The following is a 69,907-nucleotide window of genomic DNA, read 5'->3' on the forward strand; positions in this document are numbered from 1 at the left end:
GAACCTTTCTAAACCATAGTTAATTGTAAAGTTTTTAGTTTGGCTTGGAAGTTATCAAAAGATAGACATTTCACCACATTTCTCGCAGCAGTTTAACCTTCTAGAAGGAACTCATTAGAACTGAGTGAGGCGTTAAGACATAATTCACTTGCCAAAAAATATAACTTGCGCTAACAATGGACTTAGTTTGAATTCACCAAATATTTTCCATTCTTCAATATTAGATATATAAGTTTCTGGAGGTGTAGTTTTTTCTTTTACCCTTTAGTCCAGTGGCTGAAAAGCCCTCAGGGTTATGAAACCCAAGTTTGATGTAATGGATCTGAACTGCTGTCTCTTTCCTTTGTCTCAGTGGTACATTACATAATGTGGAGGATTATGGAAGTGGCCCCAACAGGATAATTCATTTTGTCTAAATTAACTGGCAACATTTTTACTGGAACATCGTAATGAAAGCTCATTATCAAAGAGGAGTATTAAATCTTTATCTTTGCATTTCAGGACTGGTGTTTGAGGAAAGGGAAATAAACTTCTGTTTTTTTGGTTTTTGGGTGTTTTTTTCCTTCTTATAAACATCACATCAGACATTCTGGAGTGAAATGTGTTAACTCCAGTATGGTAAATAGATGCTACAAGTCAAAGATGTTAACATGATCCCATCTTTGTATAATAAGCAATTAAATAAGGTCTGGGATTTTGAGTACAAAGAGACTTTGGTCTGCCTCACAGAAATTCCTGTGTAAGTGATCACAACTGAGTAAAGCTTTTTTGAATTATTTCTAGAGAGGGAGAGAAAAATGACAGTAAAGTGCTTTAAAAAGGAAGTACTGAAAAATGCTTTTAACATTTGTTTTTTTATTTTTTCTTCTTTGCTGAAACAGTCTTTATTAAAGAAAACCTTTAAGTGCTATAGGTTAGACAGTACTATAAACAGTTCTGGTCATAGTTTTTCAAGAAAATATTGTGGAATTAGAGAATGCACATGTAAGGGCAACTAAAATGGTTAGGGGGATGTAGAATGCACTTTATTATGAGAGACTAAAAAGGCTTTGCTGTTCAGTTTGGAGAGGAGATGACTTAGGAGTGATGGTTGATAACTAAGTTTTACACAACTATAAACAGTGAAAAAACTAAATGCAGAACTGTTATTCATTAAATCCTGCAGCACAAGTAGAAACTGCTAAGAGCATGTGTCCAGTTTAAAACAGTTAAAAGGAAATAGACAGTGAATTTATGGGATTTGCTGCCATGAGACTGTGTAGAAGCAGAGAATATCAGTCAATTTAAGAAAAAGGATTAAGACTAATACGTGGACAATAAGTCCATGGATAGATACTAAAAGCATTGAGCATAGATCTACCTCTTACACCTCTAACACGATAATTGTAGATGTTGGTGAAGGAGATGGACTGTAGAAAGTGTCCAGTCTCATGCATTCTCCCTATATAGCTTCTCCTATTATCACTGTTGGAGACAAAAAACTGGACTTGATGGTCTGACCCTGAAGAGCTTTTTTTTTTTTTTATGTATCTTTCAATGTCTTATGTGTGATCACAAAAGTGGGAAGAGCTGGAAGTAATATCATCTCCAGTGAGAGAGTGGTATCTATGAGCAGCAATGACTTCCATCTTCTGATGTTATCTTAATTCAGAACAGTGTACCAAATGGGAGTTTCTGTTTGTTCTAGCTTCGCTATACAAGCTGAACATCAGCATTTTTGCCTTTTTGGAAGGCAGTTTTCTAGTCTGCTAAATATTTATCAACATGAAAGCACCTTTTTATGAATTAAGAATACCATACTCCATACCATATTTGATTGTTACCCTGCTTTGAAGTCATTAACAATAGTAGTAAAGGGGGTTTTTATCACAGTAGAGGGATGAGATTAGTTGGTTGATATTAGCTACTTAGCATTGCTTGTCATTTCACTTTGCTGTTAGACCATTCTGGATGGATTGGATTGGACAAAAGATAAGAAAAATGTAATTAAATAGTAGGCTTCAGTTTGATTTCCATCACACATAGGATGTATTAAAAATTAGCACTACGCATCCAATATATAAATATAACACGTTTTGTCAAAGAGTAAGGGAATGCCATTAACTTCTGTTTTATTTCAGACCTGTTTGAGCAAAGCATTAGGTCACTAGATCCCCTGCACCCAAAAGTATTTGCTTCCTTTCACAGAGCTACATAAATGTAAGGTTCAACTTTGCCAGAGTCCTATGAAGTATCCAGCCAGAGTATGGGTAATCATTGTTCACTGAGGTAGGATGAACAGTGTATCATAGGTTCCCCTGGTGCATTTTTTTTTGTGTGGGAAAATTTATGTGTGGATTTGTCAAGGTAACAAGCTTGGTGGATTTGGTAGTGTTAAGTTAATGGCTGGACTCAATGATCTGAAGCATCTTTTCTAACCTAAATGATTCTATGTTTCTATAAAAGCTCCTAGCTCACACACTGGCAAGCCTCCTAGTGACCTGTTATTCCTATATTCTTTTGCACATTCTCTTCACCTGCTACTATTAAAACTTAGATTGCTTACATCTGTTTGTCTCCTAATGCTTTCACAGAAGCTTTGAAAACCTATAGCCTTCCAAGATGTATTGCATTTCATATTTTCTGCTTCCTGGAGGCTATTCTGGGGAAAGACTTATAGATGTTGATTTGGAGTTAAGGCTCTGTTCTGTTTTCCTGCCTGTATTGTAGTTTCTCTCCTACCACTTCTGATCTGCCAGTGGCTCAGCATCTATTATGGACTTCATTGATCTTTCTCACCACTTCACTCTCATACAGACTGTCTACTCATCATCCTAGACAGCATTGCATAAATTTACATAATGTCCAAAAATATTTACTCTTTTAAAAAAACATAGCTAAATCTCCTACAGTGAAGGAGCAACCTCCTACAGTGCTTTCCGAGCCACTCTCATTCTCTGATCTCCCTGAGAGGGGTCTAGGTCTTCATTTTCTTTGTCACTTGAGAAGGGAGAATCATTTTACTCCTCTCTCACATGAAATCTCTCCTAGTCATCTTACCTGCAGTCAGCTTTCACACATTTCTAGGGATAGAAATCTACGTACTAGTCCTGTTCTTGAGTAAGATGAGCATTTGGTGCTGAATTTTCTAGTTATGGGAACCAAGCAAGCTAGTCACCAGGGAATGTATAAGGTATAAATGTTTTATCTGTTTTCCACATTACCCCATCAGTCTTTGCCTGAGGCCTCTGGTATTGGGAATGGCACTCTTGGCTAACCTTTAAGACTATCTACATATTATATTTCTTAACAGTGTAATTCAACTTGTGTTTACAGCCAAGGGAGTGTGTCACTTGATTTTTGCTGGTTTTTTTAACTCTGGGCTTCTAAGTAATCTCTGTGTGCATGCTTAATTCTGTGCTTTTCCACCTCAGTTTTTCCTTCTGTTTTTCAAATACTGTAATTATCCATTAGGTTATAGAGGTGCCTCTCTTTGAAGTACTAATTACACTTATTACTCTTTATGATTCTCTTTTTTCTTTGACCATATTGAAAGTTAGTGCTTAACAATCATGGGTTCTTAGGTAACCATCCGTTTCCAGTTCAAAAATTAAACAGTGTTTATCTCTTATGATGATGGTCAAAACACCCTCATTTACAATAACATTATGCAGTAGCCATATTTCTTTAAAAACGCTAATGATGTGTTATTGGTAGATACTTTAGCACTCATTCCTAATCATTCTGTTTTTTCTCTTTGTTTCTTTGTGTACAGCTCTGACAGTTTCCATTCTGATTTTTGTCCAAGTGCCAGAAGCAGTTTCTTTTCTGTCCCTAATTTTCAGTTCTGCTGTCTGTAACCATTACAGACTCAATGTGTAAATAGCAATCACAGCAAATTCCTTCAAGTTTAGCTGAAAACTGATCTGTTTCAGGTGGGCTGTTCAAGAAATTTGCCATCTGGGAGACACAGCATGTTACTGGGGTTGCCTGCATGGCCCAAGCTTGGCAAAATGCTGAGATAACAGCAACTGACAAAGGCAGGAAAGTAAGAGTAACAGGGTGGGTGAGTGGCACAGCCAGACTATTCACCACAGGCTGATAATGCTGAAGAAGAAGATGACCATCATCTGGATTAAATGCTAACCAAGGAACTTCAGCGACTTTTGAAATAGAAGAGTCAGCTTGAAAAGAAATAAGAAGTATAGGAGCAGAGAAGCTCTGAGTCTTGTAGAGTGGGGAATAAAAGGGGAAAAAACAAGCAAAAATGGTGTCACAACCTTGATGGATGTGACCCAGTGGCTCTTGGAGCTCTGATGGCAGCATGACACCCCTGTGGATGCCCCCAGGCCAGCATGGAGGCATCCAGCTTGCATCTCAAAGAGGAGTGCTTAGAGATTTGTACAAGTGTGATAACATTTTGTAGTATGGTGTATCTCTTGTGTTGCTGATACATATCCTAATGTTTAGGTTATTGCTTGACAATTAAATCTTTAATAAATCAATAAACAAATTTGAATCTGATTTGATTGAAATGATATGAATATTTTTCCTTTTTGTTTTCCCCAGTGTCATATATTAAACATACACAGAGTGGTCAGCTAGTGTATATACAAACGAACTAAAATTAAAATGTGCAAGTAAATTGTTTTTGGGAGTAAATTTAACCACACTGGATAATAAAAATGCAACATAATGTGGTTTTGGACCTCAACGTACAACCAGAAGTTATTGAGTTACCACTTATCAGTTGGGCAACTTATCATTGGCAGCCTCATCTGCTTCATCACTCAAGAGCAATTTAAAGTCAAGTTTGAAAGCAAAAAGCAACATAAAATTTAATTATGTATTTGGTTATAGCAAACTTCCCATTTTTACATTAAAACAAGTGATTTTACTGATTCAGGCTGATATAAAAATTTAGCATTCAGGCTGGTATAAAATTTTCATCACTAAGTAATTTTCTGAATTTTTTTACTCTTTAGGATGTTTTCTCATAGACATTGCTGAGGGAACATTTCACTGTTGGAAATAAACTCTACTTTTTAATAAGGTTGACAAGGAGAATTTTAAAGGATTATAATTAGGTAAACTCCCAGATGAGTCTCTCCTCAAAAATAATTAATTGTAAGGACTTAGAAAGAAATAACGTGGTAATTTCTGCTTTCTTTGCTTGTAAAATTCTGCTATTTGCATTGTATTAGTTGAGAGTCAAAAAGGTATAAAATTTCTTTGCTGTTTCTTTAAAGTGATGTTTGAAGTCAGACTTCTGTCAGACTGAATAGTGAAAATTAAATCTGTCATGCATCTCCAATATTGTGTGCTACAGTCTTTACACACAAGAACTTTTAGGCTGGGAATTGAAAACTGCTGGGTTCTTTGCAGTACTTTTTCTACTGTACTAGAAGCAGGAAAACTTTTGCATTATATTAGCTAAAATCTATGTCTAGATTTTTCATTTAAAGTGTCATATAATTATTCTTTTAAATTTAAAACATCAAGAAATCGAGGTCTGGAAAATTTTTTGGTTGTGTTCTTTTTTGTTGCTTTGTTGGCCTTTTTTTCAGAAAGATCTAAATTTATTTAAAAAAATTAATTACCAAGACTACAATTATTGTGAAAGTATAGTAACATAGTACTAAAAATTCTTTCAGAAATCACTTGCTGGTTGGTAGGAACCAACAAAATCTTTAAAATGCAGCAATGCAATGACTTTTAAGAGTTGAACTTTGGGGGTGTTGAAATAAGAATGAAAACACTTTGATTTTATAGCAGTGAATAAATTCAGAGGCATATTAAAGCAAATAGTTCACTAGAGTAATCTCACAAAAAATTAGGTTTGGAAATGTATTTGTTATTTATGTTTGTCAGAAGTTACTGCAGTAATTTTTAAAATTTCATAAATACTCACGGAAATGTCAATTTGTGTATCTTACCATTTGCCAGTGAATCATGGAAAACTACTTTCCCTTGAGATCCACCCAGGTGTGCTGAGGGAACCTGCAAAAGTGCTTAGCAAGCCACTTTCATTCATTTACTGATAGTCTGTGTTATCCAAGGAGGTCCCAGTGGACTGGAGGTTAGCAAATGTGATGCCCATCGACATGAAGGGATGGAAGGAAGATCTGGAGAACTACAGACCTGTCATTTTCACTTTGGTGCCAGGGAAAGTTATGGAGGAGATCATCTTGAGCACCATCACACAGTATGTACAGGACAACCAGGTCATCAGGCTTGCTCAGCATGGGCAGGTCCCGCTTGACAAAGCTGATCTCCTTCTGTGACAAGTTGACCCACTCATTGGATGAAGGAAAACACCATGCATGTTGTATGTCTGGGCCACAGTATTTGCCCACAGCATTCTTCTGGAGGAACTGGCTGCTCATGGTGTGATGGGTGCACTGTTTGCTGGGTACAAAGCTGGCTGGATTTCCAAGCCTGGAGAGTGGTGGTGAATGCAGTGACATTCAGTGGTGGCCATGAGTGATGTTCTCTGGGGCTGTCTTGGGGCCATTTCTCTTTAGCATCTTTATCAATGATCTGGGTGAGGTCATCAAGTGCAGGCAACATCGAGTTGAGCCTGTATGATGAAATCCTAGATTTGACAATGATTTTCTCTGCTACTTCATTGGAATACCTGGGCAAAAAAGCTCCTTCAGGTTTTACACTTTTGATGAACATGGCATATAGAGAGAGAATTTCCAATAGGAGCACAGGCTCTTTCAAAAGTGTTTGTAAGCCACTTAGTTTAAAAACCTCATAATCAAAGTACTTCTATTTGCTAATTATGTTATTTTATTTTGCTTTGCATAAATATTACCTTTTTAGTTTTGTGTACTTTTCTAGATATTTGTGTTAACTCATCATTCTTTTTCATAACGTTGTACTTTTTTGAAAGTATACAAACATTTGTTTTTCTATAGTTTTGTCTGTTTTTCTGTTTTCAGCATTCAGGCACACAGTGTCAAGACCCAGTGTTACTGATTTATTCTTTGAGGGGTTATGGAAAGGAAGCAAAAGAGGATTTATCTTTGCAGGGAAATTATTTGTGCTTTTCAAGCATTATCTTCTGACTTTGCATGAAGCACTGTCATAATTTGGATGAACATTTCATTTCTTTGGAATGTATTTATTTTCTCAGTTTCTATATTTCTGTATACTAGTATGTCAGACTCTGGCAGTTATTCATTCCTCAGTAGGGTATGCCAAGGTTGTTATGAATGTTGATGACATGCTTCAATCATGTCCATTTTTACGGAACATAATTATGCCAGCTGAGTATTAAAATATTCTTCCTCCCAACCACTGTAACTTCCTTTTAAAATTAATTATGTACTACTAGCTAGTATTCTTTAAGGGAGTAGAGAGAAGAAACACCTTTCCTACTAATGTACTCGGCACTAGGCTAATTAATTTTAATTTTCATCCCTTCATCAGAGGAAAATTCTTGTTCAGTATATAAAGGTAAGCAAAAAGCACCCAACTGGTGATTTTTTTTCCAGTCAGTTGTAGTAATCTGCTTTCCAGAACTTGCTCAGAATTTGATCATCAGAAAGAAGAAATCAATTCTTTCCCTCTCATTTTCTTTTAAGGTAGTATATTATACTTATGGAAATACTACAATAGTGTAAAAAAGGCTCTCTCAATCCAGTTTGTTTACTTAAAGTACCTGAAGTTAGAAGTATTATCTGGTTAGTGATGGAGACAGTATAAATTTCTCATGAGGAAATCAAACCTGTCATCTATCAAACTTGTATCTAGTTATTGACTGCCTTGCAGTGGTTGACCTAGCTGTGAATATATAGTGAAACAGTAATGTCATTTCAAAACAGGCAATATTTGTATTTCGCTACCAGTAAATTCTGCAGAAGAAGGCTGCATTTAATTATCACTATCTTCCAAGCAGTGGAGGAGTGAAGAAGTTAAATATCTACTAAAAAATGCAAGAGGAGAAGGTAATTTGTTTTAGAATCTATAACCCAAATTTCTTAATTTATTTTCAGTGTTTTGAAATTTTATTCAGACATCTTGCTAATATTTTCAGCACCGTTGTATTTCCCTTCTTATAGTGATGTGTTTCCTAGGTTGTCAGTTGAACAATTCAGTGCTATTAGACTTGAAATAATCTGACAGCAAAATTAAAGAAAATGGTGGTTTGAGCTGTCCTTGGCTTTAGGGTAGTTGCTTTATCTATCCCCATCTTTCCTGGCTGATCATTGTATACTTTAATTATTCATGTGAAATCCTGATGTTAGTTTATATCAGTTAGAATTTGACCATCAAGCTCAGTGTAAAGCAGATTGACACTCAGATTGTCTATTGATGCAACGAGTAAAAGAGGCAACTTTTGGTGAATTTGATCAATGAAGTGTATTAAATAATTTGCTGTTTAGTAGAATATTATTTAGTTTCTCTTTTCATTTATTATCTTTCTTTCATTTATTTTAATTAAAATGCACACATTTCAATTAAAATGAAATCATTTAATCATTAATTTCACTGTAATTTCGAAAGTATCTTAATGTGTTTTAGGCATTAGTTTTTGGATTTTAAGCAAGTGGAAATCACAGAGAGATTCTTAATATCAATGTTTCTTTTTGTAAGAAAATTTCCAGCATAAAGAGATGGATGAAAAATGTAAATGTTTTTAAATAGGCACATTTTGCAGGTTCCACATATTTATTTTACCTTAAAAAAGTCACAGTGAATAGATATTAAATATTAAACAGAAACTTTGAAAGCATGGAGCCATTGTTCCAGTGAACCTCGCCAATTAAACATCTTCATTTGTATTGTCTGAATATTTGTAAAGGCTGAGGTCAGTAAATTGGACCAGAAGGGGAAAAATCTAGTTAGATATGTAAGCAGCACATTAAATGCAATGAACAGGAAGAGCAACAAAATTAAGTTGAGAAAGTGAACTAACAACTGGAGCATGGACAAAAGATCCATATATGTGGCTAGCACAGCTTTTTCCCATGAGAAATTTTCTTGTGTTTTATAAATAAAGATAAAGTTTGGATGTTGTTGGAACAGTGTCCCAGAACTTGGGCAGTGCAGGCCTGGCCAATCAGGCCTGGGGGAAGGCTTCTGACTGACCAATCTGGGTGACTTTTGAGAACTCTATATATGTGATGAAATCAAAACAATAAAGGTCATTCCTTCTTGCCACTGAAAACTGGTGCCTTCATTACTCTGCTAGCTGCTCAACAGCGACACATATATAACTGGTATTTTTATACATATATATACACTTCATTTGGTCTTTTAAGTATGACATACATTCACCTAGAGGAGAGACATGTAGAGTTACATTTTACAGGGTCATTTATTGATGCAACAAAAGCTGAAATAAAACCCAAAATCAAATCCTAAAAGAGGGTGGGTCTGGATTATATTTTTTAGGAAGATTAGAATTATAATACTATATATTAGGAACAAATTCATTACTGTGAGGGTAGTGAGATGCTGGCACAGGTTGCCCAGAGATTTTGTGGATGCCCCATCCATGGAAGTGTTCATGGCCAGTTTGAGTGGGACTTTGAGCAACCTGGTCTAGTGAAAGGTGCTCCTGCCCATGGCAGGAGGGCTGGATCTAGATATCTTTAAGGTCCCTTCTGACTCAAACATTTTATAGCTCTATGAGTCTATGATTTTGTTCATATAAATATCTTATAATAGGTTCATATAAAAATTATATATATATCATAGAAAGGGCTCAGGGATTCAGGATTAAGAAAGCTTTCTCCATTTTGAGTGGAACTTACTTCCAAACTGTCATGTGTTTTTCAATGTGTTTCAATTTCAAGTATATATACATGCAGCACAATGACATTAGAAGCAAAAGTTGATCTGAAATTGATGCTGCTATGCTGTGCATTAAAATTAAGATAATAACAATTTAATGGCTACAGTGTCTGTACTTCAAAATGGCTGATGGCATAATTATTGTTCCTCACACGTTGTTTTGGCACCTTCTGTAATGTCTTAAAAGCTGGGAAACAGCTTAGGGTGTCATTGGGTTTGCTTACTCTTGTTTATCCAGCTGTTCAAACGAGATGTCCTACCAATAAAGTTGGAAAATATGCTGAGGTGTAGATGGCATGGCTATTGATGTGCATCTGTTGCATGTTTTATCTGAAAAAATTATGTCCTAGTCTAACAACTGCCCAGATAGAGAGGACTGAAAACCTATGACAGATTCAAACTTGCAACAAGAGCTTTTAGAGCACAAACAGTTGACATAGATTTTTTTATTTTTTAAGACTCCTGTGCATTTTCATATCTAAAAAAATGAAATTAACCTTAACACAACAAAAAAAAGTACGTGAGAAAGCTTGAAATAAACTATATGTAACAAACTATAAGTGCACAGGAGATCTAGAGCATAATTTCATGGATGGAAATATCTTCAAATAAAGAAATTATGGTTGTTAATGAAGTCTAATACAGTTCTGTGCTTCAGAATCACAGATATAAGAGTATCTTAATAAGGATATCCAAAATCAATTTATTAACTTGCAATAATTTTGTACTCAAAATATAAAACCCCTAAGCCCCAAAATAACTGGAGAAAAGTTAATGAAGGCATACACAGATACACACACAAGTATAAAAAACATCTACAATGAGCTGGAAAACTGGAACTCCTGAACAAGCAACAGAAGTTTAGTGTTCACTTAAGAATGCTGGGCTTGTTTCATTATTTATATTACAGATGTGTAACTGCAATAACATGTCTTTGAAATTCCAAATAGAATTATTTCTTGTTGCCGGGAATAATTAGCACCTGTGCATTTTGTAGGACCATTTTGTTACATGCTGTAAATGATTGCATGAAATAAAATATGAAACTTGTATTACATGTATTATTTTAGATATAATTATTTTCAAAAGATAACCCTAATTAAATATATATGAAATAGATAATAAGCATATATAATATACAATATAAATACATATTATTCAAATTTATACTCAAGAGAGATCAATATAAAAAATCTGATTTTTTTTCAGAATTTTTCTGTGTGTCTGCCTTTATTAGGTCCTAAAAATTATAAACTTGCAAGCTGTAATTTTGAAAAAAAAAAGTATTGCAGAAATTTTAATGAGTGATTAAATCTTTTACAAACTTCTGAACATGAAGAGCTTAAGATATTTATTAAAATGAACCAGGTCTTCAGAGTTTCACAGCTCAGTACCCGTCATACAACAAATCAGCTGAAAACTTGCCCTTAGACACAGTACACTTTCTGTTGTTTTCCACAACATGTTGTGATATTGTTACATGTTCTGCCAACCAAAAATATTTAATATCAGATAAGTCTAACTGTTTGGCTATGAAATTGTGATTAATTGTTTTGACAAAAGGAAATCACCTCTTCATGAAACATGACACCAACCTAAAGTAATAAGCTTTAGAAACCAAAGTTATGATTAGCTCTCTAAAGTATCATTGTTCTAACAACTTACTCACTGTGGATTAAAATCCTTTCCATAGACTTCTTCTCAGTTTATAATAAATATGCTTCTGCTCATATTGTTTTATAATATCTTCTGTAACTGACCGATCAACACTTTGTAGGGTATTTAAATATGGATTGTGGGTTATGGTCTTGATAGAGATAGATTTCTGGATGCCCCCAAAAATGGCTGGTCCAAATTAGCAAAAAATTTCCACCAGAGATCTTCCAAATAAACTCTGCACCATCAATAACTACTAGTTTAAAACTGTAGCACTGCCAATACACAGAGCTCTTGTGTATTTTCCTCACATACTGTCCTCAAAAGTGTTTTGAACAAGTCTTTTCTCTGGTGTTTTTTTTGTGGTTTTTTTTTTGTTGTTGTTTTGTTTTTTTTATTTGTTTGTTTAATTTGGTTTGCTTTTTGCTGATAATGCCCAGTGTCTGACCTGATGATGGTAAATTGATCATGGGTAACTGTCATTGATAGGTTGGGGGTCTAAGTCTCATTGTTCCTATTCCAAACCCTTCATCTTCTTTTGATGGGGCATTTTTGTCAGTACGTGTACTTGTATGTAGTTTGCTAAGATGTTAATTGGCCTTTAAAATGTCTTTTTATTTTTTTTAATCCGTGTTGTGATTAAAAGAAATTTTGGAACTTCTTATGAAAGCACCTGTTTCTTCAAGACAAATACAACATTTTTAAGGGTACCTGCTCTACTTGAAAAGTAGCACTCAATGTGTGCACACAAATACTGACAAATCATCTTGACAGGCCTGTCAGCATGATAGTTCCAGAGATACATTTCTTAATTTTTTTCCTATAACTGGTATGTTCATCCATCCTGTGTCCTGCACTTTGCAAACTTTTTCAATGTTATTGAAAATGCCTGTTCTCCAGCCCTACGCTGAGAGAATACCATGTCTGGACATCACTGCTAGCAGCTGGGGCAAGCACTCCCTGGTTACTGAGCCTCACTCTGCTAGTGCACAGAAATGCTGGTTGTAGCAACCTTCTTGTATTTATCTGCTACTGTGAATTTACACTTAGCAGAGAGACACTTGGAAAACAGTGCTAACTTCTGTGGCTTACTATCATTAACAATATTCCTCAGTTCTACAGTTTGTACACAACACTTCTGGATAGTCATTGAGAGTGGAACTTACACTGACACACTTGAGAAAGGTTGAATGTCTTCTTAGTCTTAAATTGAAAACCTCATAGATGTTGTCCTCACAGCTTATATTGCACATTCATTGATCTTGCCTTGAGAGCTTTGATTTGCTGTCGTACTGAGGCAGGAGCATGGTGGGTTTTTTTAAAATTAACTGAGATAGGAGTGCAGTTGTGCACAGTGATTAGAACACAGCTATCATAGAGTAAGGATCAAATTTTTGCTGAGAAATAGGTCGTAAATGAACTGTTGTTCTTACAGAGCACCTATCTCCTCATGGTAGTAAACTGTTTAATTGTCAATAAGATCTCCTCCTGCACCTCCAAACTAGCTTATGAAAGCACCACTGAGTTTATTGTTTTGTGCATGCTCCCTTCCCTTGCAATTCTGCTGATGAAACTCCTATTAATGTGGTTATTTTCTTGTACGTTGAGCAATATGAGGAAACTTGGATATTACATATTTAAAAAGTCTGTTTGGTGCTCTTAAAAAAAACCAAACTAAGTCTAAGGATGGATGATCATTGGACCAAAGCTTCTACCTGCAATACTACTACCTTCTAACAAAAATGCCATGTTATCATAGGTGCACTTCAGGGACAAGACAGTTGTAGAACCTATAAAAAGATGAGGAGTCAAGAAATACCTTCATGAAATGTTTAATTAGGCAAGAAATCATCTATGCTTAAATAAATCTATGAATACCTAACACTCAGAAAGCACAGATGCTAGCAACAGGAGAAGTTTAGATTTTATCATTTCTTTTGAGGCTAGATGCATATTTTTGAATAGAATCTTGAGCACATATTTTGATATTTAATTGGTAGAATTTGAAATGTTTTTTATTCCCAAATAATGTACAAAGAAACACTGAGATATTCACGAGTCTTTCCCTTAATTCTCTATAAGGGCACACTGCTCCATCATCACAAAAATATTTAGTTTAAAAAAAAATATTAATAAAAAATTCTGTATAGTTCATAAAGGTCATAAAGACACTTTAATGGTGTGTGTCTTTAATGTGATTTTCTTGCCACAGTCATGCGTGAGTTTTCTGTGCAAAGTGGACAGGAAATCACAGCAAAGGCATACAAGTGAAAGATTTAGAAACCTGTTAGAAGGCTACATGCATATAACTCTGTGTAAGTACTGTCTACATCAGTTGGATTCTCTCAGTTAATGTGATTAAATAATGAGCTCTTCTAAATTGAATTCAACCTGAGTCATGATATTAAATCCTCATTTCCTGATAAGTTAGACCTTGTTCTTGGTTTGAAGATAACTGCCTTCCTTGTGCCATACTTGTTTTCTGTGGAAAGCAAGGACATAGACTGAGGAAGTTTTCCCACTCCTGAGACCTAGAATAGAAAAGTTTTAGCTCTGTACTAATAAAGTATGTCAGAAAGTGTTTAATACTTTCAAGTCTAGCATTTCATGGCTCTGTAGGGTAAGAAATTGGAATTCACTGCTATCCAGGGCAATCCTCTGAGGATGCCACCTATGAAGAAAGGAAAACTTTCCATCAAATATGTAAGAGCACTATATAACTCAGATATGGGAAGGATGGATACAAACACAGAATGGTTGACATTGGAAGAGACCTCTGAGGTTCATCTGGTCCAACTCCTCTGCTGAAGTAAGGTTGCCTAGAGCCAGTTGTCAGGACCACGTCAAGACAACTTTTGAAAATCTCCAAGGACAGAGATTTCACAACATCCCTGGTCAACCTGTGCCAGTGCTTAGTCAGCCTCAGAGTGAAAAAAATGTCCCGGTGCTCAGAATGTGTTTCAGTCTGTGCCCATTTCCTCTTGTCCTGTCACTGAACACTACTGAGAAGACTCTTCTTCACACTCCCAGGTATTCACAGGTATTGATAAAAACCTCATGAGCCTTCCCTTCTCCAGGTTGAAAAGTCCCTACTAATAGGAGAGATGCTTCAGTTCCTAAATTGTATTTGTGGCCCCTTGTTAGACTCACTCCAGGATGTCCATGGTTCTGTTGTACTGGGGAGCCCAGAAATGCACAGACCATTCCAGGTGTGGCCTTACCAGCACTGATTAAAACGGAAGGATCCCCTGCATCAACCTGCATCCCCTGCATCAATACTTTGCCTAATCCATATGAGGACACATTCCCCTTTTTTGCAGCAAGGACACATTGCTGGCTCATGTTCAACTGGTGTTCACAAGGAACCCCAGGCTTTTTCTTCAAAATTGGTTTCCAGATGTTCACCCTCCAGCATATATTGGTAGATTAGGTTATTTCTCCCTTGGTGCAGGACTTTGTACATTGTACTTGAATTTCATAGTCTTCTTGTCAGCCCATTTCTAGAGACTGTCAAGATGCCTTGGGATGGCAACATGACCTCCAGTGCATCAGGCACTTCTTGCTGTTTTGTGTTATCAGCAAAATTTCAGGGAGTACATTCTGCCCCATTATCCAGATTGTCAATGAAGATGTTTAACAAGACTTTTGTAGAAGTTCTTCAAAGGAAGAACTAACAGAAGTCCATATGCCAAATTTATGATAAGTCCTGTTTGATGGAAGCTTCTCATTAAATACTCTGGAAAGAAAAAACTTTCAGAATTTGTTAGAAAACTTTTACATCAAAACTAATATTATTACCTTGGAGCACAATATTCCACTGCTACCATTATTTTGTTGCAATGATTCCAAAGGATTAGGTTCCTACAAGTACAAGGCTGTTACTCAGTTTAGTATAAACCATTTACATGGTACAACCTCTGATTAATCATTAGAAGGTGTAAGTCCTTTCAAAAAAACCCCACCAAATTGAAGTCTCATATATACAGACTTCAAACCCAATAATTCTATCTTATTAATTTGTAAACTACTGGATGATAATTTAAATAATGTAGTTGTAGCTCAGTACACATCAGATAAAAAGGAATCTGAGTTTTCAGGTTTGATACTAACTCCATTTTTCATTTATTTTTAATGCTTACTAGATTGCATGGAAAACTAAGGCATTACCAAATTTACATCTTGCCTAGCAAGCATAGCTGCTCTGACACAGTAGACAATAGCAAGATAATAGTTGTCCTGACTTTGCTTGCAGAAGATATCTAAAAAAAGCATTTGGCTTTTTGGTTTATGTTTTCTTTCATTTTTTTCCCCCTATGACATCTCAAAGTGAAATTCTGCAAATCCTCTTTACCTTTAGTTTTGTTTGTGTGCAGAACATAAACCACATTTAACACAATAATTATTTATTAGGTATTTGTTATTGTCATTTTAGAAACCAAAATTACTTCCTTCCCTGCTGTTTTCTATCTAGTCACTGGATTCACCAGGGATAGAGGCTGACTGGTATAGTAAATAGCAAGTGAGAATTTTTTCATGAAACTTTACTGTGTGTACCAAATTCACACTCCTCAAATAAAAAATGAAATATTTATTCTTTTGGAAGGCACCTTGTTTAGAGATTAAAAACGTTGAAATTAATGATAAGAGACAGGAGACTACAAACAGTTGATAAATGAAGTTAAATATGCAGAAAGAAAAACTAGGATTCTGAAAATATCATTAACCTAAGGAGGAAAAACCTAAGCTGTGACATTCTTTTGTTAATTGAGGAGGAAGGTAAGATCCATCATTATGCAGATAGCTGCAAGTATTAAAACATTTTTGGGTTGTGTCTGAAAAGAAGCTGAATAGGGCTGTGGCTTTCTGAGTAGCCAGGTGGCAGCTGTGTCCTAGGTAAACCTGCTTCATCTCCCTTGCAGAATTTTTCCCTTGAATTTCTTCCATGTGTTGTTCAGACACTGCTGTTTCTTCAACAACAGGCTAAACCAGATCAAGGAGATTACTTGGAGCTATCAGAAGTGGAAAAAAAAATGCAGGGGGATTTTTCAACTGGGTCATCTTCCATATACAATCCAAACTTTGTGTTTTATGTCAAAATCAAGTTCACTGAAATACCATCCAGATAAGGGCATTTGGTTCAGGAAGGGTGTTTGACATCTTGTCAAGCATCTGACACCTTGTCAGATCGTCACTGAAAAGCTATCAGAAATACATTCTTGGATTATCAGCATTAATTGTGTTACAACTAGTTGTCCATCCACTGGGACAATGTTTTTCATACTTCTGGTAAGTAAGAAGGAAGCATCTGCGTGAGGAAACTAGGAAGCAGACAAAAATATCTGCGTCAGAAAAATCTCTTGGCAGATTGGTGGGGAGGTGAGGATTCATCACCATACATTAAAAGGACTTCTAATGAGAAAGACCAAGAAAATTCTTTTCAGCCCTTCAATAAGGCCTTTATTTTGACTATGCACAGTCACTATAAGATGCATCAAATACAGTAACAGTGACCTGAAAAACAAAGTTGCAAATATAACCTTGCAAATATAGCATTAGTGAATTTGCAAAAAGACCTTTTTTTTGTACACTGTCAGTGGTCTGGAAGAAGACAAGATTATTGCTGATATAATGTATAGATGAAATAAAAATGCAGAAGTGCTAAATGGTAATTTTGAATTTTTTTCTTGATTGATTTTTTGAGTTTTTGTTGAGATCTCAAAAATATCATCCTTGCAGGGTGGTGAATTTTAGAAAGTTACAGTAGAAAGAAATGCTGGATTTTATGTAATTTAGTATTTACATTTATTGGAATACAGTACTGGCAAGATTTTTGATCTATAACTATGGAAAATTTTAATACAGTTACAGAGATGTTACCAGTTTTTGTATGAAGACAGAGGATGCTGTTACTTCAATATTGTTTATTTATTGATTGTCTGATACTTTGAAGAATGTACAGCAAATGTTCATGGTTTCAGAAGAGTTATTGGAAAGATCTGAGGCCTGAGAACTGACTTATTGAGAGACGCAAGAAAAATCTGGTCACATTAATCTTTGTAGAAATATAAGAAGAGTTTATTTTTGCACAATCTCTAGCAATTATAGAAGTAGAAAATTAGTACTAGAGGCCCTCTTAATCTATCAGAAGGCAATGAGTTTCAATGATGGTGAAGAGAGAAAGCTAGAAAATTTGTATCAGAAATGAGGCATTTTCTTTTAACAGTGTGTGCTATTGATGTTGAACGAGCCTAACAGATGATAGAGTAGATTCTTCATGCCCCTGAATTGTTTACTTCTAAATTACATGTGTTTCTAAATAATAAACATCAGCTAGAAGAAAAGCTATAGGACAAAATAAATACTTGATGAAATTCATTTTTCTGTATAGAGCAGGTATAATTGCTATTCTTAAATTAAAAACATTAGTTTGTGATCTTGAGTAAGAAAAATAATATTTTATACTTTTTAGGATTAACTGGGCATCTTTTGAATACACTTGAGCAGTTTTTGGGGGGGGGGTTTTAAGGCTATTGAAAGCAAGTTCAACCTACCTTAAGGGTTAAACAAATACAACATGCTGTCTTAGATCCTAACACCTTTTCACTTCTGAAGAATAAACAATAAATGGACATTAGCCTTAAAATTTATTTTTTTAAACTCTCTGTCACATAGCTCTCTCTGTTCTCTGAACAAAGGGAATCCAGTGAGTTAGATTTCAAAAGAACTCAAAGAAATGACATCTCAAAGAAATGGCCAAATAACTTGGAACTTTTCTCTCTCTCTCTCTCTTTCTCTCTCTCTCAAAAAAGCACTTGAAGAAGGATGTTTGTGACACAGTTTTTTTAATATATAGCCAAAGTGCTACCTAGAAAACAACTGAGGTAATTCTGAATTTTAAGAAACTCTGTAGGTCTCAGGCTGAAAGTCAAAATGCGGGGAAGTCATAGAAATGATGTCCATCCTTTGTACAAAAAAATCAATTATTTAACTTAGCAAAACAGTGTGAGAGTACTTTCTGGTTGTCTTTAAACTTGTTTTCTTCTCTAAATTGTGTACAAGTCAGCCATCTGGGATAGCTAATTTGATGGCTAGTTGAGTTTGCTTCAACGTTGCCCTTTTTAACAAGAGCTCAGTCTTAATTATGAAGCTGTAAAATGGCAAAAGTTTTAGCAGATATGGCATTTAGATATTTGGTTAATAATGGAACAGAATACACATTTTTAAGAAAAATAATATGCAGAATAATAAAACCGGTTATCTTAATATTTAATCACTGAAGAATTAGAAAAATAATTATTATTGCCTATCTAAGGAGCCTACAACAGGGACATTCAAAGTCTTGTTTACATTCGTGGTAACTGAAGAGATTGATTAGGAGCAAGGTTAAATATGACAATGAAATACCTGCAATTGTCTTTATCACAGAGGCAATATAAAAAAAAAATCCCTAAGAAACAGACATTCCCAAAGAATACTACAAAATGTCTAAAAATTCAAAATCTTGAGGACTGTCTTCAAAAGGTAATTTATTAGTTTTATTTTTTTAAACCAGGAGTCGGCATTGTGATTTTAACCATATTTAATTAGTGATTTATCTTATGCATTGTAGATATCACACTATATTCTGTTCTTTTAAAAGATTTCTGAGAGAATGTTGTATTTCAACTTCAGTCTGATTTGTCAGGTAGCAGTCCAATAGTGGATATCTCCTGTAAAATTTATGCACTTGAATTTTTAAAAAATATAAGTAAATACATTGCATAATCACAGAAATTAATTAGCCCAACCAGAATTAAATAAAATTAATCAAGTAGTTATACAGACTTTTTGGAGTCAGAATAATAGTACTATTATCTAATTGTGTCTTTGCAGATAATGAAGATATAACTCTGTTTTTTAGGATTACAAATCAGAAATTTCTTTTACATATAAATTTAATAAATCTTTCCAAATATTCTGTTCACTGAAAATAAAATACAGATCACAAGTAGAGACATGTTCAACATTTGAAATCTGAAAATGGAGCTATAATTTACGTTTGTTAAATGATAGATAACTGAATCAGGACATCTGGTATAATGTACAATAATTTCTAATATAAAACATGAGCTTGTGATGTTGAAAAATCAATACAATGAAAAATCCTCCAGACTTGAAGAATGTGAGCAGATCATACAGGAACAAAAAGCTGAAGCTGCTAATATACTTGACCAACAGAAAAAAAAAATAAAAGTCTGTTCTTGAAATTGAAAAACTAGACAAGACCTTGCAGTCACTGCATCTGGATGTAATAGCTTCCTAGCAGAAACACAAAGTGGAACTTGCTCAGCTAGAACAGCAGATAACACAGCTTGAAAGAGACCTTACAGATGCCAGGAATTTTATAGTCAAAAAGATCAGGTATGTTTTTGCTCTGAGAATGAGCAAAACAGCTATCTCTTTAGAAATCTCATTGCAAATGTGAAGAGCTGGGCATGCACTACCTCATGCACATTTGTAATGAGTTCTGTGGAAAAAATACTTTATCACTAATTTTCTAAGTACGTACTTCTCTGGGTTTTGTCTCTAAATTCAAGATACGTTAGAGTTTGTGATAGCAATGCTGACAAAATGCATACTGATAAAAATAAAATGAGTGCAGTAATATGATTTCTGTTATGTTTGCAGATATTTTTTATAAGTGTGTTTGCCAGTTTCAACTGTAAAACCCATTCATATACATTTTCAACAACAGAGATCTACCTTTGTCATAGCTTTTCCTGGGATAAAATGTACATAGGCCCAGGAGTTTTATTTACTCTTTTCACTTTTCTCTGTGGATGCTTTCTGCACAAAAAATGTTCAAAAGTTAGAAAGGTTTGGGTTTTATTAATAGCATGATATCTCTATCAATAAACTACACAATGAGCAGAAATAATTTCTACTTGTTTGGGAACTTTGCCAAATACATAATTTCAATTAGCAGTGACAGCGTTTAGAACACTTTGATTGTTTCTGTTGCTAATATTTTGTTTTGGTTTTTTCACTAGTATGCTGAAAACAATAAAAATCATCAAGCCGTTAATTTTTGACCGGGTTTCTGAACGAGATGTACAAGGCATCTGCAGACAGCTTAGAAATCAACTAATGAGGAAGTAGTGTTGATTGTTTAATTTCTGATCTTTTGTTAAACAAAAAGAATAACAGAAGGGAATTAACATCCCAACAATCTTTTCTGTGTAATTAGAACCTTTTTGTTATTTACCAAATAAACAGAAAGAAAAGGAAACATATTACTGTGGCAGGATATTATACCCTGTCTATTATATTTTGCACACCTGAAAAAATATGTTAATACAGATAATTGTTGTCATGTTAGCATCACCGGTTTCAAGCTGTCTGAAACAATTTTACATTCTCAATAAGGAATATTTAACATTTGAACCAAAAACAGTGCAGCACGAATAATTAAAGGCTTAAGTTAAATACATAGACAGTCATTTAAATTTAGATCTGCAATAACATTTACTATTATTCTCTAAGGCTTTGACTGTGCTTGACAGAAACAAAGTACTCTGGGATTAATTTCAAGAAATGGTGCCAACTGTGCGCAATTTGCTGTAATTAAGACATGAAAGAGTACTAAATATTCAGATTAAAAGAAGCATGATGGAGCATGATAGAGAATCAAGGTGTGGCACCAAGCCAATAAAGCACAGTCAGTCATGAATGCTCAATAGTGATTGATATGAAACTTATGCCTACAAACTTGTAGCATGTACTTAACAACAGTGCATATAAGAATTAAAATCATAGCACTGTGTCTTAAGGAAAAGGGCCTTTCTAAAACCAAAGTCCAAAGTGTGTATGACATCTTCAAACAATAACAAAACAGTGCCCAATAAGGCATTTTACACAAATAAGATGTTTAAACAATGAATGGCAGGAAAAAAAAGGTAGAACAGTAGTTTCTTTCCTTTGGGATATCCCTATGCTTTGGGATATCCCTATGGCTACATCAACTTACAGCATTCACCAGAGTGCCAAATGAAAGAGGTCTGTAGCAGTTGGAACCAAGAGATTAAGTACTCCCCTCCTTTTTTTTTATTCATCAAACATTTTCCTTTTTTTTTACAGGAAAAGTATTCATTTAGATCAAACTGCATTTCCCATTTTTCTCTCAGAATTAGATGGAATATTTCTTCTTGCCTTTGAACTTATAAGTATTGATTAATGATGTATTTATTGTAATACTGAATCTTTTCTTCAACAGACTTTTTTAAATTAAAGTCCTTGTAACTTTTTGATCCTAGAGGAGATGTGGGTACTTGACCCAATTGCTAATGAGGTGCTGTATAATCTCATGTATCCTATAGCTCAAAATAGCAGGATGCAGTATAAAAAGTACATCATAAAAGGCCCTCTTGGAATGCTTTTTGTCTTCACAGGCAATACGCAAAAGAGATGACCTTCTGAGAAAGTCGGAAGCTGATTTCCTGCAGGCAAGGGAAAGTATCAAAGCAAAAGTGGCTGAGGTGGAGCACCTTGACAGTGTGGTCAAGAAACTGAAAGCCAGTATCCAGGACACACAGAAAGAAAAGAATCAGACAGAGACAGAAACCACCATACTGAGAACTGAGATTCAGCAGCTAAATCAGTAACTGCAGGGTGTGCATAAGCAGTGCAGAAAGGCAGGTAATAATATACAAAAATAGTAATATTACAGAAATAGGAATTTTGTACAGTCTAATGGAATAGAAGTTTCAATCATACGGGCATATGATTGTTGCAGTAAAATGAATATAAAGGGTTCCCTGTTCAGCTCTAGAGTGAATTTACAGAGACAGACTGTGACTTCATCAAAACAAAATAAGCACAACTGATTTTTTTTTGTTAGTTCTATTTCCATCTTATGATCCTTGTATTAATGTGGTGAAAACTCTGTTTCTGTTCCAGAACACCTGTTCATTCATTAGCAATGCAAAATGTAATTTGAACCTAACAATTTTGATATCATTCTTAATATTTTAGGTGACTTTTTAAACCGATACGATTAATCCCTGTATAGATAAGTTAACAGATTTAGCTGTAGTGCATTAATGAGTATAGATTCTTTTTCAATAGAGTAGTGTACACAAAAGCAAAACAAGATGGAAAAAACAAGGAATCATTTCATTATGGGCAATAAACTGCTTTAAATAATTTTTGGTTGATACTTTTGGCTCTCACACTGAACATGTGTGCTAGAACTAGTTCTCAAAATAAGCAAATGCAACAAGGAAATTGCATTATTAATATTTTGAAGTCACAGTATAGTAGAGCTTGAAATATACTACTTTTACCAAATAAAATATTAATGAAGTCATTTGGAACATAATAGACAGCCTGTGTCAACCCCTTAATTTTCTCTTCCACTATTCACAACATTGCCAGATACGTGTTTCTGGATAAAACCCCCTAGAGGTCTGCTGCAAATTCTTTTTCAATACAACCAGATCATTGCAGATAATTGTATTACACAGGGTATTGATCCAAAATCGTTGTGCACCGGAAACATCTGAAAAAACATGATTATAGCTTTCTGTTTATTGTTCGTACATCATATAAGCAGGCTTTTGTGTGAATCACCTGTAAGAAAGGCAAGGTGGAAACATCAGAGAAATTACCTCTTTACAAGAATCTATTGATCACTTTAAATCAAAGAAGTATGTTTGACATAAGATTACCTGCCAGTTTGAACATTAGGTACACTATGTTATAGCCTGGGGCAGTTGTAAGTCTGACAAAGGGATTGTAAATAAAGCATGCAGCTGCTAGCGCCTCTGGCTTGGGATCAACCAAGGCTCAAGTCCAAGGCATAGGTAAACTTAAAATAATTTAACCCTTTTTTACCAAGACACATTGTGAGTTAAACCTTACTAATAAAAGTAGTGACTTAATCACCTTTTGTATGTTTAAATTGCTATGCAATTGCAAAAAACCTCGTTGTTTGATCTGTTTACAAATCAAAGCAGATATAAATAAAATAGATTTTGGTAGATAATTCCATTTCCACACAACAGATCACAGCTCTAAACTACTTCTAAGAACTTCTAAAGCATTGTTAAAGATCTGCTTCTGAATATTAGAGACAATGCTATATCATAAAATTGACAGGGACTTAATAAATTCTAAAATTTAAATAAACTTCATATGTTTTATAAAAGATTGTCTTCTGAACAAAAAAAAAAAAAAAAACAAATCAAGAATGGAAAATCTTTTAATGGCAGAGGTTAATATTACATGCAAAATATTTACCCTTCTTTTGATTTCAAACCCAGATTGAATACTAGGAGCCCACAGATAAATAATATTATTCAAATAATTAGTCGTATTTGTTCCAGTGAGACCATCTACCACACAAAAGTTATTCACTGACGTATTGCAGAAATGGGTCCAAAATGCACTGACAAGTAGAATATTTTATATATTATAATTCTTATTGAATGATGACAGCTTAGGTTTGACTTTACCAATATTGCTCATTTTTTAGATATGAAAGAAAAATCTGTTATAAATTGTTTTTATAAGCTGTACATTTTTTAAACATGTTATCATAATAACTGTTTAACTCATTAGTTCACAGAGATTTGGATTTGCTTGATATTCAGTAAAGATGAGCTCTGTGTGATATGTACTGCTTGTTCAACATTTAGCTGTTAATATTAGCTGTGTACCTTTCTGAAGCACAAATTTAAACAGTTTATATACAGTAATTTTACTCTTGGAAATGGTGACTGATATGTTTTGTGAGAAGTCCGATTATGTTACTGTAAATTAGAAAAGAACAAAGCAAATTTTTACATAAGGAAATTGATTTTCTGAATATTCTGAATTCATAGAGGAAGATATGATAGCTGAATTTAGATCCTGTGCATATGGTGAACGTTGTCAGACATTAAAGGCAATGAAAGCAGAATCATGTTAACAGAGCACAAATGTTTTTCTTTAAGGGATTCTATCAATCTGAGCATGAAAAATACTGTTTTCTGGCTTCATTGAAGTCTGGTGCATTATCACTTTTTAATATTATACTAGATCACATTAAAACCAGGGTTTTTTACATAGGACCACGTGAATGTCCCTGTTATTATATTTATTGAATTGCTATAATGAAAAGATTCTGTATTTCTTAGATTTTTCTGGTGTCAGATTTAAAAACAATTTGAATACTGCATAATGAAGGAATTGCATGCTAATGTTTGTTGTGAAGTACTTGTTTTAATGTTTCGTTTTCTTCCACGATATCCTAGACCTGTTAACAACATGTGCCTATACGTCTGAAGCAATATATTTATGAAAGAGTATAAAAACAAATACATGTGTGTGGATTTGTGTCTGTGAAGGAACACATACACCTGCACACTAACACAAGCTCATGTGTGCACATACAAAGGGCTAAATATTTAAATTAAAGCCTATGTACATATATCTTTTAGGAAAATGGTCAACAAAGAACAAAGGAAAAATGTCTTTGTCTTAAATCACTTATTTTTCTGAGAGCTGGCAGTGTACAGCTTTGGTTTCTTTTGGTCTGAGGAAAGATTGCCATCTATTGGATGACCTTGGGAAAGAACGAGTTTTTACTATGTATGTGCTCTGTAATTCATGAAGAAATATAAAGAAATTGAAGACTTCAAGTTTAAATTGTATATGTTACTATTGTTAAATGGTGTAAAAGCTGCTTTGTTTTTAAAACTGTGATTTTGAATTCTGGTTTGACTTATGCTGCAAAATACAAAGGCAGTAGGTATTTGCTTTAGTATGAACTAAATACTGGAGGTGCGTGTATACAGTAAGCTCTGGTAGCAGTTTAAATGTTTGCAGGATATTGAATCCAAGCAAGTTACTTTATTTAAGTTTACTGTAATACAATGAAAGAGCCTTAAGCCAGCTATTAATATATTCATAATATATATTCCTCTTAAGATTTGGGATGGGAATGATGCTCTTCTGAAAACAGTATTTGCCCAGCTCTTACAGAGGATTGCACTGCATTGCATCTAAAACAAAAATATCACTCGGCTTGAGCATAAAATGTAATGCTTTCTTTTTTTTTTTTTTTTAACTTTCAGCCCAAGAACTTGCCAGTCAAGATGAAAAACTTCTTCTAATGGAATCCAGCTTGAAAGCAACTCAAGAGCAGCTAAGTGAGCAAATAGCAGAAACAGTTCGCCAAGAACAGAACAGTAGAAAATCACAGACGGAGAGCTGAAGACTCTGAGAAAACATATTCCAACTTCTGAAGAAGAAATTAGTAATTGCAAGTGAGTTACTGCTTTTTCGGTATTTGAGAAACAGAAGATATTAAAGTCAGCAGCAAATCCTTTTAATATGTACTGTATTAATAATTGCTCTCAGGTAAGATGTAGTGTGAATATGTTCGGTAACTCTATTGAATAAACTGTTAAGTCTAAATGATTGATTAATGTACATTTTAAAATACGTCCTGCACTTAAAAAATTGAGTGTTGAAAAATACTATTATTAGGAATCTGGTTTATTTTAAAAATTAATATTCTGTCGTGCTGAAATAGAATAGTATGTGTAATTGTTTATTACCTATCTGTTAATGGTATTCTCATCTTCCTCTTTTTAGAGACCAAAGGTTACATATGGGTCTTATTGTCTTTCTTTTTGTGTTAGAGAAGCTGCCTCTAAGGAAGAGGCTACCAAATTAAAGGAAATTTGGTATTTGAACTTTTAGTCACAATAGCGAGGCATATATGAAGTTGCTAACATAAACAAAAAAAAGCAAACTGTATACTTTAGGAAAATTTACACTGTAAAAATTACTTTTGCTCTAATCAGTCAAATTTAGTATCTATTAAATTGAAGGCTAACACTTAGGATTTAATAAAAAAGTAACAATTTTCTAAAATCAGATTTTATAATTTAGCTAAATGTTAACTATATTTTATATTGAGCCACAGTGATTCTTTATGTACAGTTCTAGAGATTTAGAGTATGCTAAGAATTACTCACTTCACTTGATTCTTTTTTCATGCAGTCATTCTCTTCTTATTAAAGTTATGTTACATTAAGCAATCCCTATATATACAGAGTGAATCTCATGCTGTTTTGTAATATCACAGAGCATGAGGAACATGTTATACAACACAATTTGGCTGCAAAAAGAAAGTATCTTCATTTGGTGGTGGACTGAACATTTAGAGCTAGATTTTTTATCTCAGGTTTGTGGCAAATATTAATCAAATATTATCTCAAAAAATCTTCTCTAAGGAAGACTTGCTATATTCAGATGGAACAAAAATCATGTATCTAAAGTAAAATATTATATGTGCTCAGTGTAAATGATGTTTAGACTGGAACTTCATCTGTTCTGCAGTTCAAATGCTTTAAGTTAATTTTTATGCTGAAGGCTGGGAAAATCTTCATGGAAGAAACAGTCTTCAGTGAAGAAATGTGTCTTCATTTCTTTAAATAAAATAGCTTGGTGGTTTTCAACCTGTAGTTATATCCCTAAAGACATTACTAGTACTCCTCTAGGGAAAACACTGTCACTGATTTACTTTCCTAACACAACTTGAATCTTTTGCCATAGTGGGTTTTCTTAACCATTTGAAGTTATTCTTCAGTTTACAGAATGCCATGTTATGCCAAATCTTGTAGGTATTTCTTTGAAAACGAAAAGGATACAAACTTCTAGGACTACTGATTGTGGTAATTTATTGTGAGATCGGGGGCAGGGAGGAGGGGGGGGAAGTGGAATTGACTCCCAGCTGTAACTGATTGATTGTGTCATGAAATGTAGCTTAAGAGAGAGCAGGAATTTTGCAAAAGTTCACTGAAATGAGTTTCACTAATGTTGAAATAGGAGGCCAAATTATAATCATTAAAAGATTTTTCAGAAGGACTTTTTAAAAGATATTTTATACTTTATATGAACAAACAAAACTTGAATGAATCTCTTCACATGCAAAAATTATTAACTAACCGACATTTTCCTGTTCTGTTTTCTACACTTATTCAGTGACTTTAGAAGTTTGTTACTTCAGCACATGAACATAATACACTTTGATGGAGGGAAATATTTTCTTAGCTGTATAGATTATCAAAATTATTTTTTATTTAATATTATGTAAAATTTTGACTTTAATTTTTGATACCATTGCTTTTTAAAAGTATTCTGACTCATTGCTGCACGACCACATTAAGCAAGTTATTTGTTGAATCTGGAAAATTAAAACTTCAAATTCAAAACAATAGGTTTAATAAAGTGGAAGTGGTAAATCTATAAAATTAACAAGGAAGTAATTTAAATATCGAAATTTCCCTTTAAAACAAGATCTTACTGTGTACCTGAAAACAGTAATACTGTGCCAGTTGGTATGTGCTCTGTTCTGTTCCTTGGGAGACAGAAAGAACAATGGATCTCTGTCCCCTGGGTCTTTTGGGACAGGGAATGTCATAAGGGTTATATTTAGTCACTATGAAGGGTACTGCATGTGTCATAAAGTAGCATCTCTTTTGCACTGACTTATTCAAAGTCATACAGTCCTGGACTTTTCCTACCTTCCTCCTTAGTGAATCTGACAAATGCAGCTGGTATCAAGGCGAGAGCACAGGACCATACAAAGAAAAATGCAGCGCGGCATAAATTGGTCAGCTAAAACTACACTGAGACCTGAGATTCTGCTATAACAGTTGGGAGGCCTTTGAGGGGAAAGGTCCATTTCTGTATGCTTTTATTTCCTTGAGGTGACGTCCTTGTTATAAGTTATTTTTCGTGGAAGTGGTGAAAAAAGGAAATGGTTGACTAAGATTTAAAAACAATAAAATAGTCCCTTATATTCATTAATTTACCAGAATAAAAATATTTTGTTTTAAAACAGAGTAAAAATATTTTCTGCTAATTTCACAGGGTGCCCAAATTACATTTATTTCACAGTGAAACAACTGAAAAGTTTTAGAAGTCACAAGCTTTGTTTGTTGTATACTTTTCCTGGAAGAAAAAAACCTGAGGTAACACAACCCCAGTCCCACTCCCCACTCCTCCACCCTGCTTGCCTCCCCCCCAATATAAGCCTGTTACACCTGAAAGATTTGTTCGGAATGTCCAGTGGGAACCTGGAAACCGTAATAATTTGTAGTATCGATTGTGTGAAGCTATGCAGCTGGGGCCTCTAGTGAATAGACAGGAATAGACATTTTATTGATTAACTTTTACAGTCATATTTTCAGGACTCTGCTGCAACATAATTTTCACTTCCCAGCTTTGTGCTGCTGCATCATGAAACTTGGATTCTTCTCTCTTAACATTTACCCACCTGAGAGAAACAGTACAGACTTGTCTTTTTTGAGCTGTGCTCTGCAGAAATGCATAATATTTGGTGTAGTGAATTCTTTTAAATTTCCCCTCTGCTGTCACAATAAAATGAAAAATCTTCACAAGTGATGTTAGGAAGTATTGAATAAGTTGCACATCCTCCCTAACCCCCCATTAGATGCTATTTGTAACACCTTCAAGTAACTCTATTCCTCCTTTGCATTTTCATTCTTATTTTCTAAAAGGATAAGATTCTGGCAAAAGCAAGCCCCCTTTTTGCATCCCCAAATTCCAGAAGTGCTTAAAGGAAAACCAGAACAGCCCCATAATGAAATAGATGTTTTTGTTAGGTAGTGAAATTTTAAAAGACATAATGTTCACTTGAAAATTTGAAAGGAATTATCAGTAGAATCTGATTCAGTTTTAGGAGTGACATCTTGCATTAACTGAAATTGCTTATAAGCTTACTGAGCGTGCAGTATTTCAGTACAGTTACTTATAATTTTAAAAATATATGTAGACGTACTGAAGTCTTATACAGGCAAACCTTGAAAAACTTTTTTTTCATTTCTGGTACAAATAATTTCCAGAAAAGAATAAAAATGGCATTGTGCCATTGTGCAAAGGACTGTTGCATATTTGCTTTCTTTAGTATGGGTTACTTTGTACATTAAATGCCTAAGCCATTTCTCTTTCATGCACTTAGAAAATTACCAGTGAAAATCCTGATCCACTTTTATTAATTTAGTGACTGTTTATTATTAGTTATTTTATGTGCTTACTTTCACGTCAATCATGTTTTTAACATAAGTTTAATGATGATTTATCGGTTAAATATTTACAATCCCTCATCACTGGTTCTAATGTGATTTAAATGTCTGTCACTCCACTACTTTTTCTATGCTATATTGCTATTAACATCTTCTAATTATAACAGTGTTTAAGATATTCATGGTCATGTTTCCTGTTGCCTTCCCCTCTCATCAGAGACATGATGGTGTGCAACATATGGAGCTACAACTCAGGCAGAAACTCTCCCACCCATCAAAAAAGGTTCACTTTGTTTACCATTGTCAAACTTATGATTGAATAATTCCTATTTTGTTTTAAAAAATCAGGAAAAGTGTGGAAGACTTAAAGGTAAGAACAACAGCATCAAAGAAGAGGCTGAGAAACAACTTTCTGAAGACTTCAGTATCCGCTGGTCCTGGAAGTAGAAAAAGTCTCAATCAGGTGAAGAACTAGAAAACCAGAAAAAGCAGGTAAGTTTCTTCTCATGCACGGAAAATTATTGTGTTATTTAGCAAACTGAGTAATAGCAGTATCAGATTTTAATGGCATTCTAGACCCCAATCTTTCAAACATATGTGAATGCAAGTCACAGTTTCACAGTTTTGTGAAACCAATTACCCTATAAACATGCGAAAAGATGCTCACAAGTTTGAGACATTGAAGATGAAAACTGTTTTAGGAACCACTCATGATTTTGTTTTGTAATTGTGATATTTTATTATAAAAGTAGTGAATTATGATGTAAGGATTACAGGAAATCAATGCAATGTCTGACTGTATTTTAGTTTAGACTAATTAAATGGAAATCAAAATTAGTGTTTGTGTGTGTTAGTTAAAGAAAGGGGAAATGGTATTCCCTCTTCTGAACATTTGTGGAGATGTTAAATGAGATCAAAGTAGTATTTCAGTAAGTTTCATATGTTCTAGGTAGATAATCCCCTAAGTGCTCAGGACTCCGTGCATAGAATATTAACTGAATTTCTAGATTTTCTACTTGGTGTCTTTCTCCTTTTCTATTTTGACATATCCATGCTAAGGCTTCTGACAGTTGTGGTAACCTTTTCATTATGAATGAAAAGTAAATTTTAAAACTTTTAAGAAATAAAAGACTTGAAATGTTTTAAATGTTTATTTAATAAATTAGATGCAAAATATAACAAAATGTTTCTTAGAGCAATTTTTTACACTGCAGAAATGCAAGACTAGTTATAGTTACCAAATTTAATCAGAGAATTCTAAGGTTTATTGTGACATACCTGAAGGCTGCTTGATTCCATTACTTTATCTATTTCTTCAGGAGAAATTGAAAATCTGAAGTATTTTAATAAGCTTGTGACATTAAGTTTGATATTTAATTTCTAGCTATTACTGGAAAAAGGAAGACATTAAGTAAATAAAAATTTGTGTTTATTGACTTTCACAGTACCTATGACACAAATACTAAAAAGAAAAATAAAATAATTATTTGTTCAAGTATAGGATATGATCCTATACATTTGTGTCTTCCCAAGCACTGTAGTTATGACTGGGAAAAGCTGAATTGATTGCAATGGAAATCTACCTGACAGTAAGTATTTGCAGTGGCAGACAAAATTATTTAAGAAAAGAGAATATAGAATTAAGAAAGACAGATGGACTCATAAGAGTGAAATACAAATAGTCTGAATCAGGATTGATTTCAACATAATGTGGTAGAGGAATCCCCACTTATTGATCAACTTTAAAGCCCATGCACAGCACTTAAAAAGATAAAGTAAGCAAGGTCAGATAATCAAAGCATTTAAATAGTAAAAACAGCAACTGCCACTGTAGACTGCTAAAATAAATCCATAATACAAATTGCTTTAGCAAAAAGTGGATGAGCAGCTGATCTTCCTATTGAACTTTTATACTGTTCAGTGACCACACTGGGGAGAGGATTGGAAGAAATGCCTTGAAGATCAATATTGAGTGAGATGTAGCAGGGATTCATTCTGAACATGAAAGAATTACAAGTATGAGAGTAGAGATCTTGAGGAAATGTCGTCAAGAAAGGACTGTTCTTTTAAAATATCACACATATTATATGAACATAGAATTAGCTTATATTCTGTTATGATCTTTGAGCATTCAAAGCTTATTAAATCAGAAATTTATTTATTGCAAAACATAAAAATAGGACAAAAAGAACTAATGATTTTAATGAAATTACTGCTAAGAATTTTGTAACCTCTGTCTTCAAAACAAGGGGAATTTTAATCATAATAATTAATATAGTGTTCAGTTGAGGCTGCTATTTTCCAGCCATATGTATTTCAAGTCTTTTGCTTGAATAGGAATGATGAACTGGAATATTGTATTTTTTCTCTTTTTCTGATATTTTTTGTTTTTTCAAAGATCAACATGCACCTGTAATTAACATGTTCAATGCAAGTCCTATTTCTTCAAATCTATTCCAAATAGCATTTTCACAGACATTTTAAATGTTTTGTAGAAACTACAGTGCTCTAATACATGTGTTTCAAATTTCAATTCTTCCTAAACCTCTTTAGGTTTTTCATTTTAAAGTAGATGTTTAAAATATTCCATAGCTTTCATTTATGCATTGATTTTTCCATCACTATTCAAAGAGTATTTCTGAGAAAGAAATACTAGATGTGGAATTTCTACAATAGCTCATTTTTTTCAAATTTGTTGTTTTCATCCACTGTTTTATTATATAATTGTATAAGATATACCGTATTTTCATGGACATATTACCCCTTTAAAATGCAGAATCCTTGGGTTTTTTTGTTTGGTTTTTTTTTTTTTTTACTGCAATCTTCCTTTACTTTCAGGTTCATTGGCCTACCTATAAAAATGGTGCTATTGTTAGAAATTAATAATTCAAGGTTTGAAGGTATTTGTATATCAAACAATAAAAAAGGAGCACTAAAACTAGAGTGTTTCAAGGATATAGAAAATTCTTTAAAAAAAAAACCACAAGTAAAGGGAGCACTTGTGTTCTCTTTGAAGATATTTTCTGACAAAATACACAGATTCCCAAACTCATGAAGTTTATTCGCCATTGTAACTGTACAATACATCCTCTTGTAACACATAATTATTTCCAAATAATATTGGCTCCATTTTTTGCTGTATGAATTGCTGATTACAGCAATTTCAATGGTAAAATTGTGAAAAACCATATTCATAGTTGTCAAAGAAAGGTCAGCTTATTTACATTCATTAAGAACTTGGAGGGCCATACAACATTTTTTTCCTTTGGGATTCTTATAGTTATTGATTAGTATACAGCTGCAGGAAAAATTAGTTAGAATTATATTTCACTTACCACTGGAGGGTGTATATTAATAACAACAAAGTTCTACATTGAAAAAATAGAGGCAGCAAATTAAATAATTGTCATTTTTAAAAATTAAAATTGTTATATTTAACTTTTTAAAAATAATCTCTTTTGAACAGCCTGAGGAAATCTTTTTGTGAACTTTTCCTAATACAGTATATTTATTTGCAAAAAAATACATATGCACTTACATTAATGTGACATAAAATATTCAGAACTTTGTATTTAGTAGCGGTCTTTCAAGATGCTTATAAACCAAGACAATATTTAATCATATGCTTAGCCTTCCTAATATAGTGATTTTTTCTTACATAACTGTGTAATTACTAACCCCAAAATTTAATTTAAGCATATGAATAATCCTGTCCTAAAAATGATTTTATGTTTGTACTCTAAATATTAAAGACCTTTCAAGACCAACAGCTATATAAAATCATAGGAAAATGTTACAGTCATCACTGACTGCTAGCTCTTTAGGTATTGAAAAATAGGGGTAGTGTCTTAAAAAAATTCTACAACAATGTGGGGTCAGGTGAAGCACATTGTCAAACTGTGACAAACCTTTGTTTAAATGGAGAGAAAGGTAGAGAACTTCAGATTTACAGATAACAATGGTGCTCAGGTGGTATGCATTTGAAATCCTGTTTGTATTGCATTGATAAATACTGTGCATGATTAGTGCATATTTCTGTGAACTTTTAACACTTTAAATGGATTAGAATGTCTTATTTTGATCAGATCCATATTGTTCATTAAGATAAGATTAGGTCCTAAAAAAATATTTGGCATATTTCCATTACATTCAAAAATGTTTAAAGCAGAAAATACAGAATACAGTTTTCCATAGTGTGCATATATAACACATGTTTGAGATTAATCAAATCATAGTCACCTCTAATTAACAGCAGGGAGCAATTCCAACATGGGACAGGGCCAGATGACTAAGAAATGAAGCATATATTTAAAAGATGCAGCATACTAAGGAAAGAAAAATAGGTTATGACTTTTGACTTAAAAGAACTCAAAAGTTTTTAAACCTGTGCCTCTGTGAATGTGGTTTAAACATTTTACTTTGTTTTTTAGCTGGGCCAAAAATTTTCAGAGCCCTACAGTTTTGTAGATACAGTTTTCTTTAAAAATTAATTATTTTCATTCTCCATAATTAATAGATTAAAACAAAAAACACCAACATTTGCAACTTCAGATGAACAGCTTTTCTTTCAAATCCTAAAAATATCTGATTTTTATACTAAAATTCTGTCATTTACCACGGTGCTTGCTTAGCTCCACTGGAAAACCAGTGATCAAGGAATTTATCAAGGACATACACAAAGGTAAATTGAGTTTTCCTCCTGTTTGTGGGTTTTTCATGGTTTTTGTTTGGGTTTTTTTTTAATAGGAAGTTGTATCATTGATGAAGAAGAAAACTCAAGTAAAAGAAATGTGGTTTTGTGATGAAGACAACTGGAGAACTAAATACTTTTCTGCCCTTTTCCTCAGACATAATGAAGACACTACCTCTAAACTTTTCTGAATATCCAGTCTGAGATGCTGCTGTCTGATCTGTGTCAGACTGAACTTTGCCAAGAACAACTGTAGCCAATGATAATTTGCTTTGGACAGTTAAAGGTCTTCACAAAGAAGCATTAACAAAAGACATGAGAAAACAATGTTCAGTTGTATCTCTGACTGAGGATTTGAGCCAAGGTCATTCTCATTGCAGAGCAGGAAAATAGCTCCTGAGCACATACAAGTTTTTCTGTCTCTCAATGATTCAATAACTGCTAAACTTTCCTATGAGAAGGGGAAGACCCTGCAAGAAAGACTAGAGAGAAATCCCTCTTAAATCTATATGGGATCATGTTAGTTCAAAGTGTTTCAAAATAAAAGAGTAATTAATCTCTGTTCTCATATATCCCAAATGAGAGTTCTGATAGAAAGCAATTTCACATTTTATTTTTGCCTAATGTGAGCCTCAACTTCTTTTACCCCATGTGCCCAAATCTGTTTACTTCAACTGCCTATGTATAAAATAATAATAGAGATGTATTCTCATATCACAGATGCTGATATTTATGAAACACTCTAGACACCATTGTGTTGAAAATCAGCAGCTATATTTATAGTCTTTTTAGTTGTGTCATTGTGTGAACCATGTTTCTGTGTTTAAGTCACATGTAAGCAGTTTAAGCTGGCATACATGGACATTTTCTGTAGGTTGCAGATTCAGAATTTGCCACTGAATAGACTAGAAGTTTATTCCAGGATCTTTTTAGGACTTAACTATTTTGTGCAGTGTCCATGATTTTTAAAAATAATTAAATGAGAATTAATTTGTAGGTTTTGGAAATTGAAGTAGAGTGAAGGATATATTTTCGTTCATATCAGCACTTGAATATTGTATTTTAAACACTAAAAGTTAAATTATAAGAAATCAAAATGTTTACGTGTTTGTCCCCTAAGTGATAAAAGACATCATACAAGCTGGATGTTAAAAGGAAGTGATAATATCAAGTGATAAAGCTACAGTCACGCAAATATGCTTACATAGGTTGGACAGAAACTAATATACTTGGCACTATTAATTCTGATGTATTTGGAAAGGTAAATATTTGAATTTCCACAGTAATGTTTTTTTAAAGTAAAATCAGCATCAGAGCCTTCTCCCAAGTCAAAGAGATTTCAGGAGGTACCCAACCTAAAAGTAAAATTGGATTCACCTCTTTTATATGGATATTTTTCAACAAGAACACCTGTAAAGGGATTCCTTGCTTGGTGTGCTGTATTGCCTGACTTAATCAGATCAGAGAATTGCCAAACAGACACTTTCTCTAGTAGGGAAGTAACAGGTAAGATAGCAAAAAAACCCAGGATAAATAAGAGCCATAGCACAGCACTGACATTCTCCAAGACACAAGAACTTTTCAACAAAATGGATGGAGAGCTTAAATTATAGCTCACTCTCTCTGCACACAAATACTCACATGTATTTATTTGCTAATACCTTCCTTAGAAATATCCATATTATTTTCATTTACCCTTTTCAAGATAATTTGACCTTGAGCAAAAACTCAGCAAGACAAATTTCGATCCAAACAGATGAAGTTGGGGAAACCTCTAGGTAACTTAAAAGTGTGTCTAATAATGGAAAATTTTGTGGTAGGCAGAATGATACACAACTGTAATAGCATCCTGGTAATCACTGAAGCTACAAAAACTGTTGGTTTTTTGTAAATGACATCATCTTGCTGAAACTAGTGAGCGTACAAAGGATTTTCTTGCTCATAGACATGAAATGAAACTGAAAATAACAAACTCTAACAAAAGAAACTTAACCTTGACACAAATGTGATACTGCCTTGCATATAATTTTCAGAATTGTATTGTATAAGAGCCCTTTAAGGATAGATATAATCAATATCCTTCGAAAATTCAAAAGAATCTTTTAAAGAAAGCAAATAATTTTGTTCTTTTTCTTGAATTTTTTTCAAAATCGTAGTCACAGATTTACAAGGAATGGACTTTAAACTGCCACTTATTGCTGTCTTCAATAAAATCTAAACAGTCAGAACCTTCTTCTAGAACTAAGAGGAGGGTTAAGAGGATGCCATAGTTCTGTTTGATTTACCTTTTGATTTTAAGTTCATTGATTTACATTTATTTGGAATTCCCTTTCAGATGGATATTTCAGTTGTCAGAATTCATAATGGCAATATATATTCTCTTTTTAGGTCTGGTAAACACTAGGATTACATGGGAGCCCCTCTTAAAGTTAAAAGACCTTTAGGTCTGCAAAAGAAACTTGAATGTTTTGAAGGAGAAACTTTCATCATTGGACATGACAATATTCAGTCCATTCTTTTCCCTATAGATTTCTCACCAGTCTTGTGTGTTCTCTTGTAGTTTGTGTTGTTGACTACTGTTAATAGTAGCCCCTTTGATTCCTGTCAAAAACGAATGGAATTTGTCAGAGTGGCTTTGTTTTATTTTATTTGGGGGTTTTGTGGTGTTTTTTTGTTTGTTTGTGGGGTTTGTCTGCAGCTGTTGTAGCCAAGTCCGCTTTTCTGGGTAAGGGGAAGATTTTATGATTTACTCTGAGCAGTGCACAGGAAAAGCAACAAAATTCTCAGGAGGTTCAATATCAAACTTGCAAACTTTAGAACATTAAAATAAAATAAGGCACTTGGCAAATTTAAAAATGTAGCCCTTTTGGTTAGAAAAGCACCAATAAAAAGCATTAAATTAACACTTGGTAAAATGTATAAGAGAAAAGTAAAAAGGAGAAAGAAAGTATTAGAGTAGAAAGGTATAAAATCAACACCCACAGATCCAGAAATGAAACCTGATTGTGGAAATTTTGAAGCCTCTTGGTCAAAGTGCTGTTGCAGTCTTGATCCACCAGGGGTGAGGGAAGCCTTCAGTTTGGAGTGAAAAAAGCAGTTGCTTTATTAAATACCTAATGATCTTGCTGGATGAAAAAAAGTATACATTTTAAAGAATGCATGAACAATAGTTATGGTGATAACATCTAAATCTTATCTAGCAATTTACATTCAGAGATGTCATATTTTGTTAAGGATGTGTAATTTAATTTAATATTTTAAGAATACTAGGATTTTGCATAGATGTGTAAATATTTATATCTGTATTGCTTGGGTAATAAAACTGATTTTTATAGATTAGGTCTTTAGAGAACAAGATAGTGAAGTGTCTTGTCTTAGGCATCAACACAGATAAAAAGATCAATACTGTTTGAATAAAGGAATGTGAAAAAGAACAATTTATAATGGCAAATGAACATATTAACTCACAGGAGCTAGCTTCTCTACAGAAGCTCTCTCTGTATGAACTGAGAGTCCATGGGAAAAAATGCAGTGACTCTTTCTCATTTTTCTTTCAGTGAGAAAGGGAATAGGTTACTTGGTGTTTATTGAAGGAGAAAAATGCACACAATCTGACAATATTTGCATTCTGTCTTACTCTGCTGTAATTTTCCTGTCCACTCTGGAGGTTTGTATTAAATTCATTTTCTACTGATAAAGCCATGTATACTCAAGAAAACTAGTTTTCTCTGTTTCACCTTCTCTTGCATGTGTATTTATAGAAAGAAATGTCTTTTTGTTTGTTTACTTTCACTTCCAACTTGACACAGCTGTGTAAAAAATAATGTAGTTTGGGTGCTTATACTTTTCATCCATGTAATTAATACACAGGAAAGAAAGCATTGAGATAAATGGAACAATATAATAAAATGTTGGTTGAAATTAGATACTTCTAGGAAAAAAAATAAAGATTTGGCAGGAATGAAAGCTTTTCCATCTAAATTATACCATGTAATCTAAACTGGTTTTAAGCTTAAAAAGCATGCAAATCACAGAAAAAGTGGAGGAAGGGATTGGCTGGACACAAGAAAAACACTGTCATGTGCAGGAAGAGCTTTCAGAAGAGCAGTCTCAGGTGAGAATTCTCCAGCTGGACTACGGTGCAGTGAAAAAACTGATAAAATACCATAGTACTCAGGTAATAGCCTTGGTACAGTATATGAAATTGAAGCTTAATATTTGAAGTAATATAAATGAATTTTCCTAGGTTATTTTTCCCCTTGAAAAGGAAATATTTAAATAACTTTACATATGAAATTCGCTTTCAACACATGAGAGTTATTACTGAAAATATTTAGTCAATATAAAAGAACATTACTTCTTTCTAAACTCTTTTGGGTGAGGTGCATCTGGTCTAACTTCAGAAATTTAGAAAGCCTAGGTGGAAATACAAGAGGGAGGATCCTAAGTTCCTGTTACGGTCATTGGATACTTAAATCAATTCAGAGAGAGGAATCAAGAGATGATCAGACACTAAGCCAAACAAGTATTAAGTTGTGTTTTCTGATCAGTTCTAAAAAAGTGTCCAGATGAACATTCAACCAGGCCTCCACTCAAAGTAACAGAAGACTATGTATGCAGTCACACATAATCAACTAAATGCAGATGTACAGTTTGATAGTCTGGTGAGTTACCTTCTCCCAGTAATTCATTAAATGCTGAAAATAGTTTTATTATTTTTTATTATTTTATTTACTTGTTTGTTTGTTTGCTATTACTAAATATTTCACAGGTATTAATACAGGCCTTTGCTCTGAAAAATAATGTATAAAGATTTAAAAGGGAATTATTTATGACCTAGAGAAAAAAAGTTAAAATAAGAGATGACATTTTATGTATCTTTTATTGTTTATATTTAGGGTAATATTTTCTTTTGGATTTGCATTTGGAAGTTTGGTGGGTGGTGTGGGGTTTTTTTCTTTGTTTTTTTAGTAGAAAAAGAAAAGGATGAGAGAATGTGGGTAGATGAGAAAGTGGGCAAATAAAAGAAATAGTAGAATGACTACTACTATTGTTTCCACCCTACTGTTACCATACCGTACCAATGGAGATTGATTATTTGCTGTATTATTTCACTAATGTGTATTCATTCTGGAGCTTGACTGAACCTTGAACAGAAAGAATATAGAAATGTTTATTTAACTGAAATTTGTTGCCACCTGTGAACCATATGGTGGCAAAGTGTTTCCACTGAAAATATTTAAACATTCAGAGGCGAAAAGAAAAAAGATAGAGGTTGGAAAAAATAAATATATTTTAGATTTTAAAGGTTTCTCTTCATGCAATTTCAGTGGAAATAGTAGTTGAAGAATTTCTACACAAAGTTTGGATTAAATTTTTCACTTATTTTTAAGATAAATGTTTTACATTTCTAGTGTTTCTGACATATAACCCATCAGGGTACTAAAAAAAATTAAAATGCAGTACATCTGTAGTTGTTTACTTGAATAAGTATTTTATAATATAGTTATTTGCGAGTAAAGAAAGATTTAATGTAGAGGTAAATATGCAATGAAAATCAAATCAAGCAAGTGAAATATTTAATCATGCTAACACTTGGATTATCAATGTATCATAACATTAATTTTTTTATACATGTTGATTCTTGCCCAATAGAGGCAAATTGCCACTGGGAACAACTGGTTCCATTAAGCTTCCAAATTAGTAAATGCTCCATCTAAGTCGCTTGGGAAGGTACACTGAAGGCTTCATCTTTCTAAAGACTCTATTTATTATCTTTACTTATGTAAAGAGTTCATTAGAAAGAATTTTACATTGAAATATGGTACCTTTTTAGCCTCTTTTAATGCAGTCACGCGTCTTTAACTACCAGACATAAAACTGCTTAATTCTGTGGATATTAATGGATTCATATGTCATAAAGCCAGAAGAAACAGTGTAATCGAGTCTCATATGTGACACAATACAGGCCATAGGACTTCAGTGAATTAAGTGGTACGTCATGTCTAAGTAAATGTGACTGAAATGGAGCATATTAAAACACAACATACTTTTTTTTAATACATTCTTGACTTTAAAAAGCAACTGTAACAGAATTTTTGACAATCCTTCATAAGTTCTCTCAATAAATCTAGCTTTTGAAAACAAGCAATGTTGATTCACTATCATTTTAGCCTCTTACTCAAAATGTCATATGAAACGGAATATGGAACATAATACTGTGTTATCTTTTCATCTTAATCGACATTACCTTAAAACTCTTAAAACAAATACAACACATAGTAGGACAAGATGTGTTTATAGTACAGTCACAGTAATTTGTAGTATTTATATTAATCTAATTATATTAATCTACGTGTGTTCTTTATATCCATAGTCAATGCAAATTAGTATGGATTTATGATATCAAACCTTCAGTAGTTTGAGAGGAATAGATTAGTGAATGCCAGGGCAGAATTATTGGAATCTCACAGTTAGACCCGACAAAGTATTAACAGAGAATTAGTAGAGCGTTAGAATATTAGTTTCTACTTTTTAAAAAACCTTTCAGAGTTTCTAAGACCATACAACCTAAAAATGGTCTAGAATTTCTTTTTCTAGTAGCTCTTCAAAAGTTATTAGGTACGCTATACATAGGAAAGTAAAAATCTATATGTAGTTCTGTGACTGTAATAATTTTTATACTAAGCCAAGTACTGTGAATGCCATTGTTTTGATTTCTTAAATATCTTCTTTTTTTGTGGGGGGAGAGACACGGATCTATCTAATGCTGTTGAACAAATTACATAAATGATCTTATTTTTATATTCAAGTACCTTGGATTAATTACATCCCATTCATTAATTTTTTGTGGGGTTTCTTCTCCTAAGATACTGTTTGTGCACATATGCACAGTGGCATATGAGTGTACACATGCAAATCAATGTCCATGGTTACATCTATATGCAAGTAGTCACATAAAATTTAAATCAACTTCACGACATAGTTGCACCTCAAATATGACTTTCTCAAGACTCTTTTGGTCAGAAGAATAACTAACTTCTAGTTTTGCAAATAATTCCAACTCATGTATTTTAAATGGATAGAATCAATTAAAATAGAATCAATCAGCATTTTAAAAATTGATTTTATAATTGGTATAATTTATCTATAGGGGTGCTTTTTAAAATTTTTCAAGTTAAAGAATGCTTTGGCAAGCATAGTTTAGCATCTCCAACACACCAATTCCCTCTGAAGTCTCTGAGGAAAGCTCAAATTTTCTCCTTTAAGTCTAGTTCTAAACCCCATGTTTTAAAAGTAAAGTAAATTTCACAAATTCACAAAGTAAATTTTAAATGTTTGGAAGTCTGTCAATCTAAAATAGTTTAACTTACCTTGGACCAGATTTTGTGTATAATGTTTTTGAGAACATTGTTCCATTATAGATTTCTAAGTCAGTAGCATCAAGATATCAATTGTTCTAAGTGGATCAATTTACTCAAACGGCTCATTTATTTATTTGCTTGTTTATTTCTGGCAACAGTGATTAACTGGTATAGTGATTATGAGAACAGCATTTCACGGTGTTAGTATTCCATCTGAACTTATAAGTAATTTTCTAACAATGTTATCAGCAAACTTCTGTGTATATGTTACTCAAAGAAATCTTACAAGTAACTTTGCATTTTAAGCCCTATGGACTAGATCCATGTAAAATAGGCAATACGTATCAAATGATAATTTTGATTTTGTTTCCCTTGAATAAAAAGCTGCTGTCAAAGGTAAAAATATCTTTACTTTTCTAGTGGAATTCCTTTTCATTTCTCATTGTTATGGATTCATAAGTAAGCAATTTCACATTTTATTACAAAATAAGTAGAGGCAGGTGTCTAGAAGATGGGGAGAATGGCATACTCAATTTCCTTGTGGCATATATTAAAGTTTTAGGAACATATTTGCTTGGCCTTCTGCTGGATTTAGTCAAACTTCAGCTGACGGGTAAGTAAGCATTGTATAAACATTTTCTTTGCTGTACCAAAGTTTAATTTATCTTCATCCAGACTTCATGATTTCTTCATTTTTGCATAGAGTGTTAGCAACCAGTACAGGAAAAAACAAACTGTAAATGAGAAAAGGCAAATAGAGAGCTAAATTTTCAGAGTGGAAAAAGCAGACCTTGAGTTACATATTGTTTTAATACAGAATAAGAAATATCTAATAAAAAATTTCACTGGCTTCCTTGTTGCTATTTAGTGCTATTACTCTAACAATAGCTATTAGATTGTGATCTTTTTGTTGTTGTAAGACCATATGTTTTAAACATCTTCTAACTACTCTATTTCTTTGAACTATAGCTTTATCTTTTGAAAGGATAACGTACCCTTAGATAATATACCATAGCACAGTCAGTAAGCAGACTGTTGGCTAAAATGCATTCTAGTCAAGGTGATACTACTACTTGTACAAAGTGGAATTAAGTGTATACGATCTACTTTCTCTTCTTTGTATGCTTAGTATTGTTGGAAAAAATAGGTCTATAAAGGCACTTCTGAGTGAGCACCAGAAAAAGAGAAAAATATAGGGGTTTAAAAAATGGGTCCAAAGACTCTGAGAGTCATGTCTGTGAAGACTCTTTCTTTCATTTCTCCTTATTATTCTTTAATCAGAACTGTTGCTTGTAAGTCATGTGAAACCAATCTCCAAACTGCGTGCCAATGAATAATTTACTCCTAATTTGGTATAATCTCAGGAGACATTCAGGGCACCCACATGATGTATACTGCTTAGTAGCAACCTGAATGAGGGGTTTGAGTACATGTGGGTGCATGCTGTTGCTCTACCATTTCTGCCTACATGAATTTTAACTTGTATGTCTAAAATAATTTAGAAATTATGTTTTAATTTATTTTTTCTTTAATTTCTCAATAATTATTCTCTTTTCCAGATTAATTTTAGCAAATCTGTAGACAGCTACATGCAAATGCCTTGCTTCAAAACGAAAATTTGTAGAACTATATCCATTATATACTTACAGACATCTGACATTCCATGTACTGTATCTACTCTAAAACAATTTATGCTTAGGTAAATTGGGATGTAGAATAGTTGTCTTTTATGTTATATCACTTCATGACTTTTATCTTCTAGGTCAAATATAATTGAAAAAAAATATCTCAGGCTTGCTAAATTGACTTTACAGCACAAAAGGTAACTTCACAATGAAGTAGTGTTAATTTAGATAAAATATCATTATATGAGAGGAATTCTAGCCAGTTCATATATGAGAAGTTATATTTGTGCTAGAGAAACTATTTTGAAATAAATAACACCCTACATCTTATAACTTGCGAGGGAGGCTAGTATGCCTTACCTCTTTCTTTGCTGTCAGGGTGTGCACATAATTTCTGTTACACATATATTTAGAAAAGATCACACTCCAGTAAGGTTACAGCTCCTGGAACAGTTCCACAACCATTGTGAAAATTAAAGAATTGAAGTATACAATTTCTATTTCATTTTTCATCATCCATATTAAATATACTCATAGCTGGCAGCCACATAATATTTTATAGAAGGGAAAAAGCCCTAAATTTTCAAATATATTATCCATATGTCTGATTCTTAATTTCCTTTCTTTGAATATATTTGCCAATAAAATATCCAGTGAATTTGACAAAGCCTTTATGTTTTGGGGGAATATTAGGTCATGCCTGCAAATGGGGAAGAGCAGAGGATGAGAAAATATTCTACATTGAGAAAACATGATTTCGTGCAATGTTTGTTGATGGAGAAAAACTGCAAAGCTTTGTTTAGTTCCATGCATTCAGCTAGATTTAGGAAAATATCTTTAAAAAAGAGAAATCAAAGTAATCATGCATATGTATACATATAATGTTTATGTACCTTTCCTGCAGAACAAAAAGAAAAAAATGTTGTATTAGTATTCACATTTGACATCCAAGATGTGTTGAAATTACTAAAATATATAATTCAATTAGCAGGAGAGAAGGAAATGTCATATAGTGATATTCAAGCACCTCTAGATATCTATAAGAAACTGTAAAATGATGACATTTTACAGGAGGTCAGAAATTACAGACTGTGATCTCATGTCTATTTTAGTGTAAAGAATTTGTTTACTCACTAAATAATGAGGAAATGGACCTCCTGCAAAAAAAGATCAGTTAAGAGACACTGAGATTTGCTTCAGACTTCAATGGGTCATATATATATATAAAAATATAAAATAGCACTAAGAATCTTGAATTCCTTTGGAAAAAAATAAAGAATATTTGGGATTTAAAAGAGCATAATATTATGGAAAGGTAACTATATATTCATTGAATCATAGAATCACAGAATGGGTTGGGTTGGACCTGTCCCTAAAGATCATCATGTTCCGAAACCCTGCCATGGTCAGGGTCTCCTTCCACGACACCAGGTTGCTCCAAGCCCCGTCCATCCTGGCCTATTATACTTCCAGGGGTGGGGCAGCCACAGCTTCTCTGGGCAACCTGTTTCAGTGTCTCACCATCCTCACAATGAAGATTTTTTTCCTGATATCTAATCTGAACCTACTCTATTTCAGTTTGAAGCCTTTGCCTCATATCCTGTCACTACATGCCCTTGTAAAATGCCCTTCTCAATTTTTTTTTTTTGTAGGCCCCATTAGGTACTGGAAGCCCACAATTAGGTCCCACTGAAGGCTTTCCTTTTCCAGGCTAAACAGACCCAAGCCTCTCAGGCCTTCCTTATACGGGAGGTGCTTCCATTCCTCTAATCATCCTGGTGGACCTTCTCTGGATTTGCACCAACAGGTCAATCTTCTTCCTGTGCTATATGTGCTGCATGTTGACAAGGTAATGCTTTTTATATCCTACTGTGTAATCATTTCCATAAAAAAGCGTTGCACATAAATACAAATAAAAATATTTTCAATACCACTGCTGGTTCTGTATTTAATACAAATTACAATTAGGAAAAAAGTAGGGAAACATATAAAATGTCATTGCTATTGACCCTTTATATATGTATAGGGAGTAGAGCATGATTACCTCTTTAGTAAAATAAAAGGTTCAAATTTATTTGATATAAAATCCATTTTCATTAAATGCCCAACAATTCTACAGTCTTTTTCTCCCAATAATTTCTATGCTTTCTTTTCTGTTATTCATTACCATTTCTTGTTTTTCTCTTTTAAAGCAACTTGTGAGGTTTTCTATTATTCAGTTATTTAGTTTCAGATTTCTAGTGTTTTCAATGGTCCCAGTTCCAACGCCCTCACATCTTTCTGGCTGGAGTGTCAGGCTGAAAATTCTCTGAGGCATGTGTGCTACAAGGGCAGAGTATCATGGAATGGTACTAAGAAGTTTGGTCCATTGTCCGCATTCTGAATATGCTGTGTATATCTTAACTGCCCTTGTAGTCATCCACACTAAATGACAGTGTGAAAGCAGAGATAAAAATGGAAATTTTTCTTTTTTATTGAGCCATTCACAATTTTACCTACCAAATTTAGCAGGCACAAGTCATGCTTCAAAATAAATTCAAAATTTTATGGTAGGTCTGAAGGTCATAAGATATTGTCCTAGGTTACAATATAGATGTAGTTATGTATTCTTTTACCACAAGCTGTGGGCCATTAGCTGTTATCTCCTGCTAATGACCCACCCTTGATAACAGACAATGGGCCATCAGGGACCCACCAAATCACTCATGGACTTTCCTCACCCTACTGTGGGATGCTCTGCCCAGGAGGGAGGAGCCAGGTGTTCCCACCTGGATATAACCTGGCCTTGGAACTGCCTGAGCTAGCCCTGTCTACTGGGTTCCCAGAGGACCAGAGCTACCACTGGATCTTCAGCTGGAGACTAGACCTTCACAGGATCACTGCTTGAACTGGACTACTTCAGCTGGACTGCTACCACCACCCTAACAGGGTGTCAGGTTGTATCTGACTTTGACAGTGCTTTTCCTTGTATTATTTCACTTATTGTTAATTTTTCCAGTTAATTTTAGTATTGACTTGTGATCTCCCACTGATTTGTTTTCAAACCAATACCGATATATTCCCTTATACAAACTTTTGTTTTCTGGTACCATTAGTCAAAGGAAAGTCTTTGTCAGTGCTCCTGAATCAGTAGGGACAAAAGCCATTACACGTTTCTTAGGAGGTTCATAAAGATAGCTATACTATAATATCATGTTCTGTACTACACTAATAGTTTAGTTGCAGATTTACAGCAAATATTTGTCCTTTCTTCAACACCTTTAATCAATTTGATTTCTCAGTTCTGTTTTCTCAGTTTCTGGTTTTTTTGTAGTCTTTCTCTTCAAATCTTCCATTAGATTTTTCCTAATCTTCCTTACTTCAGCAGGTCTGCTGTGGCTTTGCACTGCACGGTGTATTTAACAACTCTTTTGAAGATATGGCAGTGTTAAAGTGTAGTACAGAAAGACTTGAGTTACATTTTTACTGAATTACTCCATTTTTAACTGCAGCCTATACAGAATATTTTCAGTTGAGTAGTAACTGTAAATCATAACCCACCCGCTCTGGGAAAAAAAAAAGTGGGGAAAGTTCTTGAATTGTATTTTGTATTTCAACATCTATCCTGTGACTGGAACCCAAACAATTGGATTTAAAGCTTAGCAAAGTATCCACCAGTGCTACATTAGACACATTCTTTTATCTGTAATGTTGATGAACCTAAAAATTAATGTTATGAATTCTCTGGTTCTGCTTCGATAAGTTTGGTTGTTGGGCTAATGTCTCACATCTGTGCAAGGAAAATACTGTTTCACCACCTTCAACATCTCTGTAAGTGAAGAAAGAGATGTCTTGTCTGTTGTAACCAAAGATGCCAGAATTTCTGCACATTAACATAACCTTCATTCTTTTCTTCTCAAGCTCTGCTTGCTGTGCACATTTAAATTTAATCTCCTCTCCTTTGCTTAGCGCTGGAAGGCTCAGATACGGAATTCTGTGTGACAATGAATCAACTGACTGTATGCTCCATTCCAATAACAGGAATAAGGGCACTGGGGACCATAGGACACAAAAAAAAATTCCAGAGGCTTTCCAAATGTCACTACAGCTAAGTTTCTACATAGCTTTTGGACTCTACATTTAAAGTGAATGAAAAGTTTGCTCCTGATGTTGACTTTTCCACATTAGAAGAAACTACTATGCATGTTTGACATAATTCTAATAAGATAGAAAAACTTATTTCTTCTTTCTGTTATTGGAAACTGTGTTTCCATTCTTTCATTTGTGTGATAGCCACGGAGCATATTTTATTTTATCTTTAATTACTTTCAAAGGAAAGAGGTGAGCTATTTGCTCTCTTTTAGGTTTTGATATTTGAGTATTAGAGAAAATGAAGAACGAGTAGAATAATTTACTTTATTCCTATTTACAAAATCCTATCTTCTTTTTTCAAAATTTATTGCTTTTCTCTGTGATTAAGTGTTCATTATTAAAGAAAATATGTTTTAAATTGTTAAACTTAATTACAGAAACATTCTGCAAATATGCTTTAAGCATCAAATAAATTTCCAATGACATTCTGATATTCATATATTGGTTATTCTCTTGTTTTTGAGGGGTTTTTGTTCAGTCTGGATGTTTTATTTATAATCTTGAAATATATTTATTGTTACAAATAGTCTAAACAGAGATAAAATCCCCTTGATTTAGGTATTGAATAATATCTGGTTTGTTAAAAAATGACTTGCTGACTGGCTTGCCCCATTTATTATCCCTTCCTTCAAAATAGTCATAGAAACTCCAAAAGACATCTTCAGTTGCATTATAGATCTTTAGCTGGGATTTGGGAGAGATTCCATTTTGCCAGAAAGGAAAGCATAAACTCATGTTGCAATGTAGTCTGAATGAACAATCTATTAATCATTTCCCTGTAATGCTCAAAGTACTTTAGATGTTGTTTATTTAGTTGTTGATTCTAAGGTACAAGCTCTCCACTAAGCTGTGGGTCTTGGAAATAAGGGACAGAATTGCCATGCTTTTCTTGTAGAGTAGAAGGATGCACTTGACAGGACATAATGAATCCCTGATTTGTTTGGAAAATTTAGTTCTTGTCCTGCCTTATCTGCTTTGGCATTAAAGTATGCAAGACTATCTCTTCCGTTGTTGCAAGTTCGAGATTTTGCAAGTATAAATAAATAAATCCATCTGATTCTAGAAGTGGTTCTACAGTTTTGTGCTCTACTATATAGTGATAATTCTTAGGTAGTAGTGACAATGTCAATTACTACAGGTGTTCTGAAGTCTTTCCAGAGTCACAGACAGACATGTACATTAAATTTAAGTGATATGGAAATATTTTTCAACAACTAACTCACTATTTCAGATAGTGTAAAATTTAAATAGCACCAAATTCATAGTGAAGCTTTATTGAAAACTCATCTGTGCATTCTTTTATGTGAATGTGAAATGTCCACCTGTTTTGCCAGATGCCCAGCAAGACCATGGTATTGTTAAAGACTGATATGTTCTTGTGTTCTCCATGTCAACTATACATATATATATATATAAATTTGTGTGTATGTATTTTAGTAGTTCTACTTCTATTGTTTCTATCTTCTAGTTATATAGAAGTTAAGGTCATTAAGACAGTAAGACCTAACTGGGTTGTCCACTACCCTGTCCAAATATAATAGTATGCTTTCCTCCTCCTGTGGTCTCTGGTTCTTTTCTGGTTTCCATAACCAGTTTACTCAAAAAAGCTGACTAGAACTCTCAACTTTTTCTTGGTGCAGTGATATCTTTAGGTTCACTCTTGATGTGGTCTCATATTCTCTTAATGCAACACAGTAATAATTAGAAAGATGGAGGCAGTATAAAATTTACCTGATTCCACACATCTGCAATTATGAAATGAGATTTTGAGCTGAGTCTGGGTGGAAATAACTAAAATTTCTTCATAGCAAGCCATATGATGCTGCAATCTGCATTAGTGGCTAAAAGAGTGTTGATAACTGTAGCAACGTGGGTTTTAGGATTCCATGTGCTCCTTTGTCCCTCTGCTTTGTATACCATTGGTTCATTTTGAAATATGCTCTGCTGTACCCCAAAATCTATTGGTGGGTTCCCTATGCCTGTCTTCCCTTCAGACTCCCCGGGACTGGCTCAAGGGGAGACAGTCCCTCCCCTTCCTTTCCCTTTATAAGGCGATGTCCAGATGACCTCGTGGTCTTTTCCATCTCTGGGCTGCTAGCATCCCCTCCCTGCCTTGTGTCCCTTTCCCCTTCTCCTTCCCTGCACCCCTTTTCCCGTTACCCCAAATAAACATCCCTAGTAGAACAGAGATGGAGTCCAGTTCTTCCTTCGTATCACTATTTTCCTGCTTGAATTGACGCGGTTAGAAGACTGCCGCCATGCCACAGAACCTCGGGGGCCGCTCGCCCTGGATCCGGTGGGATTTACAAGAACCAGAGACCCGGTCCGGGGGGCAGCCGGCCTGTGCCACCCTCCCGGACCGCGATACAACAGATAACACAGCAACCATTTTTCTATTACTGAGCAATGCTTGCATAGCACCAAGGCTTTCTCTCTCCACCTCATGTTCTCTCAGAATAAGTAGGGCTGGGGTGGGTGAGAATTTGGGAGTGAACATAGTTGAGACAACTTAACTAAACTGACCAAAATGTTATTCCGTACTGTAAGCTGTCATGCTCAGCAGTAAGAAGCTCAAGGAAAAGAGTAGGAAGAAGGAAGCTTGAGATTGTGATCTTTGTCTTTTCAAGCAACTGTTATGAATGCTGAGTGTCCTGCTTCCCAAGAAGTAGCTGGACATCTGCCTACTAACAGGAAACACAGACAATTTTTTTTCTGCTTTGGTCACTTATGTGGCTTTTACTTAATTTTTTGAACTGTGATTATCTTGATCCACAAGCCTTCTTGCCTTCCTTCTATAGTGATCCCATTCTGTAGAAGACGGGAGAGAGCAAGAGTCAGGGGTGGAGTCTTGCAGGGATTAACCCACCACCGACTTTAAATGGGCAAACAGGGAGATTGCATACATGTAAGTACACACACAGATGTGGATAAATGGACTGGTGTTAAGTTTATTCTACAGTTTTTGAAGTGGGTTGACAATGGTACAGCGTGAAACAAATCACGTGATAAATTAATATGCACAGAAATGAGAAAATATTTTTCCATCTGGAAAAAAAAAATCAATATTTATATATATATCTTTTCTGCATGAAAAATCTGTGACCTGAAAAGGGCACTTCTTCACACTGTTGTTATGAAGCTCAGATCAACATCTTTTAAGTAGATAGAGAATACCTCACATCTTTTGGAAATAGAAATCCAATGGAAGTTTCCTGTGGGGTTCAGCTTGAAAACAGAGGTAGGAGATTAACAAGGCAAACAAATCAGAAAATACTCAAAAGGTCAGACTGCATACTCCTTAACCTTCAGAGCACATATATATCTTTAAATATATATGCACATATATGAGCATTCACTATATTACAAAAAATGTTTTTCTTCCATTTTTTCTTTTGTGTTAATAGAATGGAAATTTGGAGGAAAGGTGAAACCTGTATGACATATCTGTCAAAATATTCATTACAAACAAAACTCTTCACACTTTTTAACAGTAGATGTTATTTTATGCACATGTTTTGATGTCAGCATGATTATCTCTTTGTCATTCCTAGTTTGTAAGTACTCTTCTTTCTTAATTTGACAGCATTCATTCTTCTTCTCTAACTTTTTAAATGTCTATTCCTTCATAAAAGCTAGCATTCTATTGTCAAGTAGATTTTTACTGTAGTAGGTAAATCATCACTGACCTTTTCTAGATTGTCTTCAATGTCCCTTATTTGACATGATGAACACTATGCAATTTATTGATCATATTTTATTTCATTGTAGCTTTTAAGTACTGTATAATAATTAAAGTAAAACTTTTGTTGTAAATATAATTTTTCTCTCACAAGTATATTCCTGATGTATACTTTTTCCTCCTTTTTTTTCCCCTCACTCTAATTTCTCCATTGTTTTTTAGTATTAAGAAGTCATTAAAGAAGATGGCAAGAGAAATATGAAAATCATAGAATAGTTTGAGTTTGAAGGGACCTTTAAAGGTCATCTAGTTCAAACTCCCCTTGCAATAATCAGTGACATCTTAAACTACAATAGGTTGCTCAGGCCCCCATCCAATCTGACCAGGAACGTTTCCAGGGATGGGCTATACACCCCGCCTCTGGGCACCCTGCTCCAGGGTCACCCCACCCTCATTGTAAGATACTTCCTTATTTCAAATTTAAGTTGACCTTCTTTTATGAGCTTAAAACCATTACCTCTTGTCCTATTACAACACATCCTGATAAAACATTAGTCCGTATCTGTCTCATAAGGTCCCTTTAAATACGGAAAGGCTAAAATGTGGTCTCCCCAGAATCTTCTTTTCTCCAGGCTGAACAGCCCCAGCCCTCTCAGACTTTCCTCATAGGAGAGATATTTCATCCCTCCACTCATCTTCATGGCTCTCCTCTGGACTCACTCCAACAGGTCCACATCATTCCTGTATGTACAGAGGACACCAGAGCTGGATGCAGTATTCCAGGTGGAGTATCACAAGAGTGGCAGAGAAGAATCACCTCCATTGACCTGTTAACCATCCCTTCCCCTGATGCAGCCAAGGATATGGGTGACTTTCTGGACTGCAAACACACATTTCTGGCTCAGGTTCCCCCTTGCGTGCACCAGGACTCACAAGTCCTTCTCAAAAGGACTGTTTTCAATTCTTCAGCCTGTAAAATTATTAAATTTGATCTGCATATGATCCATTATATGTCCTCTGTGTAGGAGCTGCCTAATAGAAAAGCTAACATAAAAAATGGTTCTGATTTTTTTTTTTCTTTTTCCCCTCAGTATTTTATTTTGGGACATTATAACCTAAAGTTGTGCTGTACTGAAAACGAAAAATTGAATTAGAGTACAAAACTGGAAATGGACAGATGCAACATTGTGTATTAAAAAGAAAATACAGGGAAACATTTTTTGAGCTCAGGGAAACACATTTTTGAGCTTTATTTGACAAAATGGCTCAGCATAACTTAAAACAGTATGAGAGGAGTTCTGAAATGGCACCTGTCTTCTTATCCATTTGTAATATTGACAGAACATAGATTTGTAGTATGCAAAGTTGACAATTTCCAACCGGATGTTGAAGAACTGATCTACATGACAGGAATTGTGATCATTAGTTGCCATGCTTGAAAAGGATGTGGACAGATTCAATGTGGTTAGGTGCAATCAGTCCTGAAATTAATGCATAAATGGAAGAGACACTTTTTCATTATTGCCTACTTTGGGGGAAACAGTGGGTGCACTACTGTCAGAGTTCAGACTGATAGATATTGATACAAATCATTTTTATATGATCTGCCTATTTATTAGAATTGCTTTTCTGCTCTCTATATGGAAGTCCATGATGCATTACATTCTGAACTTCCTAATGTTCGGATTGCTGTTCTCATTGCAAGAAATAATGAAATGGATTCATTACTTTATTCTTAAAACATTCTGATTTACTCTAGGATATACCCTCTTCAGGGATTTCATATACCCTTTTGTTGTCTCGTTCATTTATTTTACTGTAGAAGGGAACATATGATACATATTTTGAGGACAAAAAAAATTGACAAATTTTTAGGTTATGCAAATACACAAGTAGAAACAAAGACAAAGACCTGAGGAGATACAAAGTCCTACTAATATTTTCAACAGTAGTGAAACTCAAGATTTTTAATGTAATGATGGACAGAGAGGAGTTAAGATGACAAGCAACTGCTTTTTTAGTTGCATCTATATAACAGAAGGAATTTTTTTGTATAGCTTTAAATTTTCTTTCAAAATTATGCTTTTCAAAACATGGTTGTCTCACTTTTTGAATCTAGAAGTGCAAAGCTGAATCAAATAATAATCCATTAGTACCTCAAATTTTGCATATGTAGGGGATCCTCTTTTATGTATTTATCCTTTGAATTCCGAAGATGAAATTCTGAAAGCTGAAAGAAACTACTGTGAGTTCTCTGGATACAAAGATATTAAAAGGAAATTAGCACTACTACAGTGATACAAACAATCTGATTAAAAATGATTTATTAGTCTAAGCCTGCAGCACTACTCCTGGGCTTCAGGCCAGTATCTCTCTAGAGAGTTATACTTGCGGAGGAAAAGAAGAAAGTATATCCTTCACTGCTAGTCCTAGAAAGAAATCAAACTATTTTGAAGGTGAATATAGGATTAGAACACTAAAAGTAGTAGGAGGGCAAAATGCTGGTGAGATATTCAAACACAAATATATCATTAATATAAGCCTGAGAACACCTTACCTCCTTAGTATTTTCAAGTGGGTTTCCATGCTTGAACTTTGCCTTCATCTCTACAACATTATTTTTTAGAGAGAGAATTGTACAGGATTTTCTTCCAAATTGTTCCTATGCCTTATTTCAAACGTGGACTATTTGGGTTATTACCCTTTACCTCTCTTGCTACTCTAATAGTACTTCTTTCATCATGTCATCTTGGATCTGTAGAGACTTCACTTATCTTTTTTGTTTGCTTAGAGACTGTTCTGTGACAGGTAAGGTATTTTTCTCTGTACAACTTCATCAAGTAAATACCTGCTTAAAAATGCTTCTGGAAAATGATAATTGCAAATGAAGCCAGGAAGTCAGCTTTATCCTGGGGCCAACTTAAATGCCTCTAAGGAAATGCACATACATGGGGAATAAACAAGAGGAGTTACAAATGTGCACATGCAGGGTTATGATCTTATTGTCATGGAAATGTGGTGGGATGGTTGCTGTGGAATGGAAGGATACAGGCTCTGTAGGAAGGACAGGCAGGGGAAATATAAACAGGAGATATTGCCCTCCATGCCAATGACCAGCTGGAGTGCATGGAGAGCCATGTGGGTATGGATAAGCAGCAGACTGAGAGTTTATGGATCAGGATTGAAGGGAGAGCAGGAACAGGTGATATTGTAGTGGGGGTCTGGTGCAGGCCACCCAACAGAAGACTGAGCGGTTGGCCCTTTACAGACAAACAGGAGCTTCATATTTACAAGCCAAGCCCTTATGGGGGACTTCAACCACCCCAACATCACATCAGGTTTTTCTATGTTGGAAACATAGAAAGGCACAAGCAGTCCAGAAATTCCTGGAATATGTTGGTGTGAGGGGTATTACCGTCCCTCTCCAAGTGATAGAGGAGCCAGCAAGAAGGTGTTGCACTGAACCTTTTTCTTACCAACAAGGAGGAGTTGTTGATGTGGAGAATGTGAAACTCAAGGACAGCCTTGGCTGCTGTGCCCATGAAATGGTGGACTTTGAGATCCTTATGGAAGTGGGAAGGGCACACAGCAAGCTTGCTAGCCTGGACTTGCAGAGAACTTTGGCTTTGGCTTTTTCAGGGGTCTGCTTGGTAGAGTTCTGTGGGATAAAGCCCTGGAGAGAAGGGGGGCTCAAGAAAGCTTCTTAATATTCAAGGATCTCCTTAATCAGGCAAAAATGACAAGAGGCCTATGTGGATAACCAAGGAATTCCTGAACAACCTCAAACACACAGAACAAGCCTACAGTGAGTGGAAACAGGGTCAAGTAGCCTGGGAGGAATACAGAGAGATTATCCAAGCAGCCAGAGATCAGGTTAAGAAAGCTAAAGCCCTGATAAAATTAAACCTGGCCAGGGGCACTAATGGCAACAAGAAAAGCCTCTATAGATGTGTTAGTGATAAGAGGAAGGCAAAAGAAAATGTGAACCCTCTCCAGAAAGAAACAAGAGACTTGGTTGTCCAGGATATGGAGAAAGCTGAAGTACTTAATGACTTTCTTGCCTGTCTTCACCGGTAAGTGTTCCAGCAACACCACCTGAATCACATAAACAAAGGCAGGGACTGGGAGAATGAAAAACTGCCAGCAAGAGGTGATAATGTTTGAGACCATTTAAGGAATTTGAATGTACACAAGTCCCATGAGACATGGTGAAACACATCTGCAGGTCCAGAGGGAACTGGTGGAGGAACTAAGATTTTATTTTTTGCAGTATACTTTGAACTAATTTTTTCTTTTATGATCTGATGCTTTCCCAGTGCATGACTCAGGAATCCACGAGTTCTGTATTTTCAGTACAGCTTGAAGCAAGAAACCAGAGGTCATACATTGATGTACTGTGGCAAAACAGTGAATAGTGTTACCAGCTCAGATTCCCACAACCAATACAGATTTTTTGATGCAGTTCTGTGCCTGGGCTAATGAGATTTGTTTCTCAGCCACTGTAGTTAGATGAAGCGCTGTACAATTATAGTTGCACAGCTTCTAAGTCCAAGACTGACATACTTAACACTTATTTGATTAATAATATTCTACATTGTTTCTGCACTTTTATTAAAGTTTATTCTGAAGACAATTTCATGGACAGTTAATGCTGGGCTGTGTTGCACCAGCCAGCCTTTATGTTGTATGGGGAGCAGTCATGAGTCATGTATTGTTTATTATCTACTTCACATATGATAGGCTCCTATTCCATATATGCACGGAAAAGATCAACAGTTGCTGTTAATGTTGTGCTGTTGTTCTCTACTATGCCATGCACTGGTCAGCCTCAGAAATAAAGTAACAGAAATATAGTGTCAGAAGGATGACTAGACCAAAAAAATACAGACTCTCTACTTCAGCCATGTATGCTCACCATCATATTGTTGGACTGGGAATAAAATTCATTTAACTGGGTGTCTGGGAACACCATTCAAATATGAGGAAATAATATATTACACTGACAAGGGTAATTTAAGAATACTTTCCTTCTATTGAGTGTTTCTTTTATGCTTTGGGCCAAGAAAGTTTCCATTTGCTTGAAACAGTGTTAACATACAAAGAAAAAAAAACCAGCTACATTCTGGGCTGAGAATGAATTAAAAAAATGTAAAAAAAGTCAAAAAAAGAAAATAATTACACTGATACGGGCAAATAATATTTCTGGTACTTCTTTTGAAAGAAATATTGGTTCTGCTTTTGAACATTTGCCAAAGTGGCAATAGAAAAAAACCTGGGGGTCCCAGCTTAGAAAGGTGTAGGAGCAGCAATGCTGGGGCCCTGCTGTCATGGCCTCGGCAGGCCCTTTCCAGCCCCAGTGTGCCTAGAGCTCGAGGCTCTATAGATCTCTCAATCCTAGCCATAACCCTTACCATGGCCCTAGTTAATTACCCAAGCCCAGTACCTGCGTCGCCCAGCTCAGAAAGATGCAGCAGCAGCAATAGAGGGGCCCTACTGTGATGGGCTCAGCAGACCATTTCAAGCTCCAGTGTTCCTGGAGTTTGGGGATCTTTAGATCTCTTAACCCTAACCATAGCCGTCACCCTAACACTAGCCCTAGATAATTACCCGAACCAAGTACCTGAGTTTCCCAGCTCAGAAAGGTGTAGGAGCAGCAATGTTGGGGCACTACTGCAATAGTTTTGGCAGGCCATTTCCCATGCCAGTGTCCCTGGAGCTCAAGGCTCTTTAGATCTCTGTATCCCAACCCTAGGCATAACCCTAACCCTAGATAATTACCTGAACCCAGTACCTTAGTTGCCCAGCTCAGAAAGCTACACGAGCAGCAATGTTGGGGCCTTGCTGTGATAGCATTGGTAAGGCCTTTCTAATGCCAGTGTGCCTAGAGAGCAAGGCTCTTTAGCTTTCTAAACCCTAACCCTAAGTCTAACCCTAACACTAGGCCTAGGTATTTAGCCTGGCCCAGTCCCGTGGTTTCCGAGTCAAAAATGGTGTAGAAGCAATGTCAGGGCCCTGCTACGAAGGCCTTGGCAGATCATTGCCAGGCCCAGTGTGCCTGGAGCTCGGGGATCTTTAGATCTCTCAACCCTAACCCTAATCCTAGCCCTAGTTAATTACCTGAACCCAGTACCTCAGTTGCCCAGCTCAGAAAACTGCAGGAGCAGCAATGTTGGGGTCCTGCCGTGACAGCTTCAGCAGGCCTTTTCTATGCCAGTGTCCCTGGAGCTCAAGGCTCTTTAGATCTCTCAACCCTAACCCTAGGCATAATCCTAAACCAAGCCATAGTTAAGAACCCGAGCCCATTACCAGAGTTTCCCAGCCCAGAAAGCTACCAAAACAGAAATGTTGGGGCCTTGTTGTGCTGGCCTCAGCAGGCCCTTTTCAGCTCCAGTGTTTCTGGACCTGAGGGATTTTTCGATCTCTCAACCCTAACCCTGGGCCTAATCCTAACCCTAGCCCTGTGTAATTTCCCAAGCCAAGTACCTTAGTTGTCCGGCCAGGAAAACTTTAGTGAGCAGCAATGTTGGGGTCCCGCTATGATGGCCTCTGCAGGCCCTTTGCAGTTCCAGAGCTTGTGGAGCTTGAGGCTCTTCAAATCTCTCAACCCGAGCCCTGGGCATAATCCTAACCCTTGCCCTCGTTTATTAACCGAGTCCCGTATCTCAGTTGCACAGTTGAGAAAGCTGTAGGAGCAGCAATGTTGGGCCCGTGTTGTGATGGCCTAAGCAGGCCATTTCTAGCCCCAGTGTGCCTGGAGCTCGAATCTCCTTAAATCTCTGAAGCCTAAACCTAGGCTTCTCCCTAATCCTAGCCCTAGTTAATTACCCAAACCCATAACCCGGGTTGGTCAGCCAAGAAAGCTGCAGGAGCAGCAATGTTGTCACTCTGCGGCGGTGGCCTCGGCAGGCCCTTTCCAGCCCCAGTGTGCCCGGAGATCAAGGATCTTTAGATCTCTCAACCCTTATCCTAGTTATAACCCTAACCCTAGAGCATGTTTTTTATCCGAACCAAATGCCCCTTGTATACAGTCGTGAAAGCTGTAGGAGCAGCAATGTTGGGGCCATGCCTCGATGGCCTTGGCAGCTCCCTCCCAGTCCCAGCGTGCCTGGAGCTTGAGGCTCTTTACATCTCTCAAGCTGAACCCCAGTCCTTGATGGCAGCTTGGCAGTTGGCCAAGGGGCCTTATCCCCACAGTTGCCACAGTTTAAAAAGTGTGCAGTTTGCAGTGGAGACCCTTGTTAAGCCCTGGTTTCTTAGATCCAGGGGTTTAACTCAACATTCTTGTTCTCTCTCTCTCGGCCCTAAGGAGAAATCCCCACCAGATGGTGTCATGAGGTGAAAATCACACTAAAGCTTACTGGCAACACTATCAAAATCAAATCCTAAAAAACCAGGCAACTTAGGCAACTTAGGCAAAAGATGAAATACAACATATAATTCAACTTTCAACCACTTATCACAGCACTACTCAATGTCAATTTAGCATTTACATATAATCAACTTAGCCCAATGGAGAAAAACCCTGAAACACACAAAATGATATGTTACCTAAAAGTTCCAGGCAAAGAGAAGTAGAAAAAGAAAGAGTGCCAGAGAGGAAGACAGAAGGAGAGAAGATATCTAGAAAAACACACATAGAGCTACCACCTCCTAGGATTACAGTGGGGGCAGGAAAGGAAGTCCATGCAGGGCTCTAGGCTCTAGGCTCCATGTGCTGACCTCATGCTGCGGCTTTTAAGCCTCACGGCCGTCATGTGCTGCCCCTTAGGTGGGACTGTCAGTCGCTTGGCAGTCAGGGCCTGCGCAGGCGAGCACCTGGGCCACCCCAAGGGTCCATGACTGACAGCTCAGCCAGGATTTGGGACAGCTCTGGGGGCGGAGCAGGGTGCGGCCTCACCTTCAGCAAAGCCCAGCCAGGCCCTGCAAGAAAACACAGGAACTACAATTACAAAATATTTTGAGACATGCAAAATGCAGTCTCTGACGGCACCCTGCCATCATTGCCTTGAAATGTCTTGCCCAGTGCCAGTGGCCTCGCAGTGGTATTTTTAACTGCACTCTAAAGCCCAAGGCCCACCCATGGGGCAGCTTGTCGCTGGGGCCAAGGTTCCCACCCCTGTGGGGTGTCCAGATCAGGATGGTGTAGGAGCAGCAATGTTGGGGCCTTGCTGCAATTGACTTGTCAGACCCTTTCCAGTCCCAGTGCACCTGGAACTTGAGGCTCTTTAGACCTTTTAAACCTAACCCTAGCCCCAACAGCAGCTTGGGAGTGGGCCAAAGGGGCTCATCACCATAGGTGGCACAGCTGAAAAAGTGTGCAGTTAGCTATGGAGGCACTTCTTGTACCCTGAATCCTTAGATTCAGGGGTTTAACTCATCTTTCTCATGCTCTCTCTCAGCATGCAGGAGAAATCCCCACCAAATAGCTAAAATCATGCTAAAGCTTACTGGAAACACTATCAAAATCAAATCCTCAAAAACCAACCATGTTTGGCAGAGGAGGAAATACAACATATAACATCTTTCTTTAGTGGGAGAACATGGATAACAACATTGAACTTGTTTATAGTTTCCAATAGCACAGAATTCCAGAATTCAAGATCTTGTGGACCTGTGTAGATGCATATTGTTTTCTCAGCTGAGGTCCTTCCCTCCATGTAAGACTCATCCAGGTTTGAAGAAGGAAGAATTCATCAGAACTTGCAAAGCATAGAATTAAATAAAGAATGATGAACACATCTGGGAAGTTCCAAAAACCATGGAGTTGCATCCAGAAATTATGTCTACAATCTATATTGTATGCACAGAAGCTGTTTGCTGAGATAACATGGAAAAAATATTTGATGATGTGGCAGTGAAAGCAGAATCATTGAAAAAAGTAATTTTTAATGTCTTTTTGTTTCCTCCACATCTCTCACAGCTTTACGTTCATGCCTACTTCCTGCAGAAGCTGGAAGGAAATTTTTTACAATGGCATGTAATGATAGGACAAGGATTAATGGCTTTAAATTGAAAGAGGTTAGGCTTAGATTGGATATTAGGAAAAAAAATTTCATGTGAGTGTGGTGAGACCTTGTAACAAGTTCTTCTGAGAAGCTTTGGATACCCTGTCCCAGGAAATGTTCAAGTTGGTTTGGATGGGGCTTTGAGCAACCTGGTGTAGTGCAAGGTGTCCCAGGCCATAGCAGAGGGACTGGAACTAGATGGTCTTGAGAGTATTTTCCAACCCAAACCTTTGTATGTTTCTCTGAGTTTCCTCCGCAAACTCCTCTCTCTGTCTGTAAAATTTTTATGGGACTTCTCTCATTGCCCTTCCATATGCCTATGCACTTTGCTTTGTCTCTTTCAACATGTATTTATTCCATGGCATTCCTTTCTAGAAAATGTCATAGAATCATAAATTAATTTAGGTTTAATAAGACCTCTGGAAGTCATGTAGTCCTAGTTGCTGCTCAAAGAGTTTCAATGAGAGTAGATTGCTAAAGACTGTATCCAGAAAAACGTTAAATAAACATCTCCAAGAGTATCTCCAGGGAATAGGGTCAATCTGTCCCTGTAACTGACCAAATCTAATGATAAAGAAAAATATTCCTTAAATGTAGTCCAACCTTCCCATATATCAAGTTCATATATCACTATGCATCCTAGAAAAGAGGTTTGGCTCCATCTTATCCATACTGTCCTACCAAGAAAGAAGTATACTGAAAAAGGTTAGAATAGACAGTAGTATGATTGTTGAGACAGCAGTCATTAACAGCCCAGGGACTGAATAGGACAAATATTTGTGGTCTCTTCCAACTCAGGATATTTTCTAATTTTATGACTTATCTGGAAAAACATAAAGGATTAAAAAGCTCCTCAAAGAACATGATGATGATTAATGTCTTACGAGCAGCAGTGGAGATTGACCTTTCCCCTTCTGGCAGATGACTGCCTGGTCACAGAGATTTGTTGGTTGTCTCTTTAGGCTCTGTGAGCAAATAAATGCTTGGTCTAGAAGGTATTAGCTCCAATCACTTGTTCTTTGAGCATTAGCCAATAGACTATTGCACTGTTCTTTGAGTTGTGTTTATCTTACTTTATCTCACTGTCTGATGAAGGATATCCAAGGAAAAGAGGCACAGAGAGAGACAATTACAGAACCAGCATTACAACAAGATTGTTGCAGGCAGCATTAATATTCAATCTGAATATCCTGATGGGCTTTAACAAATATAACAAATGAGAATATATGCTGCGTGATTGCCCGTTCCTACACTGAGTTTCCCTAAGCAAGCAGTTTTTGTCTACCTCTCAGTTTGGTTTTCTTTTCACTAGCAATAGACTGTGACATTTGGGAATACCAGGTGATGCCTTGTCCACTATGTGTCAAGGACAGAATGCAGTTCTCACCTTCACGGCAACTGAGAAGGAAGATAAAAGTTATTAATACACCTCCTGCAGCACTAAGTGTTTTCATTTCAAGTGAATGAAAAATACCCAGATAAACAAACAATGGAAAAGATGCCATTCACTGTCTTTGGTCTTCAATGCTGACCCATTCCTAATCATCCTTGGTTTTCTGTTGCAAATAGGAGCAGTTTTGCCATCTTCCTTACTCCTCTTCTCTATGGACACAAGAGCAAGAAGAGATCAGCCTTGTCATCTCTAACTGTTTTCTCTACAAACTAAAAGATTACCTTACTGTTCTACTGGTCCAATTCCTTTTGCATTTAGCACTTGGAAGAGAATAGAACTGATTTTAAGCACCATAAAGATTTCCTTAGCACGCTCAAAATATTTTTTGAGCTACATTATTTAGATAAATTATTATACCTTTGATTTATGTAATTCATGTGTCTGAAATGGATGATTTGTTTCACTGACATCACTATAAGAAAAAACCCACCAAACAATGTTAAAATTAAGCATGAATAATTCATACATTTTTTAGACATTTGTTTCAGTTAAATAAAATAGAAATGTACCCACATAAAAATCCATACAGTTTTAAGCTGATTAGATCAATAAAGTATGATATCATGAAGGATTTTGTTGTTATACATCCTTTCTATGGTAACTAACTTCAGGAAAGAAATTTCTGTACCTCTTTTTGTTTTGGAATACTGCAAAACTGTTAAGGGGATTTATTGTAAGATCATTCAAAACATTCTATTAGCTCAAATGAACCGGTGTTTGGTAATGATTTGATATTACAGATATAATTAAAATAATAATAATTAAAAATACAAACAAACAAACAAACAAACAAGAAAACAACCCCTAAACATTCTCTCCAGATGGTTTAAGATGGATAAGATAACAGCATCAACCTTCACATTGGAATAAAATACTTCAATTTCTCTTTCAAACTCTGATGATTTCATTGAAAATATTTCTAGAATTTACAGCTGAAGAGGTAGATTTGGAGAAATGCATGTCATAATATCCATCTCAGTCTATAAAGACCTTCAAACATATTTGTGAGGAAACCAGTATTTAAACAAATTGTTTATATGTGTTTTTACTGATGTTGAAACAACTCTTTTTATTGGGGGGGGGCAGAAAAGCAAGAAAAAGGCAATAAGTAAGTCTGTAAACATTAAAAAAATAGGGAACTTTAAAAAAACCTGTGTATTTACAGTCTGAACACCACCACCTATTGCCAGTGGCATTATACTAAAAAGAATTTAATCTTTAGGCACAACTACAAAAAACTTCAAAATATAGCTAACGAGACACACCTACATATGTTAACTGAATAAAATGCTCATATCATTGCCTCTAAGTAATCTATATGCAACTAGAATTAAAGACTAAATTATGATTTTTGTTAAATTTAAATTTATATGAAGTTTGCAAAGTCTGTAGCAAGACTCACTATAAAGAAGGAACAAGTATGTAGTTAAATTCAACATTATAACCTTATCCTCTGATTAAAGCAAAGTAGAATCAGACACTTTAAATAATCACAGAATTTTGTATATTTTTACAACTGAAAAATAAAAACTGTCTTTATTGAAGATTACCTTGCAACAATACTGTATGTACTCCTTTTCTGATGCTAAAAAACCACCTAAAAATTCAATATGAGGAAGTCCCATATACCTCCAACTGTATCAATAGGGAGGAAAGGGAAGAATGAACTGGGAAAGCTACATCTTGGTTTAAAAAAAATGCCATCTGACTTTGAATTAAAACTGTCCTAGAACTGTAACCACTGTAGAATTGAAGTCGCACCCAATTTTCACATAGTTAATAAAAGCTGCTCACAAATTGAAGTTGGGGACACAAAAAGAAAAAAAAGGGTTTTGATGCAGCTTTAGTTAGAAGGCAGATTTATTTATTAATAGTGTCTCTCATAGCTTCCCTTCTCTCTCATGAGGTGTGGAGGGTGCAATTTCAGTGACTCTGCTGTAATTCTTCTATAACTCTTCCACAGATGCTTTAATGTCAATCAAACCCGTCTCTCTGTAGTAGCTGACTGTCCCCCTAGCACTGCAATTCTATTCATTCAATTCATATTGAATTCTATGGATGTATTAAAGGGACAGTTGGCTAGCATGGGGAGGACAGGGTTGATTGACTAGGCTTCTGTGCAAGAATTACAGTAGAATTACAGCACAGATGCAGAAATTGCAGCCTGCTGCTCCATAGAGGAGTTTGAATGGAAATGGTGCTGGAAGGGAAGAATTGTACATATCAGAGACATTGCTAATAGTAGGAAAGTCTCCCTAAAATTAATCCTCATTAAAAATAATTTGGGAAAAAATAAGAAAGCTAAAATTCATTTTGAAGTACAGTGGTTTTGAAAAAGAATACAAAACCAGTAAAAAGTGGTTTTTTTTTTAAACTAACATTGGAAAAACTGTTTTTCTAAGGATTTTAGTAATGCTATACTGTTCTGAAAGTATTATTCTATAGCTTTGATCATCTAAATATCAGGGATGTATTAAAATCTAAATAGAAATTTTGTGAGGAGAAACAGTTAATATGTATTCATTAAAAACCACAGTTTTGCATTTCCTTCCTGATTCTACATTCCAAAGACAATTTAAAAACACACATACACAGTTTTCTTAAACTGCTATTGCTTATTTTAAGTATAGAATAAGTAGATCTTTTTGGGGAATTTCAGATACGATGTTAACATCCACAGAGCAAAATCACTTACTTTAAATCCAGGTAAATGTTAATTTTGCCTTTTGAAAGTGATTTACAGAATTTTAACGCTTTTGAGTTAATAAATGTGTGCTAACTTAGTTATATTTTATGATAGTAAGATCATTACTGCATCAGAGCATAGTACAATGATTCAAAAACCTCACTGACTGTCATCATGCCTTAATTTGCTGTGTTATGAAATTCAAAAAGATATTGTCGATGCTATGAGAGACACATTTAGTAAAAGATTTATATTATCCATCTATATCAGTATCTTCAAAGTATTTTTGCAGTATGGAATAGATTTCAGCTACTTCTTTTCATTTTTGATACAGTAGTGATCTTATATAATATTATATAAAACATGTATTAACTCAGTAGATTCTTCCATCCAAATCTTCCAATCTAGAATACGTTTTTCCTACAACTTGTAGGTTATTACCATCATTACTCTTTTTACCTCCCTGGACCCAATTCTATTTTTGTTGTAAGTATTCAATTTTTTATCTCTTTGTCAGTTTCAACAGTTCTGCTCCCTGAAATAAATAAGATGTACTATACATTCAGATCAATAGGAAATAAAATTTAGTGGGATTTTTTTCTTGGTGCAAAATACCTGCTCCAGAACAGGCTATATAGACAGTTTTTACAGAAGGAGTATTACAGGCTTTGATTGACTCCAAATTAGTAATACTGATACCAGTTCTCTAAGACATCAACTTATACTTTTTAATATGGATATGGATAGAGTTAATCAAACCAACCTTTGGAAGATCTAGATACCTTTGTTCTCTCTGATCACAGTTACTGTAGGCACCATTATGTGACTGCTATGTAGTTAATACCAGATGAAGTCATGTTCTGCTTCTGGTAAGGAAGGAAAATCTCAAAATTCTGAAATGTATGTTTTTGACACAAAACCAGAGAGGATTCAGTACTTTTCTTCCCAGGTGCTCATTTGCCCGCAGTGCTAAACTTTTGACTCTTCCATTCTGGACAGTCCATTGACATTATTTAATCCTATGCTTATCACTTGTGTTTGGTTGATTGAAGAAGATAGTTCACCAGGTGATGCTATGTCACACAATATTTGCCTAGCCTGCACTTACAGTTGTGGTTCTCTCTGCAGAGTGATTTTACACAAACAGTGCCAATCCAAATGGTGAACCAAATAATTTCCATGGTTTAAATTATAGTGACTCTTCAGGTACACGAGGAAGCTCAAGTCAGCTCCTTTGATGAGGCAGCTCTGCATCATGTGGCTGCAGCCTGGGAGAATCCGAAATGTGGTTTTCCACATGATAGAAGTTTGAATTGTGTTTTCTCCTTTTTCTTTGCTCCTCCACTTGCTTGTACCCCATCCACTATTCAGCTTCATACCACTTCACCAATACTTTTGTAGACATAGTATAGCTGTGGACTTCCAATAGGATACTAAACCACCTACTGAAAAGGCCCCACCATAGAAAAAAGGTTACATTTTTTAACACAATGACTTTTCTCATCACTTCGTCATAGAAGGACACAGACTGAAAAAGTACAGAAAGCGTATTGTAGAGGCAGGATCAGTCAGGTAAAGGCAACTTATTCCACAATTATTTTATTTTTATGGTATAAAGAATGCCCTTTGTTTCTTTCAGAAACAAGGATTGTTTCTTTCAGAATTTCAGTCAGAAATTCCTGTTGAATGTATTCCCTAAATATTATTTTAGTAATACACATATACAACTAGTAAGATTTCATTCTTTCATTAGGTCTCTGGTTGGGGTTAATTCCCCTTGAAAGCTAGATCTTATTTTACTTAGTCCTTGGATCCAAGATTTTATTGTTCTTTCTTCAGTTTACTGTATCAATTCTATGCTCTTAATTATTTCTTGGGTTTACTTTCACATTTTATTTCTAATTTCTGTCTTCACTTTGATATGAGTGAACTTTCATCACATTTGTTCTCTGTCTTGAGAGAAGGTGTTCTCTTATCTGTGGGCCTTGCTTGAACTCAAGAGCAGCTTTTTCTTTCAAAGATATGGTGCAGGTATAAGAAATTCTTGCTTTTCCATTTGGTTCCTCAAGGGAAGTTATGTTAGTTATTATTCTGTTACTTGAACCCTTTGACATATAAGGAAGGTCATTCAGAAGTCTAATGAGGAAGCATATGATATTAGGCTTTCAGTATGCATCCTCACCTTTATTGGGAGGATTTATTTATATGCAAGTGACACTGCCCTTGCCAGCTGAGCAAAGGCAAAACTGTGTAATCTGGCTAGTGTGAATGCAACTATACAATACACAAATAACAAACACTTGTACAGATTATGCTTTATGTGTTCAGGAAAGGTTTTACTGTGTCGTTTTCTTACATTTGAATGACACAGGTACAGTTAAAATTTGCTCAGCTGTAAGCTGAGTCACATATAAGCTGTACAATATACTACTGCCCTTGGTTCAGAATTAAATGAGAAAATATGTTTTGAGGTCAGGTTTATGCATTGAACTCCAATTTTTTTCAGTGTACAACATTGGATCTGTATCAGGTTTTAGGATATATAGTCAAAGATTCAATGGAATTCTGAAACAGACTACCTAAGCAAATAATATATAACATGTGATGACATTTCATTGTTTTGTTACTATCTGAAAATAAAAACAATCTGTGGGATAATACAAAAAAGGACATAATTTAATGAGCATATTAATGGTGTGATGTTATAATAATTTCTACAAAAGAACGTAAATATGCTATGGAAGCATTTGACAGAATTAGTGTGACTTTTAATAAGAAATTACTTTTACATGCCTCACTGATACCTGCACAAAACCTATGCATGTATGAGACTAGTCTAGACAATGATATTAATGGCTTCAGCTAACATGACCTGTACACTGTGATAGAAACAGGAGCTGTCTGGTTTATGCTAATTCTAAAGAAAAGTTAAGAAAGAGTAGCAGCTTGGAGGAAGTAATTAAGGCTGAAAATAAAAATGAAACCTCTGAGATTTATTAGATATTCCTTACTTAGTATTATTGGCATAGTTTTGGAAATTTAACTGTTACTGGATGAACATTTAACAGTGACCAGGAGTGCTTTCAGTTTCCCATGGCTACTTAGAAAATGGCAACCTTTTCTGCCAGATGTGTATGTTATAGCAATCCATTCCTTTATCATCTCTTCATTGGGCAGCTGAGAAGACTGCTATCACCAGCAGGGCTAGAGAAGCCATTGTCCTGCTGTACTCAGCACTGGTGAAGCCACAAGTTGAGAATTGTTTTGAAGTTTGGTCCCCTCATTTCAAAGAGGACATTACAACAAAGCTGGGGAAGAATCTGGAGCACAAGTCTTATGAGGTGTGGCTGAAGGAGCTGGGGTTGTTTGGTCTGGAGAAAAGGAGGCTCAGAGGAGACCTCATTGCTTTCCACAGCTGCCTGAAAGGAGATTGCAGGGAGGTGGGGCTTCATCTCTTCTGCCAAGTTTCAAGGGAAAGGATGAGAAGAAATGACCTTATCAGATTAGATATTGAAATGGGTTTTTTTCACTGAAAGAGCTGTGAAGCATTGGAATTAAATGCACAGGGAAGTGGTGGAGTCACCATCTCTGGAACTGTTCAAGTGATGTCTGGATGTGGTACTTGGGGATATGGTTTGGAGGTGGTTGTAGTGGTGCTTGATTCACAGCTGGACTGGGTGATCTTGAAGGTCTCTTTCAATCTTGGCGACTCTGTGATTCTGAATTACTCTCTGCAGAAATATTCTTATTGAGATTTTTTTTGAGACTGAAACTAGAGTTGGATGTTCTGCTCACATGACATCTGTGACAGGTTAAATATTATGTACCTATCCCACTCATCTCTCATTTCTTAATTTTCCTTCCTTCCCTTCAGAAGATCAAGTTCTACCCAAAGGAGGAAAACCCCATTATTATTAAACACATAAGACTATTTTTATTGTCTAGACAGAATCTTTTCAGAGAGCTATGATACATGCATGTCTGCCAGGAAAGCAGAGAAGGTCAGATTAGAAAGTGGTGGGGCTCCATGTGAGACCAGGGGAAGTTAACCTGTTTGCAGAACTCCACTGTGGCCACAGAAGTTTGCCTGACCAAGTTGATGTGGTCTGTAGCGACCTTCAGTGCTTTGGGTACTTTGCAGAGCACTGACTAAGTCTTCTTTTCTAGATGGGGATTAAGTATGTGTATTTTGACTTAAAATACAAATTGAGCTACACCTTTCCTTACCTGAAAGGTTTCCTCACTTTTTCAAAAAATGAAACGGGAAAAATTTTATCTACTATTTTTTGTATTTTAAGAACCAGAGGCAAAAGGTTTTATGTTGCTTTATTTGTAAATATATCAACAGAAAAGCATTCTCTGATATGCAGCTTGAACTTTTTCATTCTTACTTTAATCCTATTACTGCTATTTAAATCCCTGTTTATCATCCTGAGTGATTCTTCTCCTGCCTTAGATTTACACTCCCAAGATATTCAGAGACTGTTATCAAGTCCCCTCTTTCCGGCAGAGGAAGCCAAGAGAGATATATATACATGTATATGTTATATAATATACATATTTCATAGTTCTATTTCTGTATTGCTCTACCATCCCTACAGTTTTGTGATAGTTGTCCAAAGCATCAAAGCATCTTTTGTTTTTAGGTAGGATTTTATCAATAAAAAACCTATGAAACAGCTTGCATTTCAGCTCTTCTCTTTCTCGAGTGACACAAAACTGAAGTGTGGTTTAAAAATTGGGTTTTTTTACTGAGTACAAAGAGAAAGATTGTGATTCTATTCTATAATATTTCTAGTTTTTCATAAACAGCCAAAACCAATGGTGCCTTTATAACTTGTGTCTATGATGTTAATTATGTTCTATTACAAATACTTGTCCAATTCAGTGCTGTGATCAGTGTAGCAATTATTATCTTTTAATAGCTGCATTGTCACAGCTGTGTAGAAAACCAGCTCTGGCATTCATGCCATGCACCAGAGAAACACAATAAGAAGACAGTCTTTACAGCAAAGAGCCCATGGTCTACATAAGCCCAAACAACTAAGACAAGATGTCAGAAAAGAATGAATAATAAGACAAGAATTAGAAAGAAACAACAAAACACAGTGGTCAGCATAGTGGTTGCTGGTTTCACATATGGGAAGTCATATGGCTCTCTTAGGACAGTAGCATTCTTTCTCTCATTGAGTATGTTTCAAGTAATTTTGTTTCAGATTTTTTGTTTAAATAATAGTTTCATTTTCTATATTTCTAATCTGTCCAAATAACATTGTGTTAACTCTTTGTTAACTCTTTAAATCCTTTACAGTACCTATTTCTTTATTTTTTGTTTGGTCATCTGTGTTCAGTACTCTCCAATCTTTGCAGATTACAGGATATTATGTTGGTAATACTTCACATGCTATTAAAATTTTAGAATGCATTTTTGAGATAGTAGATATGTGACAGAATTTTTTAAACTTTATGGAGAAACAAACCAAAGCAGACACTTGTTACTTGCAAAGGATGCATATAGGTAACCCTGGCTCTAGCAACCTTTCCCTTCAAAAAGGAAGTTACACAGTGCTATATCCAGTCCCCATGGCCTGACTGCAGATTAGTGGCCAAGGAGAGGTTTTACCTTAGCTGATGGCTTCTGAGTTACAAGCTGATGTAGCTCTTTTAATAATGAAAATAGAAATAAAGCACTGACACACACACACACAAAAGAAGAAGCTGTTGTTCTGGATTGCTGGACCTGGAACATCCTCTC

At 35.2% G+C, this 69,907-nt stretch overlaps 1 long non-coding RNA gene across 1 annotated transcript; it reads left to right on the forward strand.

Annotated features, from left to right (window-relative positions):
* The first annotated feature begins 25,450 nt into the window (after nucleotides 1-25,450).
* LOC146442149 (uncharacterized) lies at nucleotides 25,451-42,301 on the forward strand. The gene is made up of 3 exons (XR_014850168.1): nucleotides 25,451-25,727; nucleotides 29,868-30,011; nucleotides 34,266-42,301. It is a non-coding gene; the product is annotated as an uncharacterized LOC146442149 (long non-coding RNA).
* Nucleotides 42,302-69,907: the final 27,606 nt, after the last annotated feature.

This window comes from Lichenostomus cassidix, chromosome 2 (assembly GCF_008360975.1).
Source record: "Lichenostomus cassidix isolate B80296 chromosome 2, HeHo_3.0, whole genome shotgun sequence".
Lineage (NCBI taxonomy): Eukaryota > Metazoa > Chordata > Aves > Passeriformes > Meliphagidae > Lichenostomus > Lichenostomus cassidix.